Here is a 70,951-nt window from a genome sequence, read left to right as displayed (position 1 = left end):
CCCCTTCGTGGCCCGAGCCTGAGTCCTGGCCTCTCCTCTTACTCCTGGAACAGCATGAGCTTCACCACCCACTCCACCTTCTCCTCCAACTACCGGTCCGTGGGATCGGTGCAGTCGCCCAGCCACCGGGTCCGGCCGGTCAGCAGTGCGGCCAGCGTCTATGCAGGCGCCGGGGGCTCCGGCTCCCGGATCTCCGTGTCCCGCTCTTCTAGCTTCCGGGGCGGCTGGGGGTCCGGGGGCATGGCCGCCGGGATGGCCGGGGCTCTGGCGGGCATAGGGGGCATCCAGGGCGAGAAGGAGACCATGCAAGACCTGAATGACCGCCTGGCCTCCTACCTGGAGAGGGTGAGGAGCCTGGAGGCTGATAATCAGAGATTGGAGATCAAAATCCGGGAACACCTGGAGAAGAAGGGACCCCAGGCCAGAGACTGGGGGCATTACTTCAAGACCATCGAGGAGCTGAGGGCTCAGGTAAGGGGGCCGACCCCACCCCCAGCCATGTTTGACCCTCCAGTTACCCACTCCCTGCTTCTTCCTCCCCCTCCCCCAAAGATAGGAATTTTAATAGGGTGGGGTGCCTTAACTCCTTCCCGCTTTCTATCTCCACCCCACCCACGACTCCTCCCCCTGCTCCACAGGTAGGGTGTTGGCAAGCCTTGGATTTCCATCCATACCCCTGTCCACAGGGACCCCAAGGGTGGTGACTGGGCATGGTTAGGCCCTTTCCCAAGAGGTGGGGAGAAGGGGAGGGGGGAAGGCTTGCAGAGGAAGTAGACACATAAAAGGGGGTGAGGCAAGTCCCCGTAAAGAGGACTCAGGACCCTCTGGCTCCTGGCCCAAAGGAGGCAGTTGGGGGTTAAGCGGATATGGCTAAGGCTGAGTCATCTAGGAGTAAACAGGAGGGCCTACCTGTGGGAGGGGCCAATGGGGGGAGCAGGGGGGAGGTGAGCAGGTGCACTAGGAAAAAAATGGAGAGGCCAGGGAGGGGACTTAGTTACTTCAGGGCGGGAAGGCCAGCAGAGGCCCCAAAGAAGTGGGAGACCCGTGGGAACTCTTGGATTTGGGACTCCAGGAAAGGAGGGAACAGTGTGAGGGGCACTGGTGGAAGCGGATAGGCAGACAAGGAGGGCCTCTGGCTACTCCTAGGGACCAGGAAGGTTTCACTCAGACACATAACACCTTCCCCTGCTCAGCCCACCCCATCATTGATTTCCCATTCACGGAGCAACCTTTCTACAATCCCCCAGATCTTTGCAAATTCTGTGGACAATGCCCGCATCGTTCTGCAGATTGACAATGCCCGTCTTGCTGCTGATGACTTCAGAGTCAAGTAAGCCATGGGGTGCTTAGGGAACTGAGGGTGGAGCTAAGAATGGTCTGTTACTGGCTGGGTCAGGTGGGGGCTCACAATGACATCTTCAGCTGTGGTCAGAGCTGGGTGGATGAGAGTTGGGCTCCATCAGTTTATTCATTCGTGTAACGCAGTTCAAGAATACTGTGGCCCCGGTGCCAAAAACAGTGCTCAGAAGATTACCCCCGGATCTTGACTCAGGTTGCTAAGTCAAGATCAGGTCACTGCAAACTCCATAGTCTGCAGTAGCTATGGGGGCGCTATTAGGTGGCATGGGCCGAGAAGTTTCTGGAACAAAGATGAGGCCCCTCTGCTCACCTCCACTCCCACAGGTATGAGACGGAGTTGGCCATGCGCCAGTCTGTGGAGAGCGACATCCATGGGCTCCGCAAGGTCATTGATGACACCAATGTCACTCGGCTGCAGCTGGAGACAGAAATTGAGGCTCTCAAGGAGGAGCTACTCTTCATGAAGAAGAACCATGAGGAGGCAAGCAGGGGCCACTGGCGAGGCCAGGAACCAGGGGGCCAAACAAGTCAGGGTGGGGGGATAGATGGGCCAGGCCACCTATAAGCAGGTTAGAGGGAAGCCTAGGACTCCCAGTCTGGGCTCTTCAGAATCACACTGCTACCATACTCAGTGGGTCACCTGAATGACAGCGTGAGGGGGTCAAGAGGACGTGAGTGAGAGAACGAGGGGAGGACGAAAGGTAGAAGCAGCTAGCAGCACTAGGTGTGAGGGTGAGGGGACGGTGAGGGCACGTGGAGACAGCAGGTTCCTGGAAGAATGTTCAAGGAGTAGGTTCGTGGAAGGAGAGTGGATGGAGGGACAGAGCAAAGTGAGGAGAGAGAAACCACTTGCAGGTGATAGATACGGGCACTGAGTGGTGCCATTTTATCCATCTGGAGCAGAAAGTCCAGACCTGGCATTGCCCAGAGCACAAAACCGAGCATCCTCTCTCTTCCTTTCTCCAACTGACCCCGCAGGCCTCCCGCAAGAGACAGTGGCAGAGGTAGAGCCTTCCTGGAGCTCTGGCCCTGAGTCCCTCCTCACTCTGATCCTCTCTCCTTCAGGAAGTAAAGGGTCTACAAAACCAAATCGCCAACTCTGGGTTGACTGTGGAGTTGGATGCCCCCAAATCTCAGGACCTCAGCAAGATCATGGCGGACATCCGGGCGCAGTATGACGAGCTGGCGAAGAAGAACCGAGAGGAGCTGGACAAGTACTGGTCCCAGCAGGTGCACAAGGGGAAGGGAGGGCTGCCAGGCTAGGTGCAGGGGCCTGAGGGTGTGGAAGGGAGGCGGACAGAGAAGGAGGGACCTGAGGACTGTCCTCACCCTGCAGATTGAGGAAAGCACCACCGTGGTGACCTCCCAGACCGCTGAGATAGGAGCAGCCGAGACGACCCTCACGGAGCTGAGACGTACGGCCCAGTCCTTGGAGATCAACCTGGACTCGATGAGAAACCTGGTGAGAGCCGTCATGTCACCTGCCCCAACTACTCTGGTCCCGACCTCTGTCAGCCTCAGTCCCAATCCTATCTCAGCCCATATCCTACCCCTTCTATTTTAAGTCCCTTATGCTCAGAGTGGTTCCTTTTTGCGTTTTCCCACTGCTACCCACAACCCTAGTATCTGGCACACCCTAAGTTCTCGAAGAAGTTTCCGAGAGTGAAAGGATGAGCAGTCGTGGGATGTGGACTGCTCTGCTGAAATTTGCAGAGACGTCGCTCCCTCCACCCCATGTCGCTCCCTCCACCCCATGTCGGGTGCTCACCCGCCCCTCTTCCCTGTGCCCCTGCAGAAGGCCAGCTTGGAGAACAGCTTGAGGGAGGTGGAGACCCGCTACGCGTTGCAGATGGAGCAGCTTAACGGGGTCCTGCTGCACCTGGAGTCAGAGCTGGCCCAGACTCGGACAGAGGGGCAGCGACAGGCCCAGGAGTATGAGGCCTTGCTCAATGTCAAGGTCAAACTGGAGGCTGAGATCGCCACCTACCGTCGCCTGCTGGAAGACGGGGAGGACTTCAGGTAAATGGGGCTCTCCTCCCACCCTCACAAGCTGGGGTCAGGATACACTTCTCCCCCAAAAAGCCTGAGCTTTTGTAATCCGCCCCACCTGCCTCGTGCCTGTTCATTGATGTCCACTCACACTGGGCCGGTGCTCCATGCGGGCTCCTGCATCTCCAAGGGAGTAAATAGCTTCAGAGGCTCCCTCCTTGGAAAAGAGAACAGACTTGAGTATTGCACTGCCCCAGCCATACTTAGAGCACATATGGAGTTTGGCTTCGGGTCTCCCTTTTATGGAGGAAATGGCCGAAGAGAACGTGGAGATAAAGGCGGAGAAGGGGAGGCTTTTGTCTTCCCCTTCCTTGACTCCCTTCCACTCTGCCGAGCTGTTTATAACCAGGGCTTGGTCTTCCGTTACAGTCTGAGTGACGCCCTGGATGCCAGCAACTCCTTGCAAACCATCCAGAAGACCACCACCCGCAGGATCGTGGACGGCAAAGTGGTGTCTGAGACCAACGACACCAAAGTCCTGAGGCGTTGAAGCAGCAGAAGCGGGGTACCCTTGGGGAAGCAGGAGACCAATAAAAAGTTCAGAGGTCACTTTGTGTCTTCCTTGGCTGTCTTCAGACCACGTGCCAGTGCCCTGACCCAGTTGTCTGATCTCTGATCAGGCAGGAGTCACCGCTGACCGCAGGGGGTTCATATGGGGAGGGGGAGGGGTGGCCAGAGGAAGGGTGAGAAAGAGGAGGGAATGGCCGATGAGAATTTGCCTTCTCAAATTGAAGAGGTGTAAAAGTAACGTGCACAAAATCCAAAGGGAAAGAAGGAAATCAAGTGAAGGATTTCCCACCCCGCTCCAGCGGTAGCCACTTGTAAAATCATTTCTTAAACTGGACATGCATGAATGCGTTTCATTTTATTTTATATGGGTAGGACCGCCCTGTCCTGCAGCCCAGACTCTCAGATGCTGCTTTCTTCATCACAGTGTGTGTTGGACACCTTTCTGAAGCTGTACATGTAGACACACCTACCTCACTTTTTGTCCCCAGTTGAGTGAATTTGGAATCTCTTCTACTTTCATATGTCATCCACATGCATGTTCCATTTTCCAATAGGAAGTTGTTAGTCCTCTATTGAGGGGAAAGGCACAGAACTTCAGTGTCTATGCACTCGATCACCTCTGCTGTTTCGATAACAATTTTGATGATTTTTTACCTCCCCATCGTTCATCTGAGTGTCTGTATCACACAAATCTTCTCTTAATCTGCAACAAAGAGTAATCACCATGCTCCAAATGCTCCCAAGAATCAGAAGCTTGATCTGTGTAATGTCCAGTCAAGGTGAAAAAGCCAATCTGACAAATAAGATCTAGGACTTTCTTGACCCTTTCCTTAGTAATTAGCCCTCCATCTACTTTGAGTGGCATCATTCAAAATATGACATCATTTTACATAAAATTTACTGTATCTGTACAGGAATTCCATTGGGACCATTTTTTGCAAGGACCCCCCAGAATGATTTTCTCTCAGGTCTCAGCAACAAAAAACTTACATTTGGCAGCCAAGGACTATTCTATTTAATCTGTACATCATAAACCCTATTATTAACAGCTGCCTGGTACTATGGTGTGTACAGTACAAATTTATGTAACCCAGGTCTTTTCATGATGGACATCTTGGTCGCCAGTAGTTTGGGTTTTACAAAAAGGTTGCAATTAGGGGCACCTGGGTGGCTCAGTCCGTTAAGCACCCAACTTTGGCTCAGGTCATGATCTCACAGCTCGTGAGTTTGGGCTCTCTGCTGACATCTCAGAGCCTGGAGCCTGCTTCTGCTTCTGATTCTATGTGGGTGTCTCTTCCCTCTCACACTCACACTCTGTCTCTCTCTCTCTCAAAAATAAACATTAAAAAAAAAAAAAGGTTGCGATTCATGTTAACTAATCCGCTATTAATATCTATAATATGCACTAATATGTGAGTAGATCTGTAGGACAAATTTCTAGAAATGGTATGCTGGGCTAGTGCATTCATGAATATTTAGAAAGTACCTACTTTATGCCAGGCTCCATGCTAGGGCGCTGAGTATATATATCTGTGGTAAACTAAGTGGGTATTACCCCTTACCTCCTAGAGCTCACAGCCTAATGGTCAAAAGTATGCGCATTTTTGGAGGGCCTGGCTGGCTCAGTCTGTAGAGTGTGTGACTCCTGATCTTGGGGCTATGAGTTCAAGCCCCATGCTGGGTATGGGGATTACTTTAAAAAATAAAATCTAAGGAAAAAAATGCATGCATTTTTATCCATTCTTTCAACAAATACTTACTGAATACCTACTATGTACCAGCTACTCTTCCAGGCACTAGAGATACATCAATGAATGAAAAAGACAAAATCACAATCCTCATAGAGCTTATGAGGATAAGACAAGACACCAGTGGTTAACGAGAAGCATAACATAGCACACTAGAAGGTAACAAGTGACCTGGGCCTGGGTTCACCAGGCAAGGAAGATCACAGTGGGGAGAAAAAGTGAAAAAGTCAGGAAAGCGAAAGGGGGGTGCCTGAAGGTCTTCATTCAAAGTGAAAAACAGATGGGGCGCCTGGGTGGCTCAGTTGGTTGAGCTTCTGACTCTTGGTTTCAGCTCAGATCATGATCTCTATAGCTGGCAGCGTGGAGCCTGCTTAGGATTCTCTCTCTCTCTCTCTCTCTCTTTATCTGTCCCTCCCCAACTCAAGCTCTCTGTCTCTCTCAAAATAAATACATGTAAAAAAAAAAAATGAAAAAAGAAAGAAAGAAAGAAAAACAGAGGGGCACCAGGATGGCTCAGTAGCTTAAACGTCTGGCTTCAGCTCAGGTCATGAACTCATGCCTCAGTGGGTTCAAGCCCCACAACAGGTTCCGAGTTCAAGGCCCACATTGGACTCTGCTGACAGTGCTGATCCTGCTTGGGATTTTCTCTCTCCCTCTGTTCCTCCCTGACTTGCATGCCCATGCGTACGCTTCTGCTCTCTCTTGCTCTCTCGCTCTCTCCTCTCAAAATAAATAAATAAACTTAAAACAAAATGAAAAACAGAGTCTGTACCTAAAAGACAGCGTGTATACTCTGCAATCTCTAAAACTATGGGGTCCTTGGTGGAAAAAAGCTAAAGACAGCACGGTTGGAGGCCCTTTGATCTCAGGAAGCCTAGGAGACAAAGCCAAGACAGGCAGCCCTCCAGGCTAGAGGGCATAGGGGGCGGGTAGGGAGGAAGCCCCCCAGAGGGACTGCGCTGATGTCTTTATCACTGCAGGGCCCTGAGAGGCTGCAAAGTGAACAGAGCGAGGTCCACTTCCTGAGCTCCTGAAGACTTACCTGGAGCCTCTGTGAACGGGGACCCTCGCTCTCTCTGGGCTCCTTGGGGCTACTACCTGGAGGAAAACATCCTAGCTGAAAGCAAGGCACCCCGTTGAGGGGTTTCTCACCCTTCCTCAGCCAGCCTCCCCTGAACAACCCTAAAAATCCCCTGTCCCCCGTCTCCTCTCCCATCCTCCCTCCAAGCCCTACTTGGTCCACACCCTCCTCCCCGGCCTTTACAGGAGTCTACAGGAGACAAAGCCCTGGCGTGGGGAGTTTTACTTCTTGAGATCTGTTTGAGGAAAGCCATCAGGGGGGTTTTCTTGCCCCAGCTGTCCTACTATTTTCTAAATATGTAAGTGTAATACTGAATGTAACCTCTCAGACCGCACGGAAGCTCCAGAACTGATGAGCCCCCAGCCCCGCCCCCTGGCTGGCCCTCAGTATAATTTAGGCAGCAGGAATTCGGACTTCCTCAGGCCTCTAAAAAGGAGAGGCGATGGCCCCAGCCGCCAGATGTAGGACTGCAAGCAAACGTTGTGGGACGCAGACGTGCCTGAGGGGGAAGCAGAAAGCCCCTGGCAAAGTCTGAGCAGTGCTTGCGGCTGAGTCAAGCTGACCCAGGTAATCCAAGACGATGCACCTGATATGACGATCCCTCCCTGTCAGACAATGTCTCCCAGTTCCCAGGGAGCTAATGCATTTGATCCCTATTACAATCCTGTGAGCTATGCGCGGCAGAGGGTATTACTAGCTTTAGCTCAGAGAAGTAGGTGCTGAGGTTCCCAGAGATCATGTGACTTGCCTGAGGCCAACAGAGCTGGAAGCTTAAAGCAGGAAACCCGCTCTCCAGATCCCCAGTCCCAAGCTCTCTCTTCCATGTGTTAGCCCAGGGGTTCTCCAGCCCTGGCTGCAATTCCAGTCACCAGAGGTGCTTTACGGATACCAAGGCCTAGATCCCATCTACAAAGATTGTGATTCAGTTGCTCTGGGATGAGGACCCAGGCCTCCTTGCACGCATTACGCATTACAATTTGATTTCGGTGATTCCCAAGGCAGGCAAAGTGGAGGCTCCCATCTAAGCTGTACCTAGCGTCAACACCATGGCCTTCCCTCCTGATGCAGGACACAGATGTGCCTGTTTTCAACTGCACACTCCTGGAAAAGCCCAAGGCCTCTGGGGCAATCTTCCTCATCTCCCACTTGGGAAGATAACCTCATGAGGAGCAGCCCATTTTGTCGCCCAAGCACCAAAGGGGAAAATTAACAATTCCAAGGTTATAATATGGAGTCATCTGTTTCATCTCATCTTTCCTCTGTCTATGCATAATCCAGCCCAGATACTAAATTAATAAATGGGGGGGCCACCTGGGTGGCCCAGTTGGTTTAAGCATCTGACTTTGGCTCAGGTAATGATCTCACGGTTCCTGGGTTCAAGCCCCATGACAGGCTCTGTGCTGACAGCTCAGAGCCTGGAGCCTGCTTCAGATTCTATCTCCATCGGGCTCGCTCGCTCTCTATCCCTCCTCCACTCATGCTCTGTCTCTGTCTCTCAAAAATGAATAAACATAAATTTTTTTAAATAAATTAATAAGTGGTACTGGAAGGTGAAGAATTACATGTATCATATACTGACCTTGGTGGGGTTTTTAAAGACAAAAACAACTATAGATAGGTAGATAAAATGTATATGTATTCATATGCATATATCCTTGTATATGCAAAGGTCTCTGGAAGGATACACAAGAAACTTAAATGATTGCCTCTGAGAAGAGAAATTGGAATAGGAAGAAACAAAGGTGGAAGGGAGACGTACCTTCATGGTGTATCCTTTATAAAGTTTGAATCATATATTACTAATACACAACCAAAAAAAAGTTTTCTTTGTGATCTTTTATAATGGTACAGGAACCCACAGCTTTCCAGGGAAGAACACTGTACACCCGTCTTTGTTTCTGACCCACCCCATTCATTCAATCAGTCACTTCAGAAGTATCAACTGAGCCTCTGGGGTGTGCCAAGGACTGTTCTGGGAGCTGAGGATACAGACTAATAATCCTTGTTCTTGTGTGGCTTACATTTTATTTTATTAGTTTTTTCATAGTTTATTTATTTTGAGAGAGGGAGAGCGCCAGTGGGGGAGGGGGGCAGCAAGAGAGGGGGAGAGAGAGTGAGAGAGAGATTGAGAAAGAATCCCAAGCAGGCTCTGCATTGTCAGCCCAACACGGGGCTCAAACTCACAAACCACAAGAGCATGACCTGAGTCAAAGTCAGACACTTAACCAACAGAGCCAACCAGCTGACCCTGGAGCTTACATTTTAGCAAACGGAGACAGACAACAAAGGATAAAACTAATTAGTAAATTATACTGTATATCAGAAGAGGTAAATATTACGGGGGAAAAGTAGAGCAAGATATGCGGAATCAGGAGTTAGAGGTGTATTTGTTTCCTGTTCTTGCTGTCACAAATAATCATAAACTTAGTAGCTCAAAACGACACACGTTTGTTATCTTACAGTTTGTCACCAAGAATGACAGTTTGGGAGGTCAGAAGTCCTAAAACCAAGGTGTCAGCAGGGCTGTGTGCCTTCCAGAAGCTATAGGGAGAATTGATTTCCTTGCATTTTCTACCTTCTAGAGGCCACTTGAATCCCTTGGCTGTGGTCCCTTCTGCCATCTTCAAAGCCAGCTGCATATCTTCTCTTTCTTTCTTTCTCTGACTTTGACCACAAGCCTGATCTCTTTTTCTATGAGCTTGGCTTTGGGTTTTGGTTCATAAATGAGATCACAAAGTATTTGTCTTTCTCCGTCTGACTTATTTTATTTCAGTTAGCATAATGCCTTCGAGTTCCATCCACATGGTCGCAAATGGTAGGATTTCCTTGATTTTTATGGCTGAATTATACTCCACTGCATATGTACGCCACAACTTCTTGAACTATCCATCCACCAATGGACACAGATTATTTCCACATCTTGGCTATTGTAAAGAATGCTGCTACGAACATGGGATTGCAGATATATCTTTGAGTTAGTGTTTTCATTTCCTTTGGCTATATTCCCCAAAGCAGAATTGCTGGATCATATGGTGGTTTTATTTTTAATTTTTTGAGGGTCCTCCATTCTGTTTTCCATAGTGGCCGTACTTGACAGCATTTGAAAGCAGTGAGGTCTCGGTAACCACATGTAATGGGAAAACAATACCTTAATTTACCACTTGGGGCTACCTGGAATGACTGGCCTTTTGAAGGTAGTGAGTCTTGGGCAGACTACACAGCTGTTAAGATAGACCATCACAGTGGGGGGGGGGGGAAGAAATCAAGGGCTCTCTGGGGTGGTCTGGTTGCTTTGGCCACACTGCTGGGCTTAGAGAAAGGAAATTGGAAGCGCCAAGTTTTACATTCTTGGCTCCAGAGAGCCAGACTGCTTCCAAGACTTCCTATGTGAATCTTTCAACTCCTGCAGCCACGGGACTGATGTAGCTGAAGGCTGACACTGCATCAGACGTTGAAATCATAGGACACCTGGGTGCCTCAGTCAGCTGAGCGTCCACCTCTTGATTTCAGCTCAGGTCATGATCCCAGGGTTGTGAGGTGGAGCCCTGCATCAGGCTCTGCACTGAGTGTGGGGCCTAAGATTCTTTCTCCCCCTCTGCCTCTCTCCTCTGCTTGTGCTCTTTCTCTCTTTAAAACAAAAATAACTTTAAAAAAAGAAGTTGAAATCACAGCCAGGTCTTCTATGAAAACCAAGGCATTGAGGAGGAATCCTAAGAATGGGAAAAGGAGCTTTGGGATATATTTAAGGATGCTGCATGCCCAGACCATGCTAAATCTCACTGACTGGCCTCCCCTCCTTCTTTGTTTAATGAGGCTGGCCCTGTCTCACTTGGAGACTCTGTAAGGGCTTCACCTGAGATGGTGAACATACAATAAGTGACTCAGACACAAAACTAGGGGAAATGATTACAAAATCTGACCCTAGAGAAGTCTCACAAGACAAAAGAATTGCAACGATTTTGCCAGGTTATATAGACACAAACTGGGGGAATGTGTATATAGTTGGATTCTAAGGAGGCTTAACCAGAAAGGAAGACACAGTTTTAGATTGGGCTGAATTTATTTATGTGGGTTTATTTATACAGACTCAGGGAATCCAAACTCAGCGGTGCCGGCTCTGGCACCCAGGAATGATTTTATCTCTTTCCTTAGTTGATTAGCTAAAACCTGTCTCAGAGGTAGCGTGTAATAAATGAAGCTGAGATATAAGAAATCCTATTGCATAATTCAGAGGAAGGAACCTAAAGGTTTAGTGAGAAAGGAATGTCGGAACAGATTTATCATGTACAATCTACTCACTCACCCCTAAATAACTTCCCTGAGAATACTCCCTTCGCTGAGGCATTGGGAAACATACCAGTAAGAGAAGTGCAGCATTCTTAAAAAGTGCTGTGCTAATTTTTCTCTGTATGCTCAGGGATGAAGATGGAAGGGCTGCTATGGAAATGGGCTTCCTGATTTTGATAGCAATGATGAGATCCCAGCATGGTAGAGACTCCCTGCCAACAGACAAACACCAGAAGGGAAGCCAAGTGGGCTTGGTTACCTTAAAAGGCAACAGGGTCAGAGCAATAATCAGAGTGGTCTGACCCACAGGATCCTTTGGCAGTAATTACCTGATCATAGGGCTCTAGTCTTAAGTTGAGTGGGCAGTCTAGAAAAGTCATCTCTTATTCTTTTATTATACATGTGACTACCGGTGGCTGGCTCCGTCGGTAGAGTGTGCAACTCTTGATCTCAGGGTCATAAGTTCAAGACCCACATTGGGAGTACAGCTTACTAAATAAATAAATATGACTACTAGAAAAACTTTTAACCATTTACAAATCTGTACAAAAAGATACACTCAAAAACACTATCAACTAATCGAAATTGAATTTGAAAAAGGTTTGAGCAATCCACAGGAAGGCAGGAAAAAGAAAAAACAGACCAAACAGAGAAAAAAAAAAAAACCCAGTAGATTTCAGCCCTAATATAATAATAATTACACCAAGTAGTGTAAATACCCCAATTAAAAGGTGGATATTGGCAGAGTGGATTAAAAACTGTATGCTGTCTATAAGGAACTCACTTCAAATACAATGATATAAGCACATTAAAAGTAAAAGGATTTTTAAAAAAGATATAGGGGTGCCTGGGTGGCTCAGTGGGTTAAGTGTATGACTTCAGCTCAGGTCATGATCTCAGGGTCTGTAGGTTTGAGCTCCGCATCAGGCTCTGTGCTGACAGCTCAGAGCCTGGAGTCTGCTTCGGATTCTGTGTCTTCCTCTCTCTCTGCCCCTCCCCTGCTCACTCTGCCTATCAAAATGACTGCCGTAAACAATAGACAACAGCAAGTGTTGGAGCAGACCTGAAAAAACTCAATCATTCATGCTTTGCTGATGGGAATGCAAAATGGCCCAGCCACTCTAAAAACAGTCTGGCTGTTTCTTAAAAATCTAAACATATAATCCAGCAATTGCACTCCTGGGCATTTGTCCTAGAGAAAGAACAACTTATGTTCACACAAGAACCTGTGCAGGAAAAGCAACTTTATGGGGCACATCCATGCTGTAGAATATTCTCAACAATAAAAAGGAATGAACTCTTGATGCAGGCGATAGCTAGGATGAATCTCCAGGGAATTATGTTACTTGAGAAAAGCCAGTCCCAAAAGATTGCATACTGTGTGATTCCATGTGTGTGATTCCATGTATAGAACATTCTTGAAATGACAAAACTCTGGAAATGGAGAAGAGCTTAGTGGTTGCCCTGGGGGACAAAGGAAGAGATGGGGACATGGGGAAGTGAGTGTGGCCATACAAGGAAAACCCCAGGGATCCTGTGGTGATGGAAATGTCTTGTATCTTTCTTCTTATCAATGCCATTATCTTATCTGTGATGTAATACTATAGTTTTGCAAGATGATATAAATGGGGAAAACTGGGCAAAGGGTACATGGCCTCTCTCTAATATTTCTTACAACTGCTTGAGAGTATAATTATCTCAAATTAAAAGCTTAATTTTTTTAAAAAACGGGCACATAAAACGTTACGCATTTATTTTCTTTAAAAAAATGTTAATATGCAATTCTTACCCTAAACATGTGCACGTGCACATGAGATCCCCCCCCCTCCCCCGCCCTGAATATTATGACAGGAAAGCGCTCCCTCTTGCTTTAGGAGAATGAAGGGAGGTTGCAGGTGCCCTGGGACTCGCCCTGGGTTTTACCAGGGGTCTCAGGACAAACTGGAAACCAGGAGATTCCCTTCCCCCCAGCTAGAGGTGGGGGTGCTGGGGAGGCGGCGATGGGAGGCACCGCAGCCCTGCGCTGGGTACCAGAGCCAGCCAGAGCGGGGCTACGTGAAGTGCGGCTAGAGCTGCGCCCTCGCCCTTGCAGCTGGGGACACCCAGGTGCCACTCGTCGGCGCCCGCAGCGCCCTCCTGGGTCCACCGTCCGCCGCTTTCCGAAGAGTGTGAGGACGCAGCGGAGAGAAAGAAGAACGCAGGAAAGGATCAAGGCTTCCCCACGCGGCTTGCTCAGAAATGAGCCGAGACTGGCTGGCGGCGCAGAGCCTGGGACAACACCCCCAGCTCCAGAGCCAGTTCTAAAGGAGAATTTTTGAGATCTGGGGTTCTGCTTCCCGCCTGTCCCGGGTCTAGCTGAGCAGAACCCGGCCCCCCCCCCCCCCCCCCCCCCCCCCGCTCTCCCGGACTTTGGCGCCTTCCCAGGGTTCCTTCCCGCACGCACCCTACCCTTGCAACCTTGGCTGTGGCTTTAAGGGGAATCCCATCCCAACACAAAGCTTTTTCATGTTCTTGCAGTTCCTTTCCATCCCTCAGCCCTGCCCACCATCTTGGAGGCCTCAGAAACGGCCAGTTAGAGAAGGAGGTTGAAGCAGGTGCCAAGAGCCGGGTAGTGACCAGAACCCCGCTGTGGGAATGGGAAAGAAATGGGCTCCTGACCTGGGAGTGGCCGAGGCCTGAGCTCGTGAGAGGCAGACGTTGGGCTAGACTGCCTGCTCAAATCTCTGGTGAGCCACTCACTAGTGGGGTGACTGGACAGGTTCCTTACCTGTCCAGGCTTAGTTTCCTTTGTCCTAAGACAGGCTCCAGGCTCTGAGCTAGCCGTCAGCACAGAGCCCAACACAGGGCTAGAACCCAAGAACTGTGAAATCATGACCTGAGCCAATGTCAGATGCTTAACCGACTGAGCCACCCAGGCGCCCCTGTCCTAAAATAAGGCTAAAATAGTGCAATGCTCCTTGGAGTTGCTGAGAGGAACAAATGAATGAAGATATACAAGGTTGCAGGACCCTGTCAAGCCCACAACAAGCTTGATGCTATTATAAGTAGTTGAGCACCAGAATTCAGGTGTCCTCTATCCAAGTTCCATAACTGCCCTGTCCCTTTCCTCTCTGGAAGGCCTGCCACATAACCTCTGGAGAGTAATGTTCATTGGTCACCAAGGATGAGAAGGGAAGGGTGCTGGGGAGCCCCCCACCCCCAACCCCCAGCCAGTCCCTCACCCTAGCCCAGGTGCCTTGCCCCTCACCCAACCCTGGGGAAGCCTCAGCTCTCCTTGATCAAGGGAGGTGGGAGAGGGATGTTCTGGCCTCACCTGGTCTGGATCACCCATCAGAATGAGAAAAGCTGGAAAGCTCTCAAATCTGAATCCAGTCCCAGCCCTGTCACTACCTCTGTGACCTCAAGTCAGCCCCTCTCTGGGCCTCAGTTTTTTCATGAGTGAAATAAAGACATTTTATTTATGTGTGTGTGTGACCTCTCTGCCCAATGTGGGGCTTGAACTCACCACCCCGAGATCAAGAGTCATATGGTCTACCGACTGAGGCAGCCAGGTGTCCCAAGACGTTCCTTTCTTGAGCCCATATTTATTAGATGTGAGACACTGGCCTGGTCTGGCCTGCCCTATTTGAAGGATGGCTATGATGATCATGTGGAAAAATGCAGGTAGAGGTGAGTCATAAAGTTCCACACAGTTCCATCCATTCTACAATCCTCACATTATAGTAGCCCTACAGCTCACCCTGTGCTTGTCTTCCCAACCCCCCCTTTCCATCCAGATTAGCTCCAGGAGATTAGGTAGGGATTTCTATCTCCTTCATCTTCAGCTGTACCCCTAGCACCTAGCACCATGCACATAATAGGCAGTCAATAAATATGAACTGAATAAATGAATGAATGGTTCAAATTTGGCCTCTCAAAGTAGAAATCCTCTTTCTGGCCTCCCCAACTTTTTCTGTGTGAAGATTTTAACACAGCACAGCCCCCTTGGGTACTCTAGTTATTAGAACATTACCACTGCTTCTACTGAGCTGAAATCGGCCTCCTAATCTTCCAGACTCAGCTCTGCTGGCTAGAGCGACCCAGAACTCCCTCTTCCATAAGATTTCATGTGTGCGTGATTACTATTTTCCTAACCTGGGTAGAGAGTCCGGAGCACTGTGTACGGATGAGCCCCCTGCTGGCCTCGGCCCCACCTGCCCAGGGATGAGCTGGGGAAGCAGTCCTCTACTTAGGAACATCTCAAGGAATTAGGTTTTCAGTAATCCTCGGGTCTTGGGAGTCTGTCTGTGCCAAAGGCCTGATCAGAACATGATGAAGTGTCTGGTGCTGCAGCAAGAGGGATTTAGGGTAAACTGAGGATTCAAGGGCATTGTACTGCGGTGGACCCAAAGCCCACAGAGTTCTCCCCCACCCCTCCCTTGGCTGAACTTTCTCCATCACATACCCACTCAAGAGATCTGAAGCCATTCATCTACACCACTGAGCATCCTCCAGGCCCTTCCCACATACACCTGTGTTTGAGTCCTACTTTGGGTCCACTGCTAGAACTGATGATTTACACGCAAGGCCAAATGAAAAGGCTGGAGAGCCAAGGTCATAAGGGGGGCAGGAAGGCAGAAGCTTTGAAGCCACTCAAGTTTGAGGAGTGCATTCCAGTCCCTTGTGGCCCATGGCCCCCACCCGAGTTAGTTCCCTTTGCCAGACTTACACGGTCCCTTTCCCTCTTCTTCCCTACTTCCCTGCGGCCCTTTCCAGGATGCCTTCTCCACCTGCATCAACTCTGCCCTGCTCTACCCTGCCTCCATCACACTGCCCCACCCCCACTGACATCAAAGCAGTGTTTTTCAAACTGCAGGGTCTGAGCACAAGACCTGACCAACACATAAATGTATTTTTTAATAAAACGAACAGAACAGGATAGAAGAAACTAGATCAGAGCATACCATGTGGTAAGGTAAGGGTGAATACAGTTATACTATTTCCTGAAACCATTGACTTTCCCCATTCCTCTTCCCCCTTCTCCTGTTCTAGACAATATCCAATAGGACTTTCTGCAGTAAGAGAAATACCTGTGTTGTCTAATATGGTAGCCACTAAGTACATGCGGCTATTGAGCCCTTGAAATAAGGCCAGTGTGACGAAAGAAATGATTTTTTTATTATATTCAATTTCATTTCAATTTAAGTCGCCACAGTAGAGTCTAGTGGCTAATGGCTGTCATATTGCACAGTGCCATTCTAGACTGTAAGCTCCCTGGGGGCAAAGACTAGGCTGTTTTGTTCACTGTTATACTCCTGGGACTTAGTGTGGTTCTAACATAGGTTAAGTCACTAATAAATGGGAGGTAACCCTCCCAAAAAATGTAGCCCAGACCTACAGCATTTTCTAATCTCCATAGTGTAAATACTTGCATGGTGGTCCATTTCATGCTGCGAGGGGATTCATTCTGGCAAGCCAAATTTCTGAACTTAGTGATCAGCTCCCATTAGCCTAGGAATGAATGAACAAAGCTACCAGGATGGAACGCTGCAGGCAGAACACCCCAGGGCAGGAGGCATCAGGAGGGAAGGGATATTCATCTTTCTCCCTTCTCTGTACGAAGAAATAGAACAAGGTGGGAAGATGGCGACCTTCCTCACTCCGTGGCCCCACTCCACAAGCCCCACAACTTTAAAAAACCCCAAGGACTTTCCAGCAAGCCTCACTAAGTCATTGTTGCCAGAGGAAAATCCTAAATGCTACAAAAGCTATTGAATGAGTATGAAAGCATGTGGAATGAACTCTGTGCTATTGGGAGGTAGTCGCTACCATTTTTTTAAAAATGCCCCAGGTCCAGAAGTTACACAGCCTCCCTCGGTCACTTGAACAGCCTCTGTAATGGGGAAGTGCTAACACTATAAATCTTGCTGTCATTTAAGAATGCTCAGTGCAAATGTTTATGGGCCCAAGTCACCTTTTTCCACCTCTCCTCTGAAGTGCTTTACAGTCCTCCCCTGGGGTCACACCTGCATTCCACACATGTTCAAGGAAGGAGAGGCAGGTTGCCTAATTTAGGAATAGCCGGGACCCAGGTCGAGACCCTTGGTCTTAGCCCTAAATGATTCAGAACACAGAGCATTCAAGTAAAAAAATTCAAGTAACAAAACATAAGGCAAGGATACAGGAAAGTTCGGGAGGTGACTTCAGAGCAAAGGAATGATGGGCCAGTAAACGCTGTAGGCGGTCAGAGAAAGGAAAGGGATCATGATTCATGAGAGAGGTGGAATCTGAGGAAGGCTAGGGTCTGTACAGTGGGAGAGGTGTGCATTCCAGATGAGAGAATGAGAACATAGCCCCAAGGCCCAACCACCAGCTTAGCACATAGTAGCGACTCAGTAAACACATGTCCATAGGGTCCCCGCAAGTCTGAGTCTGATCTTGGCTGTAGCTGTAGCAAGTGAGCATGGGTGGACAAGTGCCAAACCTCAGGCACGACATTACCAGGGAGATAACCTTGAGATGGCAGGAGCAGCAGAGGCATACAGGGATCTGAGCTGAGCCAAAAGTGCAGGACAAAAGGGTCTTGTCCCAGCAGGGACTCTCCAGGATTGCAACCCTCTGGCTGCCCCAGGGCTCCAGGCCTAAATAAGGAAGTAACATCCTGCTTGTATAATGCAGCTCTGCCCAGCTGGGTTCTCAAAGGCCTGCTGCCCACCTTGGCGCTGCCTTGAGCCCTGTCTGGTGCCAGGCCCAGCCACACTCCGCTCCTCAGGGCTCTCAGATTCCTTTGTTGGCAGGGCTGAGGGTGGCTGGACGGTCACAGCCCCGGTCTAATCAGAGCCTTCCCAGAGTTCCCTGGAGCTCTCTCATGTGCCGCCACTTCCAAGCCTCGGTCACCCCACCCAGCCCTTCTCAGCAAGGTCTCCGGCTTATCCAAGCTCCCACCACATAACACAGTCATCCTCAAAAGACAGATCTGGTTCTTCAACTCCTACCCCAACAATTCCAAATTCTAGAAGCTCTGAAGACCAAAAGTTCTTTGTTAATTCACTTACATGTAAAATCTGACATGGGGCTATTTAGTTTTTTGGGGTTTTTTATGTTTATTTTCTGAGGAAGAGAGAGATGGAGCGTGAGTGGGGAAGGGACAGAAAGAGAGGGAGACACAGAAACCGAAGCAGGCTCCAGGCTCCGAGCTACCAGCACAGAGCCCAACATGGGGCTCAAACCCACAAACCATGAGATCATGACCTGAGCCGACGTCGGACACTTTTTAAAAATTTTTTTTTACTATTTATTTCTGAGAGAGAGAGAGAATGTGAGCAGCAGAGGGTCAGAGAGAGAGGGAGACACAGAAGGAGAAGTAGGCTCCAGGCTCTGAGCTATCAGCACAGAGCTCGACGCAGGGCTCAAACCCACGAACTGCGAGATCATGACCTGAGTCGAAGCCAGACACTTAACCGACTGAGCCACCCCGGCGCCCCCCGACGTTGGACACTTAACCCACTGAGCTACCCAGGCGCCCCGAGTTTTTATATATACAATTTAGTGTGCCTATTCCTAGATGTCACTGCAGAAATAAGTATTCGTGGGTCTGATTCCATAATTTCACGGGCCACCTCAAAGCCCGCTATGGTTCTCATTATACATGATACGCACCACATTTCCTTTCTAAACTCTAAAAGTCAGAAGAAGGGTCATCTGGACCCAAGGCTTAGGCTAAGGGATCGTGTATTTGCAGCCTAAGCCCAGGCTTAAGCCCCTACTGAAAAGATTTTGAGCCTGGGTACCTGCTCCTTAAAGCTGACAGCGGGGGAGGAACCCTAGGAAGACAAGTCAGGGCAGGGGACTTCAACAGCTCAGGTAGTGACAATTTACCAATGAGACACCTATGCAGTGTTTCGATGCTTTAACAACACGCAGCAGCCCAGAGGCATTCTGGGGGTAATGCTGCCCCGAGCCATGGCTTCACCTCTTCTGGCCACCAGAACTTGAGCCACACTTACATCTTCACCTGGGTTTCTTCCTTGTTTGAATGAACCCACCTTGGAGCCTCGGGTGGGGGTGAAAGGAACTGAAGCATGCAGCACACTTAAGGAACTCGGTGGGTATCGGCGACTCTGATTGTTCCTTCACCCAGTAAGTATTTCTTGACCTGCTAGGCCCCTCTGGGCAGGACAATGTGTAATTTACAGGGTGAACTCAAGGAGAGAAAGAATGTGCAGGTACAAATAAAAGCCAGATAGGGCTGAGCAGATTAAAGTCGGACTTCAGAGGACAGGAGAGTCTGGAGAAAAGGAAGCTGGGGAGGTAAGAAACCTGTCCTGGGCAGAGGCAGGAGCCCCTATCCCGCCAGGCTGACTCACTGGGAAACTTTCACATAGTTTTTTCCTCCCTGGGCCCAGGTTCCCCCTACATTGAGCCTATTATCTCCTCTGAGTTCCTTTCCACTTTCTGTGATGCCAGATATCTGAAGTAAAATTGGACCTCGTCTTTGTGACCCCCAGGGGTACCACCAGGCCAAAATGTCGAGGCCACAGGAGGCCGATTTCTGCTCAAAATGAGGTACTTTCCCAGGCGCTCTCCTGCAGAAAAAAGGTCTGGTCACCTCATCCTCATCCCAGTGAGGGGGCCTGGGTTTGGGCATTCGGTAGGGAGTCGGAGCAGATGGCCACACTCACCCAGGGGGGCTGGGGTGCTGTCAGCTGAACCTCAAGAGAGGCTCCATGTCAGCAGAGCGTTTGCCAGCTTACCAAATGGATCCTTCTAATTCCATGCCTGCAGCAGGTCTGAAGACGGCGGGGGAGGAAGGCAAGTCCTTCTTCCAGTCCAGAACCCCGGGTGGAGAGAAGAAACCTCCTCTGGGGTGCCCAGATGTGATGCACATTGCACTTTAAGGGAAGGGAACATATAGTCAGCTATGCACATAATACACAACATGCAAATTATACACCGAAGAGCAGAATATAACTGGTGGGGGCTTAGCCGTGACAAGGACTGGCAGGGGATCAGGGGACAGTCTGTGTCCTCACAGCCTCTCCAACTGGGCATTTCTGCCCTGTTCTCTTTGTCTCTCTCTGTCTCTCTCTCTCTCTCTCTCTCTCTCTCTCTCTCTCTCTCTCTCTCTCTCTCTCTGTCACACACACACACACACACACACACACACACACACACACACCATACCTCTTTCCTCCCTCTGACCCCTCACATCAGCCTCTCTCCCACCCCGTTGCCCCCGACCCAGGAGGCTATGTAGCTGTAGCTCTTGGTGAATGTAAAGTGTGGCCAGACAAACCAGCCTGAGCCATCCTCAGGAAACCACAGGGGACCAAGATCCAGCAGAGTCTGCCCTGCTTCGTTACTGAAGAGCAGAGGTACACCAAGGACTAAGAAAAGGAGGCAGGCAGGGGGAGGGGCTGGGGAAGGGGTCTTCCTGGAGGTGGTGGGCATCTTGCTGATAGCTAAGGATGAGTGCAATGTAGGTGGGCAGAAGAGGGGGACAGGGAGTGGTGATAGGAGCACCATAGGTGAGGCCTTGGAGAGTCACTTGCCTTCATCCATGGAAAACTCCCTTCCAGAAGTAAAGGGGCCATTTTTGGAGAGGACCTAGGGATCATGGAAGTGGGGCCATTGATCTAATAATATGAAAATACCCCTTCCTCCTTGACATTTGGAAGCATGCTAGGGATAGAGCTAGAGCTAGAGCTAGAGGGAGAGCAAGAGAGAGAGAGAGAGAGAGAGAGAGATGGAGGCATCTCCAGTGCCAGAGCCATCCAGGGACCACATTAGACCCCCACCCCAAGACTTAAGGGCCTGCAGACAGCACCTCTGCACCAAGCTCAGAGCTGAGTCTGGCACCCCCCCACCTTTCCAGCCCCATCCTGAAGCAGAAATGGGGGGGTAGGGGGGTAACCAGGACATGAAGAAAGGCAAGTGGCCTACCCTGGGACAAAGAGGGCCCTTCCAGTAAAAGCAGCCCCAAATGGCGCAGTCCCAGATTCCCAGAGAGGGAAGCCAAAGAGCCCAGCCAATGCCCCTGTGAGAGCAATCCTAGGGGAGGTCACTGCCCCCAGCCCTCCCCCCCACCCCTCCCCACCCCTGTCTCTGGGACATTCTCCTAGACCCCAGGCTCAGTGTGGCTCTGAATTCCAGTGGATTCTTCCCTAGACCTGACCCCTGAGAGAGGAGAGGAAGAAGTGGGGGTCAGCGGGGCCTGGGTCTGGGCATGACAAGTAGAGAGAGGGGACACTCTGGTGCACCTCTGTAGGCGTCTCCAGAGACCCTGTGAGCTTGTCCCAAACCATCCCCTTTGTTCTTGAGGCCAAGGTGAGAGCCCAGTGGCACACGGTCGACTGAACCCTTCCCAGGACCATGCCACACACTCAGGCCCAGAACAGTTCATCCTGTCCTATGCTACCCAAGTGGCAGGGAAGGCTTTGAGGTCCAGGCTTTATTGTGAACCCCCGGCTAAGTGTGGACCCCGTGTCTGAGAGTCCCCAGACTGAGACTCCCTCAGTTCCACTGATTCCAGATCTTCACTCCAGGGACGTCTGGGCCACCTGAGACAAAGGTACCAGCTGAGGGGAAGGAGTGGGGGAGATAAGAGAGCACAGGGCCCTTGCCTCTCTGCCCCGAACAACAGTCCACATGTTGCTTCCAGAATTATCTTTAAACCTGCATCTGGGCCCCTATCACCAATCCCTCACCCAGGGGTAAACACCTTTAATGGCCTCCCATTGTTGAAGGTCTAAAATCCAGTCTCCTCATGCCAACATTCCCTCTCTCCCAGCACCCCCTCACTCCTGAACTCCTTCTCCAATCTCCTCCTTCTCTAAACCCTCTGCTCCACCTAAGCTGATCCCAAACAATGTTTCCCACGCTGCCACCTGCCCGGCCACCATCTCCTCCATCCCAAGCTTGCCTCCAGGAGGCAAACCCACACCTTGTCCCCGAGGCCTTCCTTGTAACTATGGCACCTGTTGGCTGCTGAGCTCTCTCCTTCTCTGGGCACCTCTTAGCACCACCTGCCAAGACCACTGTTTCGGTACTTGGGGTGCCTGGCCCCATACGGGGGCTGGCACTGGTTATCTGAATGGACATTGCATTGGTCCAGTGACGGCACCTGCTCTACCATCCTAGAAGAGACAGGGTAGAGAAGCCCATAGCAGGGGTCAAAAACCCACAGCACAAACCCAAGCAATAGCCACATACTGATTAAAATCAGACGGCTCCTGGGGTGCCTGTGTGGCTCAGTTAGTTGAACATCCGACTTCGGCTCAGGTCATGATCTTGTAGTTCATGAGGTCGAGCCCCACACGGGGCTCACTGCTGTCAGCACAGAACCCACTTCAGATCCTCTGTCCCCTCTCTCTGCCCCTCCCACCCCCTCTTTCTCTCTCTCAAAAATATATATACATTAAAAAAAAATCAGGGACACCTGGGTGGCTCAGTTGGTTGAGCATCCGACTTCAGCTCAGGTCATGATCTTGCATGAGTTCAAGCCCCATATTGGGTTCTGTGCTGGCAGCTCAGAGCCTGGAGCCTGTTTCAAATTCTGTCTCCCTCTCTCTCTGCCCCTCCCCCGCTCATGCTCTGTCTCTGTCTCAAAAATAAATAAGCTATTTAAAAAAAAATCAGAGCTCTCCCTCCAGGTTCAGAAGACAGGCCCTGCCAAAGACTACTAGGCCATCAGGGTTACAAAAAGACCCAAATATGGAGACAAAGCCTAGGGTAGGGGGCTTGGGTGGTAGACTCCTTACCCCCAAGGAAGAGAATGAACAGCAGGAACTAGAGGGGGCAGAAACTAGCTCCTGGTAAGGAATGTGGTACTCAAGCTAAAAGAAAGAAAATGGAAGCTTTCCAGAGAGGAGGGGGGCCTGGTCTTATCTGATGTTTACATTCCAGAGGGTCCCTGTTGCTTCTCATCTTAATTAGAAAATACCTGAGGATCCATGTGTGCTGGGACAGAGGAATTCAGGCACCTCTCCCTACCCCCACCCCCAGCCTGCTCCCCTAACCTCTGACCTCCTAACTTGCTGTGTAGATGGACTGATGGGAATGGGGCTCTGTCTCCACTTCTGTTTCTTCTTCTACACCGGGCGGATCCTCTAAGCAACATTCCTTGGGTCATAATGTGAGGGAGTCTGGGAACCATCAGGGCTCCACCCCTCCAGGGGAAAAAAAATCAGAAATAGCTGCTGAAATAGCCAGTTCTCTCAGTCAGCCTACCATGACCCCCCAGCACCTTTACCCTCCCACCAGGATGTGCATGGGGCTGGTGCCACCAACTGGGTGGCTTAGTTGGTTAAGCATCCAAATCTTGATTTCGGCTCAGGTCATAATCCCAGTGTTGTGAGATCAAGCCCCACGTCGGGCTCTGTACTGAGCGTGGAGCCTGCTTAAGATTCTCTCTCTCCCTCTCTCTCTTAAAGAAAAAAAGCTATACTCCAGCTATAAACACGTTGTGCAGCAGTGGAAACAAAGTTGTCTGGTAGGATAAGAGAAAGGTGAGCCTGTGGTAAGGCAGGGATGGCATCATAGGCAGAGGGAAAAACCCGATGCGGGGCTGGAACTCGCAAACCGTGAGATCATGACCTGAACGGGAGTCGGACGTTTAAATAACTGAGCCCCCAGACATCTTTACTTCCTTCTCAACACACTCTCCTTCCCTCTCCTTGACACCTCACTTTAGGCTCTCCTACAAGTGTAGCTTTTCAGTCGCTGTCTCCAGCTCACCCTCCTTTATCAGATCTATAAATGTTAATGCTCTTCAGGGCTAGGCTCTGAACCCTCTCCCGCTACTCCCCTGTACTGTCTCCTTGAGTAATCTCATCCATTGTCATGGCTTCATTAGCACCTTCTATATAGCAAAGGCTTCCAAATTCAGGTGTCCAACCCAGATCTTTCTTCTGAGCTCCTAAACAGCCTGTGGAACTTAATACTTGACGCCTGCTTTTGGATGGATCTTTTTTGGCATCTCAGATTTAAACCTATTTAAAATAGGAGCATCTGGGTGGCTCAACGGTTAAGCGTCCAACTTTGACTCAGGTCATGATCTCATGGTCCGTGAGACTCCAGAGCCCTGCATGGGGCTCTATGCTGACAGTGTGAAGCCTGCTTGGGATTCTCTGCCCCTCTCTCTCTGCCCCTCCCTGACTCGTGCTCTCTTGCACGTGCTCTCTCTCTCAAAAATAAACATTTAAAAAAATGTTTTCATGTTTATTTATTTTATAACATTTTAAAAAACGTTTATTTATTTTTGAGAGAGAGAGACAGAGCCTGAGCAGGGGAGGGGCAGGGAGAAGGGGAGACACAGAATTTGAAACAGGTTCCAGGCTCTGAACTGTTGGCACAGAACCCAACATGGGGTTGGAACCCACAAACTGCGAGATCACGACCTGAGCCAAAGTCAGATGCTCAACTGACTAAGCCGCCCAGGTGCCCCAAAAAATAAATAAACATTTTTTAAAAAGATTAAACTGTTCAAAACAGAAAACAAATTTTTGATCTTAGCCCCCCACCTTAATTATTGCTCATCTTAGTAAATGATATACCATCCACCTGCTTGCTCAAGCCAGAAACCAGGGAATTATATTTGGCCCCTGGTTCTCTCTTACCCCACCCTTTCTGCATCTCAGGAATTACCAAGTCTACTTCCAAAATACAGCCAAATCTATCCCCCTCTCCCCATCTATACACCATGCGCAGGCTGAGGTCACCTCTCTTCTGTACTGGTAACCCCTCCCCAGCAGAAAGTTCTTCTCTTGACCACCTTAGCCTCTCTCCACACACCATCCAGTGAGGTATTTAAAAATCAGTCTCATCATGTCCCTCGCCTACTTAGAATCCTTCAGGGGTCCCACAAATGTCCAAACGTTACAGTCAGTCCCCTGCCTCTTTCCAGTCCCATCTTTGCCAGTCTCCCCCTCTTGTTGACCAGCCTTCGGCCACACTAGGCTCCACTTGGCTCTTCTAACCGGCTCCATTTCTCAAGCGCAAGGAGCTGAGTGTGGTCCTCTCTGCCAGTCACACGTCACATACACTGCCACAGACCTCTGTCCACATACACTGCCCTCTATCTAGCTCCCTCCCACCTCATTCTCAGGGATCTTTCCCTTACCTTCCCAGGATCTGGCTAACTGCTCTGGTGCCCAGAAGGTGCTCAGTGAATATGGGAAACGAAGGGAGGACACAGGGAGGGAAGGAAAAAGCATGGTAGGAGGGTGAGGCTCAGAGCAAGGAGGTGCTGGAGGTGTTCAGGTGCGAGCCGGGGAAGGCTGAGAGAGTAGCTTGGAGAGGTGCCTTGAGCTGCCCCTTGGAGCATTTAGTTCCACGGTCCACGCCTGTTTGAGTTATTCTGTTTTGTTCCTGGCACTTCATTGTTAGAATGATCCATTTTATTGAATGGCGGCTGAGGGCATTGTAAACTGGTGACTCCAGCTGGCCCTGCACAAGTCACCCCCCTCCTAACCTACCTCTGCCCCCTGGTGGCCATATGCATGCAAACAACTGATCCAGCCTAACCCAGGACTGCTATGCTCTGCTCTGATCTCCTGCCTTTTAGCACCACCGTTTGGCCGAAACTGCGAATGGTCAGCTTCTCTATCCGCACTCACTAATTTCTTTTCAAACTTCCTGCAATTCAGAGTTCATACGGATGAAGTCCCACCCACAGCTTCATCCAGGCTTGCCATTTATTCTTGAGGACCATCTAGAGGTGAGGGTAGAGTGGCAAATGACCACGGTCCAGCAGTCAAGGAGCCAGAAAGATGAATGTCAGCTGTGAGGCCCCCAACCCCACCCCTGCCATCTCCTCTGTGCCCAAGCTATCCCAGCTGTCCTGCCCTGCCCCCACCTGCCCATCATTCCCCGCCCCCCACATACCTCTCTCCCTCCTTCCCCTTGCCTGGTAAGTCTGCGACCTCCTACCTGATGCTTTTCCAGATTAGCTGAGTCCTATTTACACAGTCTTTGATCTCTGTCCATCTAACTGTCACCATGTTTTAAAAATAAATGCCATTTTTTGGGTCACCTGGGTGGCTTAATCACTTAGGCATCTGACTATGGCTCAGGTCATGATCTCGCGGTTCATGGGTTCAAGCCCCACTTCAGGCTCTGTGCTGACAGCTCAGAACCTGGGACCTGCTTTGGACTGTGTCTCCCTCTCTCTCTGCTCCTACCCGACTCATGCTCTGTTGCTCTCTCAGAAATAAACATTAAAAAAACTTTTGTAAAAATTTTTTTTAATGTTTTATTCATTTCTAGGAGAGAGAGAGACAGCGTGAGCAGGGGAGGGTCAGAGAGAGAGGGAGACACAGACTCTGAAACAGGCTCCAGGCTCTGAACTGGCAGTCAGCACAGAGCCCGATGCAGGGCTTGAACCCATGAACTGTGAGATCATGACCTCAGCGAAAGTCGGACACTTAACCGAGTAAGCCACCCAGGTGCCCCTAAAAAAGCTTTTTTAATTCAAAAAATAAATGGCATTTTTCCTCATTACAAAAGCAGAACATGTTCACTGTGGAGAATCAGAAAACACAGATGAGCGAAAAGAAAAATTTAAAACCTCCCAAATACCACCACCTAGAGATAACCATTTCCAATACCTTGATGTGTACCCTTTAGGGTCTTTTAACATGTACTTGTTTTCATTTCATAAAAGTGAGAATGCATTGTGCCCACAGATGGGGGCTGCCACACACTTCTTTCCCCCAAGCAGAGCCACACTGCCATCATAACATTCCCTCCCCTTCTCTCCCCCTGCACACGGGGGTCACCAGACTCATTTCTCATCTAAACCCACCCATCTCAGCTCTCATCTTCTCCAGGGCTCCCATGTACCTTACTCTTTTCTTACCTAGGACATCAGTCTGTACCCATCTATGAATTCGTCTAGAAGGTGATATTTTCACTCTGCTGTTTATGTCACTTATACTAATAGCTGCTTTGTGTATAATGCTTTGCAGTTTATAAACTATTTTATACAGAGCTGCCACTGTTTGCGTGCTCACTGTGTGCCAGGTCCTGGGTTTAGAATTTCAAATAAACGTTCCTCAAGCTTCTCATGATAGGCAAGTATTAGTGGCCCTTGGGAGAGGAAACAGGCTGAGGGCAAAGCCAATGGCATGGTGGAAAGAGCCCTGCAGTCAGCCCTGACCTGTGTTTGGATTATTAGCTGTGGGTGCCATGGGCTGTCCGGAAAATGGCCTGAGAACACCTCTAGGCAGGACATGCACTCTGTAATTTACATGGCTTCACATAGTTCTCCTTGGAACCCTGACAGCTTTTGGACTTGAGACCCCTGAAGAGATCATCCCAGGTGATCTTTAACAGGGACCTCGTGAGGGCCATCTGGCTGGCTCAGTTGGGTAAGCACCGGACTTCGACTCAGGTCATGATCCCACGGTTTGTGGGTTCAAGCCCCGCATCGGGCTCTGTGCTGACAGCTCAGAGCCAGCAGCCTGTTGTGTGGATTCTGTGTCTCCCTCTCTCTCTGCCCCTCCCCTGCTCATGATCTATCTCTCCCTCTCTCTCCCTCTCTCTCTCTCTCTCAAAAATAAATGAACATTAAAAATGTATATATAATAAAAATTTTTAAAGGATATATGGAGATATATGTAAGAAGAGATTTATAATGGGAATTGACTCACACAGTTGTGGAGACCAGGAAGTCCCACAGTCCACTGTCTGGCAAACTGGAGAGCCGGGAAAGCTGGGGGTATAATTCAGTCCAAGTCTGAAGGCCTGAGAATTGGTGCTCAGTGGTGTTAGTCATCATCTGAATGAGAAATCCCAAGAATGGGGTACCTGGGTGGCTCAGATGGTTAAGTGTCCGACTTCAGCTCAGGTCATGACCTCACGGTTCGTGGGTTCGAGCCCCACATTGGGCTCTGTGCTGACAGCTCAGAGCCTGGAGCCTGTTTCGGATTCTGTGTCTCCCTCTCTCTCTGACCCTTCCCTGCTCATGCTGTCTGTCTCTCTCTCTCAGAAATAAATAAAACATTTTTAAAAATAAAAAAAAAAAAAAAAAGAAATCCCAAGATTGGGAGCACCAAGGTCAGAGAGCAGGATAAGATTGATATCCCCGTTCAAAGAGAGAGCAATTTCACCCTTCTGCCACCTTTTTGTTCCACTCAGGCCCCCAAGAGATTGGATGCACCTCCTACCTGCCCTGATGAGACTGAACTTCTTTATTCAGTCTGCTGAATCAAATGCTGGTCTCTTCCCAAGACACGCTCACAGACACGACCATAAATGATGCTTCGCCGTGGATCTGGGCATCTCTTAGAGCAGTCAAGTTCACATAAAATTAATCATCCCAATTACAAATTTGAATAGTACACAAGATATACAATGAAAAGTTAAGTCTTCCTCCTATCCCAGATGCCCAACCCCATACATCACCACTGATGCAAACATTATTTTTAGTTTTTTTATGAACTGGTATACACAGTTTTAATTCCATTTTACAGATGAGGAAACAGACTCGGAGAGGTTGCATGACTGCCTGAGGTCACACGGCTCATGGAGCTAACAGAACCAATACTAGATCTTTTCCCTGATACCGCACTGCTCCCCAGGCATCATCCTGTGCTCTTAGAGATGTCCTGAGTGTGTATCCTGGACTGGGGACTTTGAAGAGAAAGGGCTGCACATGGAAGCTGCTCAGGAAAGTACCCAACCCTGGACCACTGGGCACTGCAGCAGGAGGCCTGGATTTGGCCCACACCGAGGCTGCTGTGCGGTGCCGTGCAAATCTCTTCATTCCTCACCTGGCCTTCTTCCTCACTGTGCTATGCTGGGACTGAAACAAGCTAAGTAGAAAGATATTTGGGAAGTAGAAGCGTCATACAGATTCAAGGAAAGGAGGGGCAGATGTTAATGATAGAGTTAACTTTGTACTTCAAGTTGGACCTACATGTCCTCATTCAGATGTCAATTCTGTAGAAAAGTGTTATTTATTTGCTGCCTCTCTTCTTTGGAAGAGGGCTGACCCGACTTCTCTTTGAGTCCCCAGCCCAGTGCAGATAATGAGCCGGTCAAGGGGGCTACGTGGGCACCCAGATGGTTTGGGGCCAAACCACATACCCGGGTAGTGACACTTCCTTCAAGGAGCAGCACAGGGGTCCCAACGAGCTGGGATGCAGGACAGCTGAGCCAGGAGATTCCACCATGGTGAGCAACCCATATCCCCAAAGCAGAATCACTTGTTCCCTGCCCCTGGCTGACATTCTGTGACTACACAGACAGCACTGTGCCAGTTTAGCCATTGCTGCATAATAAAACACGCCAAGACTTGGAGGCTTAAAACAGTCACCATTTACAGGGGTGCCTGGGTAGCTCAGTCGGTTAAGCGTCTGGCTTCAGCTCAGGTCATGATCTCACGGTTTGTGGGTTCAGGCCCCGCGTCGGGCTCTGTGCTGACAGCTCAGAGCCTGGAGCCTGCTTTGGATTCTGTGTCTCCCTCTCTCTCTGCTCCTCCCCTGCTCACACTCTGTCTCTCTTGGTCTCTCAAAAATGAATAAATGTAAAAAAAAAATTTTTTTTTAAGTTTTAGTAAAACTTCCACATCTTTTTTCGATTTTTGATTTGAGAGAGAGAGAAAGAGTATGTGAGTCAGGGAAAGGGGCAGAGAGAGGGGGAGAGATCATCTCAAGCAGGCTCCATACTGACATGCGGGACTTAACTCCACGACCGTGGGATTATGACCTGAGCTAAAATCAAGAGTTGCACACTCAACTGACTGAGCCACCCAGGCTCCCCTAAAACAGATTATTGGAGTCTGGAATAATCCAGGAAGGCTTCCCAGAGGAAAAGTGGTTTTAGCTGGCCCTCGAAGGCCAGGAGTTGCAGAAGGAAAAAGAAGGCGGAAGAGACCAACCCAGGGAAGGCAAGGTCAAAGTGGGAAGAGGATAACTTGGCCAGGCTCTGTGGTGAGGTAATCCCTAGCTCCTTCCCCTACTGCATTTAGCTTTACCTTTGATTTGCCTATTAGAGAGTACTTCACTATTCATTTCTCACTTATCCACAGACTTACAATAAAAACATTAAACAGGTGAATCATTTCTTTAGCAATACCTGCCAAGAGTGCACAACTAACCATAGATTTGTAAACTCCTGAGGGGCAGGGTTCTGGCCTTTACTTGTTTCTTAAACACATTTCAGCATTAAAAAGTTTGACCTGGTATGTGAGAAGGAAAGAGGGAGAACCTGAGCCTATCAATGTCAAACAAGGCTGTCCTAGCAAATAATCGCAGACTGCACTCCTGCCTGGCTCCACAGCTGGGTTCAGGTTTGAAACAGTACATGGCAAATCTTGAGCCAAAGTCCTCACCCATCTCTCCTCTAATAATCACCAGCTCAGGAAGTGGGAACTATAGCATCTTTCATGGTGCAGGTTGGATTTGGGGAATATAAATAAATAAATAAATAAATTATATATATATATTTTTAAAATTTTTAAAAGACTGCCTATACTCCTCAAGCAGAAATTCTCATCAAAAAGAACATTACAGGATACATGGCCTTGGAAGAGAGGAAAAACAAACATGTATAAAATACCTCCTGGAGTTTATCATCTAATTAGGAGGATAAAATAAACTAATTACACAAATGAATAGAAGACCAGGACAAGAAGATGTCTCAGGACACTGATTGGAGTAGGTAGGCTTCTCCTGCAAAGGAACTGGCAAGACTGCGAAGGTACAGGGTATTCTAGGTGAAGAGAAGCATAACACTGGGAAAGCTCAGGGCAAGGCAGAAGTTGGGAGTGACAGATAAGGTCAGAGAAGCAAGATGAAGGCAGATTACTAAGTGCTTTCAATGCTAGGGAGCAGTGCCTTGGAAAGAGATGGGCTGTGTATTAGAGTTCTCCAGAAAAAACAGAATCAATAGAAGAGAGAAGGGAGGGGTAGAGGCAGAGAGAAAGAGAGATTCATTTAGGAATTGGCTCACATGATGACAGACACTGAGAAGTCCCATGATTTGCCATGTGCAAAGCTGGAGGACCAGGAAAGCTAGTGGTATAATTCAGTTGAGTCCAAAAGCTGAGAACCAAAAGCACAGATGTCTGAATTCAGGAGTAGATGGGTAACTTAGTATAACCAGAGCCAATCTGGCCTTCCAGCTGCATCTTTGTTCTATCTAAGCCCTCAGTGGATTGAATGATGCCTACCAGCATCAGTGAAGGTGATCTCTATTCACTCCATCAATCTAAATGCTAATCTCTTCCAGAGATACCCTCACACAAGCACCCAGAAATAGTGTTTTACCAGCTATCTGGGCATCCCTTATCCCAGTCAAGTGGACAGAATAAAATTAACCATCACAGAGCCCAGGAAGGTGTAGGTGTGTAAAAAGATTGCTCCAGGCACCATGCGCTGGGTGGACAGGGGTAATCTGGGTGGAGATGAAGTGGAGACAGTCCAGAGTAGAAAGGAGAATCATAACTAGAGTAGAGGTGGTGAGAATGGATTGGAAGGGAAAGATCGGCTAGGTGGGCAACGATCCCTACCACCCTCTCCCTTGCCCAGTTCCAGTCACAGTAGTCTCCTTTTTGAACCCCAAACATGCCATGCACGCCTTCACCTCAGGGTCCTGGGCTTTACAGCACTCTTCCGGGATATGTCATCTCAGTCCCTCATTTCCTTCATCTCTACTCCAGTCCTCACCACTGCCAAACATAAAATAACACCCTTCCCCACGATGGTGCCCCTAGCTCCTTTACCTGACTTTGTTTTTCTCCATGGTACATACCACTACTTGATCTAACATATATGTATTTGTTGTCTGTCCATTCCCGATAGGATGTAAACTCCGTGAGGGCACAGATTTTTTCAAAGTACACCATCGTATGCCCATTGCCCAGAATAAAGCACACAGTGTGAATACTAAATGAATATTTGGGTTGGTTCTGGGTGAGGAGGTTACTATGATACCAAGGCTTTGAGACTGTGACTTGGAAGACAGTAGTACCATTAACAGAGATAGGGAAGTTGGGATAGAAACATGAGTATGTTCAACGTGGAACAGTTTGAACTTAAGTTGTCTAAGATATAACTGAAAACCCAGGACTAGTCAGAGCAAACCCTTGGGGCAGAGGAAGGCAGAATCCAAATTTCCAAAGGGGGGAAAAAAAACAGAAAAGAAAAAACTGAGAGAAAAAAAAGTTTAATGGTGAAGAAGTGTCCAGTACAAGGGGAACAACGCGAGGCCACAAATAGGAAAGAAAATCACTAGGTCAGAAATAATAAAGAAATGATTAGGTCGAATATGAAACATGTCAGGAAAAGGAGATGGGGTCAAGACCATGAGAAAGAACCATTAGGCCTTTTACAAGGCTGCATTTATGGGGTGCTGGCTATAGAGGGCCAGATGGGATGGATCACTTAAAGTACACACAGGAGCTGCCCTCCAGAATTTAGGCCAAGGTGAGAAACCCAGAACTAGAGGCATCTACTGAGCCCATTGGGACCTGTGATACAAAAATACAGTCTTTGCGCCATCTGAACAGGAGTGACAACAGAAGCTTCGGGAATTGATGACTCACTAGAAAGAAAATGGAGAGCACAAGTTGCAACTGGTGTCCCGGGGGCTAAATTGGCCCCCCTGATGTGTTTTATTTGGGCAACACAGGGTTTTAACTTTCCAAATTAAGTCTATTTTTAAATGTTGGAATTCTCACCAAAGAATTCTTACTTCTGGTAGATCTTGTAGATACTGGAAGATCCAGCTGACGCCGAGCCCACATGTCACTTGATGGTAGGTGCCAGAGCTGAACTGTGACGGCTGCCTATAAAGGCAGGTTAGGCTACAATATCAAAATAGAAGGGCCTCAACAGAATGAAGATTTGTTTCTTGTTCAAGCAAAGTCCAGGGTGAATTGGGCAACTTTTTACTTTTACGTAAAAGCTACTAAGCAGCCCGATCTCAATAGCTCCTGTTCCCTGCTGATCATGAAGAACACAAGGTGAAATAGAGCCATAAAGTGTCCGCAGCCTGGACCCTGAGTCATTGCTAGGAGGAAAACCGCCCTGGAGAGTTGCAGCTCTGTGTCATATATTACTTCCACTGCCAGTCCATCTGCCTAATCCAGTCACATGCACTCCAGCAGGGGGCTGAGAAATGGGGCGCTCACGGGTTTTGGGGAAGCAGTAAAGGTCTCTACCACAGGGATCATGTGCTTTGCAGGCAATGCCTGCCAAGCTGCCTTAAATCATTCACTTCATCTTCCTGGCTCCTGGAGGCATTTGCATTTGTAGCTTTTGCTGCAAAAAGAGGGGAGGGCTTGGGAGAGAACCTTGTGGAATGCAATGAGGGAGTAGCTTCCAACAGAACCTGACACTGGCAGGTGTCTTCCTGCCTTTCCCTAAGGTAGCTGCTATAGACGGAACCTGGGGAGTGACCTGGTCATATTTTCTCCACTCTCCTGTGCACACCACTCTGGGACTGCCGGCTTCTTCCTCAGATGTAAAGATTCTAAATGTTCTGTGTACAACCTTTTGCAGACATCAGATTCCTCACAGTCAAGAAGATTCTTCTATATTCTGTCCACTTCTCCCCACATTGTGTTTTTTCCATTTACCCTTGCTCTGCAAGGCTGACTAGGAACACAGCTGCAATGAGAACCTGCCTTACTATGCTCTGGACAGTATGTTGTGTCTTAAAAGTGCTTGTTTTCGGGGTACCTGGGCAGCTCAGTCCGGTAAGTGTCTGACTTCAGCTCAGGTCATGATCTCAGGTCCGTGAGTTCAAGTCCCGCATCAGGCTCTGTTCCAACAGCTCAGAGCCTGGAATCTGCTTCAGATTCTGTGTCTCCCTCTCTCTCTGTCCCTCCCCTACTCACACTCCGTCTCTTCCCAAAAATAAGATAAAAACATTTTTAAAAATTTGTAAGTCCTTGTTTTATACATCTTATTTTTCCCCTCTGGTTTTCAAAATCATTACTATTATCTGTTCCTCCTTTTCTGCCTTCTTTTGGATTAGCTATACTTTTACATTATTTTTAATGTTTTATTTATTTTTGAGAGAGAGATAGAGACAGCGTGAGCAGGGGAGGGTCAGAGAAAGAGGGAGACACAGAATCCAAAACAGGCTCCAGGCTCTGAGCTAGTTCTCAGCACAGAGCCTGACACGGGGCTTGAACTCACGAACCATGAGATCGTGACCTGAGCCAAAGTCAGACGCTTAACTGACTGAGCCACCCAGGCGCCCCTCTTTTGCATTGTTTTTAGTTCTCGCTCTAAGGCTTAGAATATATATCCTTAACCTTTCATAGCCTACTTAGAGTTAATATTGTATCTCCCCAGATAGAAGAGCCATCATCCTTTATGCCATAGTTGTAAAATATACATTACATCTAAAGACATTATACATCCCACAAGGTTTTGATATTTGTTTCCAGTGGTCAAAAGAATTTTTAAAAAATTAAGAGGGGAAAAAAGTCGTTAGTATTCAGACAGAAATTTCCTATTTCTGATACCCTCCATTCTTTCCTGAAGATGTGAATTTCCCTCTAGTATCATATCCCCTCAGCCTGAAGAACTTCCCTTGGATTTCATGTAATATAGGTCTGCCCACAAGGAAATCTTAGTCTTCTTTTATCTGAAAACGTATGTATTTGGCCTTCATTTTTTTTTTTTAACTTTAGAGAGAGAGATGCACAAACGGGAAAGGGGCAGAGAGCAAATCCCAAGCAGCCTCCACGCTCAGCACAGAGCCCAATGTGGGGCTCAATCTCATGACGCTGGAATCATGAGTCAGAGGCTCAACTCCCTGAGCCACCCAGGTGCCCCCGGCCTTCGTTTTTTACATTTTTTAAAAGACATTGAAAATGTCTTTGAGACATTATTTACATACCGAATAATTCACCCATTTAAAGGATTCAATTCAGTGGATTTTACAGCTCGCAGGAAACTCAGCGGAGTTTAAATTTCATAGAGGTGACCCAGCATCATACAACCACTTTTGGAACATTTTCATCCCACCCAGAGAAACCCCATACCTTGTCACGTTATAGAGACTCTAGATTCTGTTACACCCCTCTGTGGTAGGCAGAATAATGGCCCGTCACAGACATCCACATCTGAATCCCCAGAACCTGTGAATGTGTTGTGTCACATGGCAAAGGAGAAGTAAAGCTGAAGATGGAGTTAAGGTTGCTAATTGGATGACCTTAAAATAGGAGGATTATAGTGGATTATCCAAGTGGGCCCAATGTATCACAGGGGTCCTTAAAAGTGAAAGAGGGAGGGGGTGCCTGGCTGGTTCCATTGGTAAGGCATGGAACTCGTGATCTTGGGGTCGTGAGGGCAAGCCCCATGTTGGGCGTAGTAATTACTTTTTAAAAAAAGTGGAAGAGGGAGATATAAAGTAATAGAGTGATCAGTATAAAACAGATTCAACCTGGTGTCTCTGGCTTTGAAAATGGAAGAAGGGGACCAGGAGTCAAGGTATTACACGGAAGCTGGAAAAAGAGAGGACACAGATTCTTCCAGAGCTTCCAGAAGGAATGCAGTCCTGCCAATGGTTTGATTTTAGCCCAGTGAAGCCCATTTCAGACTTCTGACCCAGAGCCATAACAGAATAAATCTGTGTTGTCTTAAGCCACTAAGTTAATGGTAATTTCTTAGAGCAGGAACACAAAACTGATGTGTCTTCCAAAGATGTTCCTGTTCTATTTAAGCAAGCAATGAAATTGGTTAGCCCCATACTGCAAACTCTCTCTCACTTGAAATAGATAAGCAGCTCAGATCTTAGTTCCGTTCTCTCTCTCCCCTTCTTTTTTTTTCCCCCCTTTCCTCAGCTGAACTGTTTACAGCCTGCTTTATGTATTCATGGTACAAGGACTGGCCAGACACTTGGGCAGAATCAACACCAGAACTCTGACTCTTTTCTCTGTAAGACTCCTCCTCACTTTGTGAGAGCAGAAACTGTCCTGGGCAATGCCTTCCTGAAATGACAGAACTGTGCCAGGCTTCCTTAGCCACCCTGGTCCACACCAGGCTGTAACCCCCATGTTGCTACCTTTTTCCAAGTTTCAGCTCCCCTCCAAAATCTGTTTGCCTTTGCTCCACAACTTTCAGATAGTTGTGGGTTTTCACAATTTTTGTCCAGAATTTACTTTTATCTATGAGAGAGTTGATCCTCTGGGAACTTATTTACCATGCCAGAAACAGAACCCTTATATAATATATAATATGTATATATTTAAGGCTAAACTTACACAGTCAAAACTCAGTGACAAAAACTTTTATTTTGGAGAACCACATCTTTAAAGCACTGATATATTTTGCTTGGATTGTGAGTACATAAAGCAGCAAACAATAATTTATTTCAGCTGCCTAAGCTTAACAAAACCGAAGTAACTGGTATATGAACCATATTCCATTATTAATGGATTAGCTTTGTCCTGGCTGTCTGAGAAATGCTTTTGCCAAATTCACCAGGAGGAAGATCACAATATCGACAATCAGCATCACAGATGCATAAAATGACAAAGCTTTTAAAAAGATTTTTGAAATCATCTAATTTAATGCCTTCATTTTACAGATTAAACTACTAAGGCTTAGGAGGAGACAGAGGGGATGCTTCAACTAAAACTTATTAATGTAGCTGAGATTTTAAAAAGGTCAAGCTTCCACATAATTGTTTCTAAATATATATATTAGAAAACTGGCAGTTTTCAAATTATTATTTTTTTATTTTATTTTTGAGAGAGAGTGACAGAGCGTAAGCAGGGGAGGGTTAGAGAGAGAGACAGACACAGAATCTGAAACAGTCCCCAGGCTTCAAGCTATCAGCACAGAGCCCAGCGCAAGGCTCACTCACGGACAGTGAGATCATGACCTGAGCCAGCTGAATGCTCAACCGAGTCACAGAGGCACCCCCATAAAGGGTAGTTTTCAAACGAAAATTTGGACAATTTCAATGACAACTGTAAGGAACAATTTTAAGAACCTCAAATACTAAATTAAGCCAATTAGTAAATTCAGACTCCAGAAAACAAATATAAACTTACATGCATTTGCTTGTTTGCTTTGTTTTTAACTTAGTTTCTTTCCAAACATTTTTCAGTTTTGACTAGTCAGTCTAAAGGAAATTTTTTTTTTTGCTTTATTTCTATGAAAGAAGCCACTCCTTTTAAGAGCTATGATTTCCAGTTCAATGAACAATAAATGAATCTAGACATATAAGTCGATATGCATTATGAGAACTTCTTGAAAATCTCCCGAATGAATGTAAATTCCTTGAAAATTTGACTTTGGCACCAGCAAATATATACTGAGCACTAACAGTGTTCCAGATGCTAGTGCACAAGTATCACAAAGATAACCAAAACGGATGCCACCCTGGAGTTGTTGACAGACCAGGAGGAAAGGCAGTTCAAGAAGGAAGGTGATAAGTGTCAAAAGGCAGGTGCAGACACAGTCCTGGTGGGGTTCAGAGGAAGAAGCTCAGAAAAGGCTCCGTAGAAAAGGTGACATTAGAAGAGCCCTAGAAAGATAGTTTTTGTGTGTGTGTGACCCATTCAGTAGTGAAAGAGGAAAGAGTATTCCAGGCAGAGAGAAGAGCAAAGAGGAAAAAGATCCAACATTAGGAAAGCTCTGGGTATCCATGACTGGAACATGACATTAGACAAGGGAGGACAAGAGAAAGTAAGAGTGAACCAGGAATTTGTGGCTGGAGCATACACAGCCTTGCATGTCTGCCTGGGCCATAGAGTCATGGAAGGTAGTCAGCAGGGGAATGTATTCAGACCTAGGCTTTAGGAAAATCAATCTGGTAGCTACTTACTACATGGATTGGGGCAGGAAAGTCTATAGTCAGGAAGACTCTTTAGGAACTAATGTAGTGGCCAGGGTGAGAAATGACAAGGGAAATAACAGGAACACGGAAAACAGGATACAAATATGAGACACTGCAAATATCAGGACTTGGCAAGTGATTTTTGATAACCAACTTCTGACCCACAGAAACTGAGATAATAAAATGTTTATTGTTTTATGCCAGTAAGTTTTAGAGTGATTCATTATATAGCAATGGATAATTAACAGTTTATTCCTCTGGGTTTCTTCAGAACAAATGATACAAAGTAGTTGCCGTAGACTTTTTTTTTTTATTTTAACAGTTTTCTTTATTTTTTAAGAAGTTTTTGGGAAACTGGAAAGAACCTGGACCTGACAGCTCTGGGTTTGCAGCTGTGCCACTTGCTGGTTATGTACATATTGTTTCTGGCTTCAGAGTCATTATCTAAAAACAAGACTAAGGTGCACCTGGGTGACTCAATCAGTTAAGTGTCTGACTCTTGGTTTTGGCTCAGGTCATGATCCCCTGTTCACAAGTTCGAGCCTGTTGGGCTCTGTGCTGATGGTGTGGAGCCTGCTTGGGATTCTCTCTCCCTCTTTCTCTCTCTCTCTCTCTCTCTCGTGGAGCCTGCTCGGGATTCTCTCTCTCTCTCTCTCTCTCTCTCTCACTCTCTGTTTCTCTCACTCTCTCCTTCTCCTCCTCCTACCCCCCCACCAAAACAAATAAACTTAGAAAAATTAAAACAGGGTTAATACTTACCTTAGAGGGCCACTGTGAGGACTAAATAAGCTAGCTTTTAAGTGCTTGATATAACCCTATAAATAGATTAGGTGCTTGATAATGAAAAGTCTCTCCCTACCCACCATGTCCCAATCTAATCTACCTTTTCTGTGAACTTTCTGAAATCTACTGTCCCCAACAGCCAACACATTTTTCCTTAATTCCCAAATATCCTTCCCTTTTAATGATCCAAACCAGAAGAAATACAGAATCTCAGGCTTGCCCCAGTCCTACTGAATTGGAATCTGACTTTTAACATATTCCCCAGATGATATGTAAATTCATCAAAACATAGTACTGGACTAGTACCTATCTCAGACTTAATATAGCCAAAACAGAGCCCATGCACCTCTGCAAACCTGCTCCACACCAGGCTTTGCCACCTAAGTAAATGGTATCATCCAGGTGTTCATGGCAAAAACATGGAGTCAGATTTGATATTTCCCTCTCTTGTGCTCTTCACATCTAATCAATCATCAAATCTAATTCCAAAATATATCTGAATCTGTCTCTTTCCATCCCTACACTCACATCTAAGGCACAAACTTCTCTCACCGGGATTACAGCAACCAGATCAACTTATCCAGTAGGTATAGCACGCACAGTGCCTGGGCTCCACCGTACTTTTAGGGGACCTTAAAAACATTTTAGTTTAAAACTATAAAAAAAAAAAAAAACAAATGTTTAGCTCAAAAACGTTCTAATGTATAATATTAGTATATTGATCATTCTGTCAACAGTCATAGAATATAATTGTATCATTAATTCTGAAGAGCTTTTACATATTCACTCATGTAACCACCACCTACATCAAGACACTAAGTAATCTTTTTCAAAATTTCATTTCAAGTCAGACATTCTCGTGCATAAAATCCTCCCCTGCTTTCCCAACCCACCTGGATAAGATCCAAACTCCTAAACCTATTTTACAAAAGCTCACATGATCCAACCCCTAACGCTCTCTCAACCTTCACCTTGTACCACTCTTTCCACTCCCCTGCCATACCCTGGCTACCAGCCATAAAATTCCTCAGCTGGCCAAGATGGTCCTGCCCTGGAGCTTATGAGCTAGCTGTACATCCTCTACCTTCTAAAGCTCTTCCTAAAGACATTCACAGGGCTGGCTATTTGTAATCCAGATCTGTTTAAATGTCAATTCCTCAGAGGCCTTTCCTGACCAGCCAATATAAAGGTGTACCCAGGGGTGCCTGGTTGGCTCTGTTGGTTGAGCATCCGACTTCCACTCAGATCATGATCTCACAGCTTGAGTTCAAGCCCCACATGGGGCTCACTGCTGTGGGCACAGAGCCTGCTTCAGATTCTCTGCCCGCCTCTCTCTCTGCTCCTCCCCTGCTTGAGCTCTATCAAAAATAAACATTAAAAAAAATCAAAAATTTTTTAAAAATTCAGTTGCACCTAATCATCTTTTAGTCAAATCACCTTAATTACCTGCAGGGTGCTTATCATTTCTTATATTTACTCACTGCTTATTGTCTCTTTCCCTCAGTGGACCATAACGTCCTTTGGAACTTTGCTTTCTGCTGTATCAAAAAATGCCAATAAACTGCCTGACACAAGGTAGGCGCTCAATGATAATTTTCGTTGAATAAAATACTAATACAGCATAGAAATAATATGTAATAAAATGTAGCATTAACTAGAGAGAGCAGCGATAGCACAGGGAAATCATAAGGGCCTGGATTTGACTAAACCTATTCCATAAAATGAAAGACTACATGAGGTAAAAATCTGTGGTAATTAAGCGTTCGATATTTGTAATTATTTCTTCTAAATGCCCAATTAAAACCATCCTTATGCAAGACATTGGACTCGTTTAGCTTTAACCAGAAAGTTATTTCTTTAAAGCTCATTAAATTAACCACATATGTCTTCACAGGTGAAAATAAAAAGAAAACAAATTTAGAATCTTCCCTTTCATAAAGTCAATTGTGGCACTCCCATTCCGGGTTCCAGCCCGCCTCCATTCGGTCCCAGACAACTAGGACCAGGACACCCCGCCCCGCCCCTTCCGCTTACCGGACTCGCAGGAAGTCGGCCCATCTTGAGACCCGCCCCCTCGTCCGCGCGTAGTCCTACGTAAAGCGAGAGGGGTTTCGCGACAGCCCAGGCACCCTCCCCCCGCCTCCCCGCTTTGGCCACATGTCGCGCAGGTCTGCCCGTCGGACGTCGCACCACCTCGTCGCGCTGCTTTACGAACCTAGAGCAGCACCACCCCGCCTCCTCTCTCCCTCTTCACTTCCCCGCCCCCTCCCAGTTTCGCGTCTCCCAGCCCGACGCTCCCGCTATAATCACGTGATTGCCTCATCCGGGTCCTTTGCGTTCTCTCTCCCTCTCCCAACATGGCGGCCTCAGGTGAGTGAGCGGCCGAGCGCGGCCAAGGACCAGGCTCATTAGCTACTCTCCGAGCGTGATCCACCGATTCGCTGGAGTCGGGGAGCGGGCGGCACCGCTGTCCTTCGGACTCTGGGGCTGCGGCAGGCTGGCGGCTTCGCCATGTTAGGTTATCGCCTCGGGATGTTTGGGGGGAGGGGAACGTGTCCTTCCCCTCCCCCCTCACACCCTTTTCACCCCGTCAGCGCAAGGTTGGAGCGGGGAGTAATGGTGGACTCTGGCTTGAGTTGGAGTGATGAGGCGCAGAAAGATCTGTGGGAGGCGTGAGGCCTTCTCATAGACGTGAAGCACAGTGTCCGCGTGGAGGAAGGAAGGAGGCGGTTGGCGCGCGGACGGGTGCACACTAGACTACGTCTCCTAGGCGCGAGGCCGTTGTGGACGGCAGTGGGGGCAGGGGAATAAAGAGGGGGGGCAGTTAGAACACGAGCGCGAGTCGGTGGAGGGGCGGGGGAAGGCGACGACGCGCGTGCGCGGTGAGAGAGACGAGGGTAGCAGCGACCGGGCGCGCCTTAGAAGCACGCGTGAGAGCCCAGATGGGAAGGTTTTACGTCCATGTGTCGCTTTCCTTCATGTCCTTCCACTCTCTGCAGTTCCCTTTTCAGAGTGTGGCCCAGGCCGTGTATTCTTCTCAGGGTAAATTTGTTAGACTTCGAGGCTGAACCTAGTGGAGTTCGGTGGGGGTGGGGAACCCAGTGTGGCGCGCCCACGTGTTGGAGGAGAGAGAGCAAAGAGCGAGACCTAGATTTTCTCCAGGCTTTTTTTCTTAACCAATAGTATTTACTGACCGCAGACTATAAGCTAGACAAAATTCTAGGTGTTGGGGATGGATAAAATGGTGAACAAGGTTAGATCCCTTGACAGCTTCCATTTTGGCTTATTTTGATAGCGCCGACAGTTGAGCTTTTTTTTTTTTTTTTAAGATACCTGCACAACTCCTGGGGAGTACTTTTAAAATAACTAGTGGATAGTGCAAGTTTCTTTTTTAGACGAGTTTGGAGTAGGGGATACCAGTGTCCTACAAGTCTCCCTGACATTTCACATTGACCTGGCAGTGCGGTGTGGAGCATTTTCAGCATTCATTTTAGTTTGGGGGAGGTTAGTTTATTTCTCCCGCTTGATCATTGATTCTGTGAAGCATTGCTCAAACCCCTGCTATCTCTGGACACTCCTTTCTCACCAAGAATTTCTCCTCTGTTACATAGGAGGCTAAGAATTATGTATGTTTTTGGAAAATGTTAAGGGAATTGAGGTGCACTGGAACATAATGCCTTTTATTGATACAGCTCTTGACAGTTGACCAGGCACTTTTGTGTTATGTTGTCTAGTTTGATCATCTGTGAGATAATATAGGCAGATGGTGGTGTCTCCCAGCCGAGAAAAGTGAAATTATTTTTCAAGGTCACATGGCTGCAGGTAGCAGAGCAAGGTTGAAATCTTTGAACCTCCTGACTCTTCTCCACTATCAACCTGGAAATAACAAGGTTGGCTTCCATGTCATCACATTTTGGGGATCTACCCAAAAACATCTAAATTAGAGTACTTGGCCTGGATTTTCCATCTTTGCAGTTCAGCGTCATAATTTAGTGAAAAGCTTATATTCCCTTTCACCGTAACTGGTATCATTTTTAGAGTTGGAACACATTAGCGTGTCTGTCCTTCATGTTACAGAATTGAGTGAAATCTGGTCTGATTAAAGAGATTTACTTGGTGATGTCCCCTTCTCCCGTTCTTCCACATTTACTCTACCCCTTTGAAGCCCTCATCTCCTGTCTTTAATTTGGTTCCATAAATCTTAGCTTTGTATTTGTAAAGGGACACTATACTGGTATCTGAGAGGACAAGGTTACATCTGACAGTCTACCCTTAAGGACTTTGGGATTTGTCACACTTCTTTTCCCACTTTGCAACTTTTCCAGTCTCACTGATTTTTTTGAGTCATTGATATTCCCAGATATGGCTGTGTTAATGAGACTATTCTTGGGGTGCCTGGGTGTCTCAGTTGGTTGAAGCGTCCAACTTCACTTCAGGTCATGATCTCACAGCTCATGAGTTCCAGCCCCTCATCAGGCTCTGTGCTGACAGCTCAGAGCCTGCCTAGGTTCTGTGTCTCTCTTTTTCTGCCCTTCACCCCGTTTGCACTCTGTCTCTCTCTCAAAAATAAACATTTAAAAAAAGAAGAAAGAAAAAATCCATGATGAAAGTTCACAGGCCTCTTGTAAATGAGACTGAAAAATTCTTTGCTGCAATACCAGTAGCCAGTTGAACCATTATTGATTTTCAAGAAGAGAAAGTGCCCCAGAGCAGGCTGTTGAACTGCTCTCCTTACAGGGAATCAAATGTGTTTGATACAGGTTAACATTTTTTGAGACAAATGCTTTCAAATTGGAAATTTGTGCTTGTATGCACAGAAGACCTTTAATTTACCTAACACTTTTTGAAAATTCCATGTGTGGCATCTTGTTTGATCATTTTCATGAGAAGACGATGGTGTCTAGTAGTTTTTTTCATACAGTGCTGGTCCTTATAATTCAAAATAGTTTCAGTATATGCTGTTCACATACAGGTTTCCCCTGCTAGCCAAAAGTAGAGCGTTTTGGGTTTTGTTTTAATTTTTTATTTGAGACAGTGTGGGGAAGGGGCAGAGGGAAAGAGAATCTCAAGGAGGCTGGGCTCCATCCTGTGACCCTGAGATCATGACCTGAACTGAAATCAAGAGCCAGACACCCCAAAAGTAGAGCATTTTGTAAGCTGAAGTGGCATAAAGCAAAGAAGCAATTAACCATTAGTTTATAGTGAAGTGTTGGGTGTTTTTGTTTTTGTTTTTGTTTTTTTTGAACACTCCCAAATCCAAAAAATAATCACAAGTTTTACTGATACCTAGGACACATCTTGCTAACAAAATAAATCAAGGTAAAGCACAGATGCTTACAGACACAATTCAAAGTTATAGTGGCTTGATGCTGCGTATAGGTCTGGGGAACAAGCTTGGATGTGCCACTCTCGGTAGGAAGTGTGCTGTCTCTATAGTGCCTCGCTGCAAAACACCCTGAATGCTATTTTCACTTTTTTTCTTTTTTAATAAACAGGTTTGGTTTTTCATTTTTGTTTAAGTTTATTGTTGAGAGAGAGTGCACACGTTAGTGGGGGAGGGGCACAGAGCATTCCAGGCTCTGAGTTGTCAGCACAGAGCCTAATGGAGGGCTGGGTCTCAAAACTCAATAACTGAGATTATGACCCAAGCCGAAGTCAAAACAACCAACTGAGCCATCCAGGTGCCCCTTTGCTGCATTGTTGTTATTAAGAACAAAGATCCTCTTTGGATTTCTTTTGGTTAGGAAAAACGATGGGATAGGGTAACGATGTAAATCATAAAAGTAAAATGACATGATGCAAAATTTTGAAAAGTGAGGACCACCTGTATTACCTATTTTCAAATCCCATCATCTACCATATGTTTGTTACTCTGGGAGTAGGATACGCAGATTAAGAAGGTCAAGATTAAAACTCAGGAAAATTCAAGGACAAATACAGGAAGTAGTGTCAGAATAAGATATAGTGTTTCTAGGTCATGGCATTTTTAAAATCTGTATATACACACTTTGAAACAGGTTTAAGGTATAATTTGCATACCATATATGTATGGCTTGATAGAATACTCTACCACTTTGCATTAGTTTCAAAGCATCCTAGAATTCATTCACTATTCATGATGGTGGAGGAAAGAATTAACTTCAGAGTATTATTTTTAAAAAACCAAGTGCATATTTTTACTTACGTGTAAGTACATTTACAAGTGCCCACACCAAAGTCAATTTGAATTTTTATAGCCCTTCACTTACAGAAAAGTTCTAAGGTGTTTTGTGTAGTGGTTAACGTGAATTTTTTGCGTAAATGACCAAATTGAGTGTGGAAAGGTGATAGGGCATTTTGCTCAGATTGTGTCCAAAGAAGTTGAGTCATGTAACTGAACTGGTGGTGGTCGAGGTGGAGGAGTTTATTAGTTCTGACTTGGTTTTTATTCTCTATTATGCTCAACTATAGTGCAGTCAAGGTGAGGCCACTCGACCTCATGATACTGCATTGTATGAAACCTCTTGTCATGGATGGGCTCTAAACAGCAGCAGGGTTAGTCTAGTTCTAGGCACTGGTACAGGTGATCTGATTGCATTTGCACTGTATTGTTTCTTTCAGGAAGCATGTTAGTCATTAATTCATTTTTCCTTTTGGAGGGTTTGGCAAGATTGACTTCCCAGAAAGAAATGCCTTGCATGTTAAAGTCATTTTCCCCACCATCTGTTTCTTGGTATTTACCTATTTTGAACATTTCATATAAGTTAAATCATATAATATATGGACTTTTGTTACTAACTTCTTTCATTTAGCATATTTCTAGCATTCATCCATATTGGTGGATGTATGAGTACACATTCTTTTTTATTGCAAAATCTATTGTACAGACATCTACATTTTACTTAACCATTCATTGTTTGATGTGAATTTGGGTTATTTCCAGGTTTTGCATATTATGAATAATGCTGCCATGATCGTGTATAGGTTTTTATGACACTTTCTGGTTTCCTAGCTGTTCTTTTACTAACATTGAAAAGAATTGGTAACCCTACAAAAAAGTGGGACTTAGTCTGGCAAGATCTAAAATTAAGAAACTTAAGTTTTGACAGAGCCTCATCTGAATGTTAAGAGCATTCTGAATTCTCCTTCCTAAATAAGAAATAAGAGTTAAAGTTGCAGAAGTAGGGCTGCATTGTACAACAAATAAGCTTTATTGCTTATAGTGCTTTAAGGCGTCCTCTTTTGAAATAAAGATCTAGCAGCTAATCAGTAATTTTGTCACTTCAGTATCTGTAAGTTGGTACTTTTATTACTAAAAGAATGAAGTGATAGGAAAACATTCTGAGAAAACTGAAGGAATCCTATTCTTTATAAGGGGCAGACATTCATTCCCTTTTGTTTGTCCTTTTATTTACTGATGTAAAACCCACTTAAACCAGTGGTTCTCAATTTTATCTCACCCACGTAGGGTTCATTTGACAGTGTCAAGGCATTCTTGGTTGTCACAGCAGGGTGGGGGTTTTGGTACTGACATCTAATGAAGAGAGGCTGGAGATGGTGTTAAAGAATTCCTAGCCTAGAACGTCAGTGGTGTAGAAATTGAGAAACTCTAAATAAGAGTTGAGTTGGTCAGTTGTATTATTTATTAAGTAGTCTCCACGTCCAGCATGGAGCTTGAACTCACAGCCCTGAGATCGAGACCTGAGCCAAAATCAGAAGTTGGATGGCTTGACCAACTAAGGCACCCAGGCATCCCTAGTTGTATTTATTTTTGTATCTATTATAAGAAACCCTGTTTATCAAGGACACAGATGTTTGGTTTCTTGTTTAAGGACTTGGCTGACTTTGTTTTTGAAAATGCTTTCTTTTAAGCTCTTTTATTTAATCTGTATGAGTATACAAAGTACCTGATGCTTTTTCAGTAAATTGTAGCAGTAATTAAGTCAGCAGGGAGGATTTAATAAAATTTCTGAGATGCGTGTGTTTTTTTCCCTTAGTCCATGTAGGTTTGGCCTTAAATAATTGGGACACTTCATTGTTCTTGAGGTGGTTGGTTTAACTTTTTAACCCAGTTCACATCAGATTTAAAGGAAATTAAGAGTTGGACCAGTTTGATCATGTGGCAGGGGACTGATAAACGTAGAACATTAAACAGTGGTTTACTTATACAGAGAATGGTGTTGAAATCCTAAACAAGTAGTAGGCCTAGGTACTGGAGGAGCAGAGGGCATGGAGGATTTATTTAGATAACATCATTTCTCAGTTACTGGAGTAAAATAGTGGAACAAACATTGGCACTCACTGTAGTTGACTGATTTTACTTAGGAGCCAGTTCCTTTAAATCTGTTTACATTTAATGTTTTATTTATTTCAGAGAGAGAGAGACAACGTGAGCAGGGGAGGGTCAGAGAGAGAGGGAGACACAGAATCTGAAACAGGCTCTAGGCTCTCAGCTGGCTGTCAGTACAGAGCCCGACGCGGGGCTCGAACCCACGAACAACCGTGAGATCATGACCTGAGCCAAAGTTGGGTGCTCAACCAACTGAGCCACCCAGGTGCCCCAAGAGTCGTGGGTTTAAAAAAGTCAAGGGGTAAAAGTTGAGAAATTATGATCCAGAAAGTTGGTAAAAGCCAAAATCAGATCAAAGGACAGGTTAATTCCAGATTCTGCTGTTTTTGGTATTAGATATACATATAGAACAAAGGGGACAGGGATGCTTTAATCAAATTATTTATGTTGGACTTTACCTCATTGTATGGACTGACCACCAGTTCTATTTTTATTTCCTAGTGATCAGAGAGATTAATAATTGGTATTAGTTGATGATAACCAGGTTAAGCCCCATGAGGGCAAGGATCTCTAGCTAGCATCGTATTAGTCCCCAACACTGTTTTGAATTAGAGGATATGGAAAAGACGAAAATAAGCATTTTCAGAGGCATGCCTTATGTTTTGTTCAAATTTGCTTACTAAAATTTCTCCTAGGCCTTCTGCATAAAGCTGGGGCAATATCAATGCTATAGGACCCTTCTTAATGTGTCCGTCCAGAAGGCTGTTCATAGCAAACAGGTCATCTTTATTTCCTGAGAGTTGGATTTTAAAGAAAGGTGCTGTGTGAGAGGGGCACCTGGGTGGCTTAGTCGGTTAAGCGTCCGACTTTCTCTTAGGTCATGATCTCGCGGTTCGTGGGTTCGAGCCCCACATCGGCCTCTGTGCTGACTGCCAGCTCAGAGCCTGGAGCCTGTTTCAGTCTGTGACTTCCTCTCTCTCTGACCCTCCCCTGTTCACGCTCTCTCTCTCCTAGAAATAAATAAAACATTTAAAAAAAAAAAAAAAAAAGAAAGGTGCTGTGTGAGAGAGCAGCCTTCAGTTAAACAAATTGGTTGCATCATGTTTCAAATTCTTAGTCTTCTTGGACTGAAAATTAGATGAGAATTGGAACATGGAGGAGGAACTCATGATTATAAGCCATGAAACTGATCTTTGTTACAACAAAGCTGCTTGCTTTTTTTCTTATCATGTAGGGGTTACTCTCCGGAGCCAGTCTTAGAAGTTTATTTAGTCCCTTCAGCTCTTCTGCATTAGCTATTGATTGGTGCCATCTCAGAAGAGATTCTGAGAAATAGATAGTTAAAGAGCCAAGGTCAGTCCACTAAACAGCCATTTGGAAATTCCTACAGATTTCATAAATACACAAAAACATTCAAATGTGTTGGGTTTAGGGGTTTCTTATGTTTTACCTTTAGTACCCTATCTTATCTTCATATGTGGTGTTAGACTAGGGAAGGAGAGAATTTTTTCTTCCTAGAGGGCAGGGCTATCCAGCTTTGTATAGTCTTAACCATACAACACTTGACCGTAGTTATGATACACCCTCTCCCTCCCCCTCCCCAAAAAAAACCCACACACGCACAGTAGAACTACTAACAGGCTTCTTAGAGGCTGGACACCTGTGGGAAGAGCCCTAGATTTGGTATCTAAAACCCTGAGTTTAATTCTAGCTCTGCTATCTAACATCTCCGTAACTGTAGGATAGTCATGTAACCTCTTTGAGATGTAGTTTTCTTTTTTGTAAATTGATAGTAATGATTCCTACTTCATGTGGTTATTTTACAAGTATCACACAATTCTCATAAATGTCATACAGAGTATGTTAATAGGGATAGGAGTCTTGTTTTAGTTCTTTGTATACCAGGAGCTACGAATGTAATTATCTGTCTTAAGCACAGATAGTTACTAAACTGAAATTTTCAAATGATATATGAGTGAATATAGTAGAAAATAAAAGGTTGCCCCCACCCCAGTCTTAATGTTGAAAATATTTCTTCTTCTTTTTTAATTATTTTTGAGAGACAGAGTGCAAGTGGGGGAGGGGTAGAACAGGCTCCAGGCTCTGAGCTGTCAGCACAGAGCCCTATGCAGGGCTTGAACTCATGAACTGCGAGATCATGACCTGAGCCAAAGTTGGACACTTAACCAACTAAGCCACCCAGGCACCCTTTTGTTACTTTCTTTTAACAGCATGTTGTACAACTCTTTTAAATAACCAAGTAATGATAAATAATCTTTTGCCTTTTTTAAAACAGCAAAAAAGAAGAATAAGAAGGGGAAAACTATCTCCCTAACAGACTTTCTGGCTGAGGATGGAGGGACTGGGGGAGGAAGCACTTATGTCCCCAAACCAGTCAGCTGGGCTGATGAAACAGACGACCTGGAAGGAGATGGTAATTTTTTTTTTTTTTTTAATTTTCCATTGTGCTTGGGATTTTCATTCTCTTCTAAGGCAAACCCATTCCATAATAATGGTTCACATATATAATATGAAAAGACTTTATAATCATTTTGTAGAACCTCATATATTTGTGTGTTTCATACAATTTTAGGTTTAGGCTATAAGAGTTCATGATTAGGTACTGAAATTGTGATTCAGGAAAGCTTAGTACTAGTTCTGGCTCTTGTTAACAGACTTTTTTTCAAGGCTTTTAAGCTTCATTGTCATTTGAAAAGTTATGGACTAGATTACTAAAATTCTATGATATCCTGATATTATAGTATATTGCATAAGCTGTTTATGCTCAGAGTTAAGGAATAAATTGATCTAGGAACTATTTTTATGAAGGCATGGGTAAACAAAAGTGAGGAATGAGATGGAATTGAGGTGCTGTTTGTTTGAAGGAGATGAACCATAAGGAAAACAATTTGTCCACCCAAAAAGTTAGGAATCTGAGAGTTGTCAGCAATGTTTAAATACATTTGGAATGAGAGGGACCTTGGTTTGAGTCCTGTCTGTACTAGGATTACCATCTACTACTCTGCCATCTTTGTAATCTTGGACACGTTATTGAATCTGAAATCTGAGTTTTCCTTTTCTGTAGAATGGAAACAACTTCACAGGGTTGTTTAAAAGATAAGATGGGATATAATGAATATAAAATACCTGGCACACAGTAACATTCCAGAAATAGGTGATTCTTTGCTTCATAAGGAATAAGAGTTACCATGATTCTGTTAACAAAAGCCTGGGTCTTGAAAGGTCTTGAAATACTTAGAAACCAACCAAGAGACAGTGAGTACTGAGTTTTTTGCATTGCTAATCCGATACTGACATTTCAGAAGCATTTTGTCTTTGTAAAATGCCCTCGTTTAAGTGCTTTTTTATCTGTTTCTTTCCAGATATTCAATAAACTATTTAATCTTTCCAGATATTAAAGAAACTATTTAACACTCAGTACTTAGCATGGATCTTCTTACTCTCCAGCAGCAGTGAGGGAAGTTTGCTTTGATTTCTTAAACATCCACTTTTCTATCCTAGTTTCAACTACTTGGCACAGTAATGATGACGACGTGTATAGGGCACCTCCAATTGACCGTTCCATCCTGCCCACTGCTCCACGGGCTGCTCGGGAACCCAATATCGACCGGAGCCGTCTTCCAAAATCGCCACCCTATACTGCTTTTCTAGGGAACCTGCCCTATGATGTGACAGAAGATTCCATTAAGGAATTCTTTAGAGGATTAAATGTAAGTGTAAAGGTTTAAGGCAGTTAACTAAATGTGGAGAGTAGCAAACTGTCAGTGATCATGTCTGAATTTCTAAGCTGAGAAAGATTCTGAGGTTATGTCTAGACTTGGAAGAAATGGGTATATAATTAAGTGATGTTTAGACCCTTTGGCTGAAAATACTCTCATCCCATACCAGTCATAATCTCATCTTACATCTTATTGATACAGAAAGAATCTCTCAGGAACCTATACCTCTTCTCATTAAGAATCTTAAAGGTGATATACCCAGGAGCACCTGGCTGGCTCAGTCAGTGGAGCATGGGAATCTGTCTTTGGGTCATGAGTTCAAGCTCCGCATTGGGCGTATAGATTACTTTTTTAAAAACTGATATACTCAGTTATTAAGTAATCTTTCCACCCAATGTGGGGCTCAAACTCACAACCCAAGGATCAAGAGTCGCATACTCTACTGAGCCAGCCAGGCACCCCTCAGAGTCACTTTTCAATGTTTGGTAGGAATACTTACAACTGAGAAGATGTGTAGTTTATATTTTTTAATTTTTTTAAATTATTTTGAATGTTTTTTCAGTTTTGAGAGACAGCGTGAGTGGGGGAGGGGCAGAGAGAGGGAGACACAGAATCCGAAGCAGGCTTCAGGCTCTGAGCTGTCAGCACAGAGCCTGACGTGGGACTCGAACCCATGAACTGTGAGATCATGACCTGAGCCAAAGTCAGAAATATGTAATTTATGTTAATGATAGTGTGCTAAAATTATTAAGGGTTCTGTGAGTTTGGTGTCACATATAGTGGAATTCACAGTGATTATAGGCATTCTTAAAAGGCTTAAGACAGAATATTTGCAATGCTGATCTAAAAGATTCCAAAAAGATGGGAAAGTGAGTATAGAGGTGCTGAGTTCTTTTTTCAAACTTAGATTTAAAAATTCTTAAGAGGGTCGCCTGGGTGGCTCAGTTGGGCGTCCGACTTCAGCTCAGGTCATTATCTTACGATGCATGGGTTTGAGCCCCACATCGGGCTCTGTGCTGACAGCTAGCCCAGAGCCTGGATCCTATTTTGGATTCTGTGTCTCCTCTTCTCTCTGACCCTCCCCTGGTCATACTGTCTCTCTCAGAAATAAGTAAAACATTAAAAAATTTTTTTGTTTAATAAAATAAATAAAAATACTTAAGGATTGGGGCACCTGAGTGGCTCAGTCAGTTAAGCGTCCGACTCAGTTTACGATTCAGGTCATGATCTCACAGTTCATGAGTTTAAAGCCCACATTGGGCTCCATGCTAACAGCGCAGAGCCTGCTTGAGATTCTCTCTCCTTCTGTCTCTGCACCTTCCCTATTTGCTTTCTCTCAAAATAAATATACTTTAAAAAAATAAAAATACTTGGGACTTAGGGTACTTGGCTGGCTCAGTGAGAGCATGCAACTCTTGATCTCAAGGTTGTGAGTTCAAACCCCACATGGAGGGTACGGTTTACTTTTGGGGGCCTCAGGTCATGATCTCACAGTTTGTGGGTTCAGGCCCCCCCATTGGGCTCTGTTCTGGGAGCAGTCTACTCTCTTCTTACTTTGTTTTTTGACTCCCTTCCTAGATCATCTTTTCTGTAGTGGACCACAAACGTCAATGGGTACTTTTTCTGATGTGATTTTTTTTTTTCTTTTAAGAGTTTTTTTTTTTTTTTTTTTTTTTTTTTTTTTTTTTTTTTTTTTTTTTTTNAGAGACAGCATGAGCAGGGGAGGGTCAGAGAGAGAGGGAGTGACAGACTCTGAAACAGGCTCCAGGCTCCGAGCTGGCAGTCAGCACAGAGCCCGATGCGGGGCTCGAACCCACGAACCGCGAGATCATGACCTGAGCAAAAGTCGGACGCTTAACCGACCAAGCCACCCGGGCGCCCCTAAGAGTTTATTTTTAAAGTAATCTCTACACCCAATGTGGGGCTCGAACTCACAACCCTGAGATCAAGAGTTGTACACTCTATGAATTGAACCAGCCAGGCGCCCCACAATGTGATTGTTTTTTGACTGCTACCTATAAATCCTCTTCTCTGTATAAATATGTAGTACAGTTAGAAAGCTGACCTGTTTTTGATTTTACTTTCTTGGCCTCTTCTGTAGAATGCTGAATAATAACCTCTGGCCCATTCAGGCTTTTACTGTGAATGCTTTAGAATTTAGAATTGATCTGGAGGTACTTCTCTCTTTCATATTTTGTTCCTTTTACTGCTATTTCAAGAGTTGAGTTAAACTAGAATTTAAAAGAGAATTTAACAAAATGTGTATCTCAGGAGCCAGAGTAAAGTATCATATCCATGATCTAGAAGAATGTAGCTTGAATACATTCAAAATACTTAAGAAATAAGTTACAGGGTGAGAAAATATGTGGAAGCCATCAAAAAGATGGGCAGAAAATAGTTAGAAGTATTTGAAAATGCTTCTAAAATTGGAAATGAAGAGTACATACCCTGTTGTAAATAATCAATAAATAAAAATTCATGCCAGGCAGTTTTATGAAACTTTAAAACAAGGAATCCTGCAAACTTCTAATTAGAAAACAAAAGTCTTCAAAGAATAGACTGCCTAGAAAACTTTTTGCTAAAAAGATAGGCATAAAGAGATGACTAAAATAAACTGATTGTGGAATGGGCAGTTGTTCTTTATTGAAAAACAGCTAAAAACTAGACCTGAAGAATGAAACAGAAGTCGAGGATATAGGGACTACTCTGAACTCGTTAGGGTTTTGTTTGTTTGTTTGTTTGTTTTTAAGGGTTAAATTCATATGGTTCAAATTGAAAAGGTTTGATGGCATATAGTGAAGTCTTTATCCTATCCCTTTGTACCAGTTTTCCTCCTGGAAACAGCCAGGTTCTTTCTTGGGAATTCTTCAGAGAAATTCATTGCATATGCAGGGGGGTTGGAGGGAGAAATGAACGAGAATATTTAATTGGAAATCTGTTTCTTTACTGTTTCAGATCAGTGCAGTGCGTTTACCACGTGAACCCAGCAATCCAGAGAGGTTGAAAGGTTTTGGTTATGCTGAGTTTGAGGACCTGGATTCTTTGCTCAGTGCCCTGAGCCTCAACGAAGAGGTAAAGAAAATAAGGTGGGAAGTTTGAGGGGTGGGAGCTAACCAATCCTATGCTTATCAATGTATTTTTGCTTGGGTCACTGTTGCAAAGACTGTCATAGTGTCTACAAAGAAAAACACCATGTGACACTTAACACTCAACATCTAGCAAGTCACACTTAACTTGAGCAAACTCTGCAGGTCCCAGTCATTCAGGGAGGTACTTAATGTGGGAAATTATGGAAGAAACCCACCACACGGAGTCTTTTTTTGAGAGAGAAGGAGCACAAGTGGGAGAAGAGCAGAGAGAGAGGGAGACAGAATCCGAAGCAGGCTCCAGGCTCTGAGCTGTCAGCACAGAGCCTGACTGGGGGCTGCTGGAGCTCACAAACAGTGAAACCATGACCTGAGGCGAAGTCGACATTCAACCAGCTGAGCCACCCAGCCGTGCCCCCCACCCCCACCCCTGCCACACCAGGTCTAATAGAAGTTACTCATTCGTTGATTTGGAACTTTGTCTCAGTTCTCATACATAGCTTTGCTTTTTCAAAATAATCTGACCAGATCAAAGCATGCTTATCAGTTTAGTGTTAAAAGGCATTACTGATTTTCAGGAAAGTTAATGATTTTTTTTTATGGGTTTAAAGAGTTTGGAAACATTTCTCAGTGGAATGTCATTTGTAATATATGTTCCTAGGGGTCTCTTAAAGGAGAATGACAGTAAACACTCAATTCTTGTGCTTTTTAACATTGCCCATAGATGTTTTCCTACCCAGACACACCAGCAGTGTAGTAGAGGAGATTCAGCTGCTAATACATGAGGGGGGTATGGGGATGAAACCTAACTGTAATTACAGTCATTTGAGTGATTGGTGCCATGTAGTGATTCTTAAGCTAACAGTTACCTCTTAGTAATGGAAGTTTCTAGTCTAGAACCTGCTTTTTTTTTTTTTTTCCCTTCTAGTGACTAGAAATCAAATCTGGGAAGGAAAGGGGCTCTTTTTTCCATTTTAATATGAGAAAACCCTCACTTCTTGAGAAGGCAGTTTGTCAGATAGCAGATTTGGGCCATAATTCTATGGTCCAAACCCTACCATTTAACACAGTTCATATCAACGCCTCTCAAATATTTTTCCTGTGTCATAATTGAGTTATAGCCATGATCGTCTGTATGAGTTAAATATCTGAAAAGCTTATTTGTTCCAAAGTTTTTTCTTTTCACATCATTTTTAGGTTTTATTAACATTATTTATAACTTCTAGGTTTGGATGAGGGAAGGAATACCGTACAATTTAATTATCTGAAGTTTGATGAATAACATATTATATAAAATACTGTCATGGTCCAGACTTAGGAGTTTACTTTGTTTCTAGAGATTGCATCATAGTAGTATTTAATACAATTCTGGGTGTTTTTAACCAAAATTCACTGTTATCCTTCTTCAACTGTAGATTCTACTGTGAAATGAGGAAAAATCAGCAGTAGAATTAATTGGGTTCAAAGTATATAAATAATGATGTGGGAAAGGGAAGTCAGAGGGTATCCTGGAGGAACTGATTTATCCAAAGGTAATATTGAGTGAAAGAACTTGAGATAATAGAGACAATGCTTTATGTACTGTTGCTGTTGCATAGTAGGGGCTCTATAAATGTCCGCCTGAATAGTTGCTCTGGACCCAAATATGCCTTTTATTTAGCTAGTTATCTGGGAATTCTTTTCAATTTATTAAGTTTGATAAGTTGCCTTTAATAGTTAAAAGGCTCATTTTATAAAGTAAATATAGCTTTATAAAAGTATGTAATTGATATGACATTGATATAAGCCCAACTTAAATTTGTTAATTCTAAGGGATTATTTCGATTTTCAAGTCTTTATAAAGGATTCTTTGGCCAACAAATTGGAGTGTTGGCTAGATTACAGTGTTTTTCCTTTATCTTCCTTCCCCCAGTGCTTCTGCTATGCCCAGACGTTCAAGTCACTCATGGGATTTGTGCATAATGGGGCAAAAGGTTGGTTAATGTGGTCCTATGCTCTCAGTCTCTAGGTAACAGGAGAATTCGAGTGGACGTTGCTGATCAAGCACAAGATAAAGGTAAGAAAACTGATAGAAATCTCCCTGTTTTGTTTTGGTCCTAGGATGACAAAGCAGAGGTAGCTTTTACCAGAACGTTTTAATAGAGATAGAGCAGTAGGCCTGCCTGAATCTGGAGCGTTCGTTCTCAGTTAAGGATGATTTTGCCGAAGGGGACATCTGTCGATGTGTGGAGACCTCTCGAACTGTCAGAACTCGGGAGTCCTGCTGACTCCTAATGAGTAGAATCCAGGGATTGATCCTAGAATGCATAGGACACAGCAAAAAATTACTCACCCCAAAATGATAGTAGTGTTGATGGAAAGACCCTGATTGACCTAGAGGAACGTTAAATATGTAATAAATAAGTGTACCTAGCAGCACAAGGCCTGATTCATATGTATTTCAGGGGCTCCTGGCCTGTACACAATATGAGACCTGAATGAGGTTTAATGCTTACAGTGAGGAAATGAATTACTCAGTTAAGTCGAAGAGTGCACTTATGATGGAGCACCATCTGAGTCAGGCAACTTTGTGATATGAAATGCAGTATGTTGGGGGAAGACTCTGTGCGGGTAAGAAATACAATCATGTAAAAGGTTTTGTGTGCTAACTTGTAGTTTTTATTTTACATCTCTGTAGACAGGGATGATCGTTCTTTTGGCCGAGATAGAAATCGGGATTCTGACAAAACAGATACAGACTGGAGGGCGCGCCCTGCCACAGACAGCTTCGATGACTACCCGCCTAGGAGAGGCGATGATAGCTTTGGAGACAGTAAGTTCCTTTTTAATTCAGTGAGTTTCTTCTGTGTTCTGAGGACTGTTTTGTAATAGGACAAATGTATCAATGTAAATAATCATATTAGCAGGGAGGGAGGGAGTAGTAGATACAGAAAAAAATGTGATCTCCAAAAGAATTGATAGATGCAGAAAAAGATTTTGATATGGTTACAATTTAAAAAAAAAAAAAAAAGAAAAATAAACCTTGTGGGGGGTGCCTGGGTGGCCCAGTCTTTTGAGCATCCGAATTCAGCTCAGGTCATGATCTCATAGATTAGGAGTTCAAGCCCCAAGTTGGGCTCTGTGCTGACAGCTCAGAGCCTGGAGCCTGCTTCAGATTCTGGGTGTCTCTTGTGCATGCTCGCACGCGCGCTCTCTCACTCTCAATCTCACACTCTATCTCTCTCCCTCCCTCTCCCTCTCCCTCCCTCTCCGTCCCTCCACCCCCCCACGCTCCCACTTTCTCCCTCAAAAATAAACATTAAAAATGAACATTAAAAAAAATTTTTTTGTTTTTAAACCTTGCCAAAGATTAGGCGGGAAATTTCTCTCTCTTTAGGAAATAACTGTTTATAAAGAAACCCAAGAAATCTTAGAGTCAGCAAGATTGCTGGGGCGTGGGCCACCTGCGTGGCTCAGTTGGTTAAGCTTCCGACTTCAGCTCAGGTCATGATCTCACGGCTTGTGGGTTTGAGCCCTGCATCAGGCTCTGTGCTGACAGCTCAGAGCCTGGAGCCTGCTTCGGATTCTGTGTCTCCCTCTCTCTCTGCCCCTCCCCCACTCATGCTCTGTCTCTCAAAAATAAATAAACCTTAAAAAAGGGAAAAAAAAGATTGCTGGGGCAAGAGCATTACACAAAAATTGGTTGTATTACTAGCAGCCAGCAGTCAAAATGGAATTTTTTAAGATACTTTTTTAAATAACAGAATTCATTCACTTCAAAAACACTAAATGTCTACCATGTGCCAGATAGTGTTCAAAGCCCAGGATATAGCAGTGAACAAAATAGACAAGGGGGCGCCTTTGGGTGCCTTAGCTGGTTAAGCGTCCCAACTCTTAATCTCAGCTACAGTCATGATCTCATGGTTCATGAATTCAGGCCCCACATCAGGCTCTGTGCAGATGGCACGGAGACTGCTTCGGATTCTGTCTCTCCTTTCTGCCCCTCACCTATTGGTGCTCTCTCAAAATAAAAGAAAGATATTTAAAAATTTTATCCTCTTGGACATTGTTTATACTGGGGGAGAAAAGCAGTGTGCAAATAAATAAACTATAATTTAGAGTAAGGAGAAGAGAAATAGAATGTTGTGGGTAATTAAGAGTTGGGGTGAATTACAACTTTTACACACACTACCTAAATCTAACAAAAAAATATGCAAACCTTTATGGAGAAAATTAGGCAACTTTATTGAAATATATGAAGAAAGAACACTAATTCAGTGAAGAAATGATGAAATAGTGGTTTGTCCATATAGTATAATACATGTGTAATGATAGGGATAAAATTTTAAATCTGTAATACTGAGTGGGGGGTGTAAACATTTGAAAACTATCTCTAGGGGCACCTGGGTGGCTCAGTCGGTTAAGCGTCTGACTTCGGCTCAGGTCATGATCTCACGGTTGTTCGTGGGTTCGAGCCCTGCGTCGGTCTCTGTGCTGACAGCTCAGAGCCTGGAGCCTGCTTCAGATTCTGTGTCTCCCTCTCTCTGACCCTCATCTGCTCACACTGTCTCTCTCTCTCTCTCTTTCAGAAATAAATAAAGCATTAAAAAAAAAAACAACTATCCTCTAGTGTTCATGCATAAATTATAAAAATGTATGCATGGTAACAGAACTACCTTCATGACTGGGGGAAGGTGGAAGGAATCTTTTAGCTACATTTGTAACATACTGCTGTGAAATTTAAAACAAGTAAATATGGTAAACTATTGGCATCCGTTAAACCTAACTACAGGTATAACAGGAGTCTGTTATGATTGCTTTTGTAATTTCTTGTGTGTTGGAAATATTTTATAAGTAAAAAGAAATAGAACAACTTCAGTTCACATGCATTTTAATTCTCTAAGGCATCATGTGAGCTCTGTACCAAATAAAATGAAGGGAGCAGTAAGTAGTAGAATTCCTATTTGAAGAATTTCTCCTTAACCTAATGATGTAGGAATAGGAAGAAGGAGTCGAGTTTATATCTGACTTTTCAGTCAAGTCTGTGTGACCAGACAAAGCCATGGGGAGAACTACCTGAGGTACTGCGCGTCAGCCTTTCTGCAGGAAGTTCTAAGTATACAGTGCCTGTCTCTAGAAATCAAATACATACTTCAAAATAAACACATAGTTGATTTTTTGGTTTTTGAATTCTATTTTAGATTCTTTCCTGTCTATAATTGTCTTACCAACATTAGCATATCCTTTAACTTGGGAATTTATCAGGGAATGTGGACAAAATGAGGTTTCCAAAATCGTGGTTTACAAGGAAGAGGTCATAAAAATACAATTCTCATTTGACCTCTGCATAAATTATTAAACTCAAAATGTTTTTAAGTTTGTTGTAATTGTTTGGTTCATGTTTGGAAAATACGGTTTTTCGTATGAAAATTGGGGTTCTCAGCTTTCTCAGAAAATTGGAAGATGTAGCAAGTTAGCCAAAGCTAAGTAGCCTCTACCTCCTTTTATAAATGCCTCATATCATGTAGTTTGCCACCTGAGCTCTGCAGCATTTTTAGATACAAATTTCTGGAATTTAGGCATCTCTGATACTGATTCATGCATGAGTGTAAAATACAGTTTTCAAGTGTCATAGTAAATGTATCTCTTACTCCATTTTTAGTGGTTGCTTTTTATAGATGGCCCTTCACTTAACCCATAGCTTGTGCACTCAACAATTTTTTAACATTATAAACAACATTCCTGTGAATCTTCTTGTATATGTTTCTATAATGTTCCGTATTTTTTCAGGATAAATTCCTAGAATTTGAATTGTTGCCCCACAGGGTACAAGTGATTTTAAAGCTTTTAATGCATAGTTCTGAAACCAGTTTCAGAGTAGTTGTGCAGTTCTAGACTCCTCAGCAGTGTGGGAATGAACTTACTCCCCCCAACTTGGCCAGTACCAGAGGTATCTCTTACTTTTCATCTTCGCCATTTTGGTGGTGGAAAATGTCCTGTTAATTTTATTTTCTGTTACTTAAGTAATAGCCAGTTACTGTCCCATGTCACATTTTTCTCATTTTGTTTGCTTCCCAGATTAGACCTTGTGTATTTTCCCATGCTAAACTTTTTAAGTGGTCTTTGGTTCTTTAGAACCAATCAAAACTACAGATTCCAACAATATTTTTTTTTCTACCGTATTTTGTTTTTAATCCTGGAAATTCATTATGGGCCACTTAGAGAGTTTACTCTTCCTTAATTCTCAAATTGTTAGCATTTATTGAATCAAATTTTTTTAAGTCAAATACCAATAAAACTTAATTCAGTACACATTTTTCCACTTTGCATTTAAAGTGATTAATTTTTATAAAAACAGACATAGTGACTGTGAACTCATGAAACCAAGTTGCCCTCATGGTCTTTCAAGCTCTTATTAATGGTGTCAAAGAAAAGAGAATGACATTGCCTTGTCTGTTTTCTCTCTAGAGTATCGAGATCGTTACGATTCAGACCGATACCGGGATGGGTATCGGGATGGGTATCGTGATGGCCCACGCCGAGATATGGATCGATACGGGGGCCGGGATCGCTATGATGACCGAGGCAGCAGAGACTATGATAGAGGTCATTAGAAAACAGCTGCATTAAATCTCTTTCTTTCGAGAACCCCTTGGTTGCCTTTATTTCCTCAAGTGTGATGATCTTAATTTGGGATATATTTACAGGTTATGATTCCAGGATAGGCAGTGGCAGAAGAGCATTTGGTAGCGGGTACCGTAGGGATGATGACTACAGAGGAGGCGGGGACCGCTATGAAGACAGATATGACAGACGAGATGATCGGTCATGGAGCTCCAGAGATGATTACTCTCGGGATGATTATAGGCGTGATGATAGAGGTAATCATTTTCTCTTACTTAGTAGGGCAGACCACTGGAGAAACTGATTAGAAAATTATCAGTTATGTCTCAAACCCCTTAAGTGGGTTTTGAAACAGGATAGAATTTACACATTGTGAAAGATGCAGCAGAGGATAGTAGAAGAGCATTGGACAAGGATGACAGAATGGAAATAAAGCAAAGTCTAATTCTTCTAAGTTGCCTTAGCATATAGATTTTTCAGTTAAAATGTGTTGACTCTACAAAGGAGAAAAGGAAAATGTTTGCCACGCAGTTAGGAGACTGCGAGTGATTGGCACTGTGGGGTTAAAAACCAAGTGTTGGTGATTTCAGTGCCTTTATATCACAGTAACTGATAATCAGTGGTAAGATGTAAGTGCCCCTAAAATTATGCCCCTAATGTTAATGTTAATAACAATTATGTAAAATGTACTGTTGTTACAAATCTGGCCTTTCACGAAGTGTTAATAAATGGCCAACAGTCTATGAGCATTTACTCTGCACCAACAGTGAGCTAAGTACTTTTACAGGTATGCAGTCTTAAGAATTCTATCTAGTGTAGGTACGATTATCATCTCCACTTCACTAGTGAGAAAAGTAGAGGCTTGATAATGGGCTTTGAATCTCGTTGACTCCTGACCTTTTCCTTCCTCACGCCCTTTTTGCCTCCCTCCATAACTGCATACCTGATCTTTTTTCTGGTGATCTTGTCCACCGCTCCCTCCAAGATCTGCCCCCTTATCTCCAGCTTCGTTCATACTTCATTGCTATGCTCACATTACTAACAGATTTCCCTGTCTCATTCCATTCTTCACACTGGCCCAAATTGTCTTTCTGGAACAAGAGCTAATTAGATTACTCTTTTTATGTTTTGTTTTGTTTTTTTTATAGTGCAAGCAGGTGGGGGGTCAGAGAGAGGCTGGGACAGAGGATCTGAGGTGGGCTCTGTACCGACAGCAGAGAGCCCAGTGCAGGGCTCAAACTCAAAAACTGGGAGATCATGATCTGAGCCAAAGTCAGACGCTCAACTGACTGAAGCCACCCAGGCGCCCCATTTAGATCATTCTTTTAAAAGCTTTCCCAGTCTCTCCATGGCCTGAAAGATAGCCCTTTGTTCCTCTGACATACAAGGGTCTTCACTATCCTGCCTCCAGTTTGCCTCTTTAGTGCTCTCTCCCATCCCTTGGACATCTACCATTAGGTGTTTGCTCAGTTTTCTAGACTTTCAGGAGTTACCACTTGGAACCTTTCATAGGTTTCCCCAAACATAGCCCCAATCTGAGAACTTCCATGTGGATAAATCTGTTCTGTACAGCTTAGCATACTATAGTCTTTTTTATTCTGATCCTCTGCTAAATTGGGCTCCTTGCAGGCAGGAACTAAATACTATCCAACTGTCATATTCCTGGCCTTACCACAATATCAGAAATATAAGTGGTCAAATTATTTGTTGAGTTGGTAAAGATAAATGGAAATTATCAGATGAAGAAGAAAAGGATACTGTGTACTATAGTGGAAGGAGCATAAAGTTGCTTTGATAATACAGATTTCATCCTCTGGTCCACAAAGTATTATTAGCTGTATGGCTTAAATGAGTTAACTCTTTCTGACCCCCAGTATTACCCTATAAAAGGGAAGCTAATGGGCCCTTCGCACAGTTACACATATTAAAATTGTATCACTTGGAGATATCTGGCTGGCTTTGTCTGAGGGTACAACTGGATCTTGGAGTTGTGAATTCAGGCCCCATGCTGGATGTAGAAATGACTTAAAGATAAGACCTTTTTGAAAAACTGTACCTTGGAAGGTTATATAAATTGCCAATTTAAACCCTTTCTAGAAAACTTAAATATTGGGGTGCATGGGTGACTCAGTCAGGTAAGCCTCTGACTCTTGATCTCAGCTCAGGTCTTGGTCTCAGGACCATAAGTTCAAGCCCTGCATTGGGCTCCACTCTGGGAGTGAAGCCTACTTAGAAGAAAAAAATAATATTACTAAACTATACCCTTTTTGTAGATAACATGTATATGCTCTATAGTGAGAGTATAAAGATCTGCATGGGAATGATAAACCCCACGTTCAGTATAATAGTTATGAGAAGACAGAACACAGGCATGTCATCAGAGAAAAGCTACTCAGGAGGAGCCTTCAGTGGGTTTTGTAGTGTTTTATTACTGAAGCCAGGTGGCTGACACATAGGCCTTATCTTCTTTATCTTTGGTATGTCTGAAATATTTAAGATAAACACTAATTATGAGAGACACAGTTTCCTTAAAACATTCTGACAATTTGGATCCAAAACAGAATCAGATTCCTTTAGACTTTATATTAAGCTAGTCAGTGTTGTATGCTTTGCTCTGTGAATCACTGTCAAGTTTATATTACAGAGAGAGACAAAGGTATAGGAACTAGAGTCTTTACCATCATACTGTTACAAGCTCTTACTTAAGTAATCCATCTTCCAGACCACATTTTTGACCAAGATACTTTTCATCCAATAGTTCATTATACTCAGACATTTCTTTCCAGGTAATTAGTAATCACAATAATTTACCACTTAAAGTTTTACCTTTCTTTAGTCTTTTCCTCAGTCTGGCACTGCATCATCAATATGATAGTGGAAAGATTGATTGGACTTGGTTATTTAGGCCACCCATTTTCTAATCTCCCTTCTCTGCTGGACTGGCTAGGCCACTAATCTAAATCCCATATAGCATTTTATAAGAGCTGTGTCTGGGAATCTGGCTTTCAGCCATCAACTTTCGGTGATTTTGAAAAACTTACTTAAGAGTTTTATTTAACTTAGGTCCCCCCCAAAGACCCAAACTGAATCTAAAGCCTCGGAGTACTCCTAAGGAAGATGATTCCTCTGCTAGCACCTCGCAGTCCAGTCGAGCAGCCTCTATCTTTGGAGGGGCGAAGCCCGTTGACACAGCTGCTAGAGAGCGAGAAGTAGAGGAGCGGCTGCAGAAGGAGCAGGAGAAGCTGCAGCGCCAGCTGGATGAGCCCAAGCTAGAGCGACGGCCTCGGGAGCGGTGAGCATCTCCTCAGTTGTGCGCTTCCTGTCACGAGTCTGGTGGCTCCTGGTGGTGGGGGACGTGCATCCTTAGGGCACACTTGGGAAATTCATGGAGACCTTGTTGGTTGTCGCTGGCATTTAGTGTGCACGGGCTGGGACCGATGGGTGTGCTGGAGTGTATGGGACACTTTCACCCAGTGAAGAGTTGGTTGCCTATCGCTCACAATTTGTAAAAGGGAATAACTGGGCTTAACCTGCGACAAATATAAATTGGTGGTAATTTAATATAGGAGTTGGGAAATTATGCCCTTTTCCTTTTTTTATAAATAAAATTTATCAGGGGCTCTCTAGTGACTCAGTTGGTTAAGTGTCTGACTCTGTCAGTTCAGGTTATGACCTCACATATCATGAGTTTGAGCCCTGTGTCTGGCTTCTGTGTTGACAGCCCAGAGCCTGTTTGGGATTCTCTGTCTCCCTCTCTCTCTGCCTCCGTTTCGCTCACTTTTCTCTCTCTCAAAATAAATAAGCATTTTTTTAAAAGTAAAGTTTATTTGACCCATTAAAGAAAATTGCCAAACCTTGATTTAGTATATGGAGTAAAGAGCCCCAACTTGGTGAGGTGAGAGACAGGATGCACCCACCCACCCACAAGGAAAACAACCACGATAAAATATCAATAAGTGATGGTTCTTGAAGGGTCAGCATGGGTCCAAAGTGGCCTTCATTGAGCTGGACTTTTTGTTTTTAATCTCTTTGTACAGACACCCAAGCTGGCGAAGTGAAGAAACTCAGGAACGGGAACGGTCCAGGACAGGAAGTGAGTCATCACAGACTGGGACCTCAGCCACATCTGGCAGAAGTAAGTCAGACCAGGGTGGGTATCGTGTTTCCATAAACTAGCCATAACCAAACTATGCAGAGTCTTTGGGGTATTAAATTCAGTCGTGGACACTTAATTTGGGTTAGCATAGATTGATTGGAGTATCACATCTAATCGCTTGAAAAATCTGAGAAATGGGTACCAGAAGTGACTTAGGTGACCTGTTGAATAATCTTCCACTAAAGAGTATACTTGATGGCTGGATTTTCTTTTCCTTTTACGGACATTCCAGAGTTTTCCTTTATTTAGAGCAGTCACAGTCCTACAGCTCTCTCAGAGCTGCTCCCAGGGCCAGCCTTTGTGGATGTCCCCTATGACCAGAGCAGCGTCTCTAGCAGTGATCTGCTCTTCATCCATCGTTCCTTCCTTCATTGAATTTATTGATCGGTCACAAACATGTTCAGTGTTTTGGAAACAGCAGTTCAATTATAATACCTCCCTTACCTTATTGTGAGCCAGTGTTTTTTGTTTTCTCCTCTCATCTCTAAATTGATTTGTGCATTTCAAAGTATGGCTCAAGGATGAATTTCCACATCACCTCAGCCAAGTGTTGTAGAAGTTTTTCTGGCAGTCATTCATACTCGAGTAGCCTTTTAGTAACAGGACCGTAGTGCCTCTTACAGCGAGGTGGGAGTGTGATGGTTGGGTTGATTATATACCACGTGAAGAGGTTGCACTTAAAATGCAGAAAGAATCTAACAAAATAAAGCTTTTAGTTTTGAGAAAATGTTTGGCGCCTTTATAAAATACATAAAGTATGTTTTGTTTTTCATAAACGTATATCCCATTTTGTTCTGTGTATGTGGATGTGAGTGTGTGTTGAGCCTCCAGGTTGAAGTTTGAGCAGTGGTTCCTGGGGTTTGAGGGTGCATCAGAGGTCCTCTTCACCCTTGTATATGTATCCTGTCCAAGTACAGACATTTTAACGCTGAAAATGTAGCAAGGCTAGAATCCTGAAGTAGAGTACTGGTTCCTAGGAAAGGAGGTGGAATTTTTCTCGATAATTTAACCTTCCCACTCTGACTTAACAGATGCACGAAGGAGAGAGAGTGAGAAGTCTCTAGAAAATGAAACCCTCAATAAGGAGGAAGACTGTCACTCTCCGACTTCTAAGCCTCCCAAACCTGAACAGCCTCTAAAGGTAATGCCAGCCCCTCCACCAAAGGAGAATGCTTGGGTGAAGCGAAGTTCCAACCCTCCTGCTCGATCGCAGAGCTCAGACACAGAGCAGCAGTCCCCTACAAGGTGAGTCTGCTTAGAAGCACAGCAGTGGCATAGCTGTAGGATCTTAAACACTGTGATAGCACGACAGAAAGTGCCCTGTCTGGGCACTTGACACTTGGTTTCAGCTCAGGAATCTTAAAAAATTGTTAAAAAAGAGAGAGAGGAAGTGCCTTCCAGAGCAGCTTTTAAGTTTTGCTGTCTTTGCTCTCAGTTCAGATTCAGTGGTGTTCTGGAGCTGGCTCATTAAAGCCAATTGTTCCATTGTCTAGAGTTTTGATAACCAGTTGGCATCACTGTGGCTACTCGAAACCTGCAGCCTGGTAGTCAGAAGCTGCCACTACCACATTTGGCAGCATGGCTTTTGGGGGTCACTTCACTTCCTTAAGTCCTAGGAGCCTCATGTGTAAAATAGAGAATTATATTCACCTTGGGTGATTGTGATGATTCGATAGGACATGGTGCTTAGTGAAGGTTCGTATAATTGCTTTCGTTGTTGTTTTTCCTATAATGTTTCACAGTGTTAAGTGTATATTTCTGGTTCTCTGTAAAGCTTATTACTTTATAAGTTTCTTACCTGTTCTTTCCCTAAGCCTGAAAAATGTGTACATGTTTTCCTTCCAGTGGTGGGGGGAAAGTAGTTCCGGCTCAGCCGTCTGAAGAAGGACCAGCAAGGAAAGGTAAGACCAAAAGGAAGTTAGTTTTTCCCATAGATGAGAGGCCTAAATCAGAAGCTTATAAAGGAGCCCCTGAGGAATTGAACTTCAGTGTAATTTTGCACCTGTTTTTGTATCAAAGGTTCTTAGATTATCTGCCTTTTCTTGCCAGCCAGTAGAGGGCAAGAGTGGTCTCTGGAGAAAGCACTGAGTCCTGCCCTTTCCTGGTAGAACATTTCTTTGAAAGGGGGAAAAAAAAGAATCGGAAGGAAATTAACATGCTCAGTCCAGATTAGAAATGTCACCATCTGTAAGGCCAAGGTCACTACAACAGCGTCATAGTCCTTATTTCCAGTTTGCTCTTCATGATGGCATAACCCTAAAGTGGAATTTTTTAGTGGGTCATATTTGGGGGTGAGAGGAATGTGGGAAGAAGGATTTAGGAGAGAAATCTGGGTTGGGTTGAGGTTGAATTTTCCTCAGTACACATGGATACGCTTTTCTGTAGCTGAAGGGAAACTTAGGAGAGGGAGGGTGCTTATTTTACTTGCCTTCAATTTATTTTTGTGTCTCCACTCAAACAGATGAAAACAAAGTAGATGGCATGAGTGTCCCAAAAGGCCAAAGTGGGAACTCCAGCCGTGGTCCAGGAGATGGAGGGAACAAAGACCACTGGAAGGAGTCAGATAGGTATGTATGTTCTCTCTCGTCATTGGTAATCTTTCGTCTGATGCTGGATACGTGGGTCCCTGTAGTTAAGTTTTTGGTTCTCCAAGCGATGCCGTATCTCCTGCTGTAGGAAAGTCAACCAGTGTGGACAGTTCTTGTTTAAGAATCTGGAAGCACAATGTCCAGGTAGCAAGGACTGTTGACTGGAAGTGCCTGTTCAGTGCCTCCCACCTGCTTGTGGCTGTTGCGAGGGTCCTCTCCTAAAGACATGGTTTCACACTCCCGTCTCCGCAGGAAAGATGGCAAAAAGGATCAAGACTCCCGATCTGCACCTGAGCCAAAGAAACCTGAAGAAAATCCAGCTTCCGTAAGTGTTAGATGCTTGTTAGATTTCTCTCGGCGCATGTTTGCCATGGAACTCTTACATTTGGGGCTGGAAGCAGAGGGGTTGGAAACTGGAAATCTGGTATCGCTGCTTGTTTGAAATAGTGAAAGAAGCTTCTTTTTTTCCAGTTTTCTGCCTTTCACTTTCACTGCTCTTATCCCCTCTCCAGGATAAAAGTGGGGGGAGGACTTCGGTAAGAACACCTGCACCTCTGGCCGTGCCTCCCTAGCTACAGGCCAGTGTAAAATGCTAATACGGAAGGGAGTGGGCTAGGCCTGGCCCCCTCCCTTTTGTCTAAGGCTCAGTATCCTGTTTCTTGGTTTTTTGATGTGAGGGTTCAAGGCTTTGGTGATTTTTCTCACTCCTCTATTCCAGAAGTTCAGTTCTGCAAGCAAGTATGCTGCTCTCTCTGTTGATGGCGAAGATGAGAATGAGGGAGAAGATTACACCGAATAGACCTCTGCATCCTGTGCTTTCTCCTAGTCTCTCCACCCTGGAACATTCGAAAGCGAATCAAACCTCTATCCAGACAAGACAATAAAACTCACCATCTCCTGGAGACCTTTCTTAACTTTTTTTTAAAAAAACAAAAAACAAAAAATGAAATTCTTATGCATGCTGCTGCAGCCTTTAAAGTATTGAACTGGAGAATCACCAGTGTAGCCAGAGAGAGAGAGAGACGTACAGCTTTTAATGGAAAAGTTGTGCATTTTTACGACACATGCAGTTGCCTGTGTGAACTAGTGCCTGGGGGCCTCCATTTAGCAAAATGGTAGTGACATGCAGTGTCTGGATCTGGTTGGGCAGTAGGACAGGTTTAAGGAACAGTGTGAGATTTCTACCTTTTCATTCTTAACATCCTGTTGTGGCATATATGAATTCTCAAACATGATCTGAATAAATTTTCCCTCCTTGGAAAGGTAGGTTTAGTCTCTGAAGTTGTTTTTTTAGTCTCCAGGAGGCTGTCAGCCCCTCCTCTTAATTCTGAGTTACTGGGGCCAGCCCAGGGGGAATTCCTTCATTTTTACCCCCCAGGGGGGTAGTTGGGAGTGAGTCTGTAGGCCACTAACGAATAGGGACTGCTTGGTGACCAAAATAAGTGGGAAAAGTTGTGGTTTGAAAAGAAGCTGTCGGGAGGTGATGGATTATTTTGCACCAGTAATGGGGAAATGGTATGACCTCCAGTAAACACCACGTGGTTACTTCCTGGAGCAGGAAGCACTTAAGGGTCATGGGAATTCCCAAGTCTCGTGTGGGTCCTGGTTTTGCCCTTTCTTAAACACCATCCTTTCTGAAAGGTCACATCTACCTACGTTCTGCTGAAATCTTGAAGCTTTAAAAATGTAGACTCTCTCGTCCTGGGCTTCTGTTCCTCATGCTACTCTTTGCTGTCACCTCCCAGAATGCAGCTTCTATTTAAATCACATACCTGATCTAGGCTTTCTAGACCCGCCCCAGGGAGCAGAAGCAAATGAGGAATCACTGCTTTTCTCAAGTAGATCTTGGCTCCTTCATGTCTTTTGACTCTCACTCCTTCCCTCCATTCCGGCTCCTATTTCTTTGACTCCTTTTACACCTCAGAAAACTCTAGAATTAATGGTCTTGGGTGGTGAGTGAGGGTAGATAAATAGGGTCAAATTGTGAGCCATTCTTATGACCTTGATTGGGGCTTTTGTTTTGTTTTTACAAGTTTCCTTCTCTCCATTGAAATCCCACACTAGTGTTTGGATTTATAATGTGGCCTCAACCAATGCGTGGTTTTTTGGTGGGTTTGTGGGGTTTTTTGTTTTGTTTTCTTTTTGGGTTTTTTTTTTGTTTTTGTTTTTTGTTTTTTTTAGCTTCCCTTGAGAGAATAAAGGATAATGGAGAGAACTGTGTAACAAGGTCCTGGTTTCTCTTGCAACACAATAGCCTAACTTGCGTGTGTTATGTGCACCTTTGTACTGTCAGCCCAGTAAATGGCATCCTCGTGGGTGATGGGTGTTCACGAGCCTTTCACCCATCAGTCCTAGATTAGACCCTGTCCAGCCATGCAGACGTGTTGGTTTGTGAGTGCTGCAGCAGTGGGCACAAGGAGTGAATCATTTAGCCAGTGGACATAAAAGGCTTACGAAGTGAAGTATCTTTAAATAATTGGCTTGGATTGGCCAGTAGCCAGGAAGTGGCTTTTAGATGTTGGAAAGTTAGGGTTTGCCCTCTGCAGGTCTACTTCCAAATAGTTGTGTCCAAAAAAAGCTGTTTTTTCCCCACTCCCCTCTCCTGCCCCCGTTACAACAGAAACGGGTTATGTCCCGCTCCTTAAAATATGTGTAAAATTTGTACAAAATATCTTCTATGAAAATGATTTGTAATCTGTAGACTTAATACCTGGGAGACGTCTTGAGATGTAAAATCCCATCCTTCGGGTTGTGGGGTTATTTTTTTTTTGTTTGTTTTCTCCAAATAAATCTGATCTTTAAAGTTCACGTTAATGCTGAAATTCTTTTGACCACATACTACACTCCTGTGCCTTTTTACTGGCTCCCCACCCCCCATCTCTGAAGTCCTCTGGATGTGAGATACTGTTCTGTGCAAGTACCGAGTGGGGTTACCAGGGGAATCTTTATTGAGGCCCAAGAACTGAGAATTAGCATCCACTCCCCTCTAGCATTTTTGCCTCTGGCTGTGTTAACCTTAATATTTCAAAGTACCTGCAGTCCATTTCCTACCTCCTGGCCTGGAGGCCGTGCCTCCACCCTCCACTCCAGTCTGGAGAGGCACTGCCTCCGCATGCCCAGGCTACACAGCACAGGCAGACTGGGTTCTTGTTGACCAGCTGGTCTGGGTTACAACTGAGGCCCCTTTCCCCTTTGCTCTTAACCGTAGCTCAGACTCAGTGGGAACTTTCCAAATGACCAGAGATGGGCTATTGGATGTTGCAAGGCAGGAAAGAGGCTAGGACTGTGGCAGAGAATCCTTAAAGGTCACAATAGGGTGGAGCATAGAAAACCCAAGGGAGAGATGGGTGGGTCCCAGCATGGGAGCCCAGCTACACAAGTGGCTTTCCTAGGCCAACCGTAGAAGCTGCAGTTGCGGTTCTTGCTGCTGCACTGATCTCAAGCGTGGAGGGGTAAGGGGCTCCACATACCATGCTGACAGCTTTCCATGTGGGTTGAGGCGGGAAGGAAACGGTTGCTGCCAAGGCTGCCTGTGGAACCCACCATCACCACTTCATTTCCAGCCACTCCCCAAAGGGCAGGGTAAATGATGGAAAGGAGAATGGGGTGCCTCGGTGGCTCCATCAGCTCTTTATTTCAGCTCCGGTCATGATTTCATGGTTTGTGGGGTGGAGCGTTGACCTGTTTAGGATTCTCTCCTCTCTGCCCCTCTCTCTCCCCTCTCCCCACCTCAAAAAAAATAGAAGTGGGAAAGGCTAACTGCAGAGAGATTCATGTCAGTTGGGCACAGGAAAGGTAAAGAAGTTCCCTTGTACTATGTCCCAAGAGGGTATTCTAAATCCAAGGGAAAGGTAGGCGCTGGTACTACCTCCCGCCACCCCCCTCCCATCTTCAGAAGTAGATCCCAG

At 45.0% G+C, this 70,951-nt stretch overlaps 2 protein-coding genes across 3 annotated transcripts in view; both read left to right on the top strand.

The window, feature by feature from the left end:
- The window catches only part of KRT18 (keratin 18), a 3,964-nt gene extending 6 nt beyond the window's left edge, over positions 1–3,958 (top strand). Inside the window, exons 1-7 of the mRNA XM_039255129.1 lie at positions 1–471; positions 1,248–1,330; positions 1,684–1,840; positions 2,425–2,589; positions 2,696–2,821; positions 3,155–3,378; positions 3,778–3,958. The exon at positions 1–471 is cut by the window's left edge and continues 6 nt beyond it. Of these exons, the coding sequence (XP_039111060.1) occupies positions 55–471; positions 1,248–1,330; positions 1,684–1,840; positions 2,425–2,589; positions 2,696–2,821; positions 3,155–3,378; positions 3,778–3,898 (1,293 nt within the window). The 5' untranslated portion in view covers positions 1–54 and the 3' untranslated portion in view covers positions 3,899–3,958. The remainder of the gene's footprint in view (positions 472–1,247; positions 1,331–1,683; positions 1,841–2,424; positions 2,590–2,695; positions 2,822–3,154; positions 3,379–3,777) is intronic.
- Positions 3,959–40,792: 36,834 nt separating this feature from the next.
- Positions 40,793–68,309, top strand: EIF4B (eukaryotic translation initiation factor 4B). Of its 2 annotated transcripts, none has more exons than XM_039255064.1 (15): positions 40,793–40,971; positions 49,167–49,304; positions 50,393–50,601; positions 53,566–53,682; positions 55,698–55,752; positions 56,374–56,508; positions 60,144–60,281; positions 60,383–60,556; positions 63,363–63,591; positions 64,337–64,449; positions 65,487–65,700; positions 66,301–66,356; positions 66,917–67,022; positions 67,296–67,368; positions 67,762–68,309. In XM_039255064.1, exons 1-15 carry the CDS (start codon positions 40,959–40,961, stop codon positions 67,840–67,842), a joined length of 1,851 nt encoding a protein of 616 aa, XP_039110995.1. In that variant the 5' UTR covers positions 40,793–40,958; the 3' UTR covers positions 67,843–68,309. The 2 variants fall into 2 exon arrangements, with proteins under 2 accessions (XP_039110995.1, XP_039110996.1); XM_039255065.1 differs by having other exon boundaries at positions 40,796–40,971; positions 64,337–64,434.
- Positions 68,310–70,951: the final 2,642 nt, after the last annotated feature.

This window comes from Hyaena hyaena, unplaced genomic scaffold (assembly GCF_003009895.1).
Source record: "Hyaena hyaena isolate Hyena2069 unplaced genomic scaffold, ASM300989v1 scaffold_510, whole genome shotgun sequence".
Lineage (NCBI taxonomy): Eukaryota > Metazoa > Chordata > Mammalia > Carnivora > Hyaenidae > Hyaena > Hyaena hyaena.
This window is presented reverse-complemented; position numbering and strand designations above follow the sequence as displayed.

Excerpts from the sequence above, each read along its gene's own strand:
- EIF4B (XM_039255064.1), top strand. Across the intron at positions 66,357-66,916 it reads AGAAGGACCAGCAAGGAAAG|ATGAAAACAAAGTAGATGGC; the intron begins GTAAGACCAAAA and ends CCACTCAAACAG. Across the intron at positions 67,369-67,761 it reads CTGAAGAAAATCCAGCTTCC|AAGTTCAGTTCTGCAAGCAA; the intron begins GTAAGTGTTAGA and ends CCTCTATTCCAG.